The sequence below is a fragment of the Mytilus trossulus genome, chromosome 9 (genome assembly GCF_036588685.1).
Source record: "Mytilus trossulus isolate FHL-02 chromosome 9, PNRI_Mtr1.1.1.hap1, whole genome shotgun sequence".
In the NCBI taxonomy this organism is placed as follows: Eukaryota; Metazoa; Mollusca; class Bivalvia; order Mytilida; family Mytilidae; genus Mytilus; species Mytilus trossulus.
In genome coordinates this window covers 11806027-11866974 of record NC_086381.1, presented here as the reverse complement: position 1 = coordinate 11866974, position 60948 = coordinate 11806027, and the positions used below count along the sequence as shown (strand labels likewise).

The window sequence follows — 60948 nt, the reverse complement described above, 5'->3', positions numbered from 1 at the left end:
TGCTGAATCGGTATGATGTTTTTTTTTTATATATCTAATTCTTAAAGTCTTGAAATTAATTTTTATATATGTTAGCGGCAATAAGTGAAATCTTGCATTACGCTTAAATCCTAGCAAATAAGCTAACGCATATGCATTAGGTTATTGCCTAAAAAGAGTCAGGCATTAAGCTTATTTCCTGAAATCTGATAATGATTATTCAACCTATTCCCGAACATGATTTAAGGCAATAAGTGAACTTTGGAATGTATACATATACAGTGGATGGAGTGATATTCTATATGATAATTATAAAAAATATTTAAAATCTTTTTACACTTCATAAGTCGAGCTTTGTTTGATGGATTTTTACTCAAACCTAGATGGAAACTACCAACTTATTATGGAGTTCCAAGATCATCTTCAAAATTTTGTAACATGAAAGTTCTTACGTCAAAATGTGACTCAAAAGTGGCTTTTAGTTTAATTGGTATTTTCACAATATTTCATACGCCCCATAAACCGCAAATTAACAATGGTCGGGGTTTCACAGCTGAGGTCTTATCCGAGTTATAATCATTGTGGCCAGAACATGCTATCATTCATGGGAAGCTGAAATATCACCAATCACAGGGTAGAATTGAGAGATCAAATGGAGATATTTTATTTCCGTTGGATGATATTTTAAAGTTAAGATTTCATAATAATTATGTAATAAAACGAAAATGTATTTTTATTTACTCATACTAGTAATTTATACGTGTTTCTCGTTTCTCGTTTTTTGATATAGATTAGACCGTTGGTTTTCCCGTTAGAATGGTTTTACACTAGTGATTTTGGGGTCCTTTATAGCTTGTTGTTCGTTGTGAGCCAAGGCTCCGTGTTGAAAGCCGTACTTTGACCTATAATGGTTTACTTTTTTAAAATTGTTATTTGGATGGAGAGTTGTCTCATTGGCACTCACACCACATCTTCCTATATCTAGTATTTATATTATAGGCATTAATCGTAATGCCTGCACACATTTTCCAGGATTTAGGACTAATGTTTAACACTACTTAGACAATAGACTTACTCTATATGCGTTAGCTTATTGCCTAGTATTTAAGCTATATGATTAATTTCACTTATTACCGCCGACATATACACCCATTTTGAATCCAATTTTCAGATTTTTTTCAAGAACAAGCCATGAACTAATCTTTTCTCTCAACAAAAAGACAACAAAGGTTGATTTGATGTGTAATGATTGCCAATAAGGCAACTATCGATGGTCATTTAATGATTAGGGACAACAACAACAGCATGTTTTCTCAAAATACGCCGAACTTACAGGTCTCAACTGTTCGAATACAAATCAAATAAGAGACAATGCTGAAATAATTAAAGAATTTATAAGACTTAGTGTAGATAATTCAGAACAGTGGAAAGATATTATAAAACATTCCAAACTTTCAAAAAATACCTGACTACTAAAAACAAAATCTTAAATCATCTCGAGGATTAGGTAGTGAAATCTATATTTATTAGTAGCTGGTCCTTAATTACTATACGGTTTTTCCTCTTAATTCCCCATTTATTGTCATAATGAAAGGCAAGACTTGTAAGCAAATTTCAAGAGATAAATGAAATTCCTTGAATGAGAGCCTTGTCCGCACCTGTCTTTACCTTTAATAGCTCAAAATATTTCACATACAACACATTTTTCCCAATTTTGATTTAATGAAATCAAGAAAGGAAACCCAAATTGGATCTTGTGATTGGTCCCTCAGAGGGACGAAATATACCATAGGAACAGTCAAACTCATTAATCGAAAATAAACTGTCAACGCCATGGCTAAAAATGAAAAAAAAGACAAACAGACAAACAATAGTACACATGACACAACATAGAAAACTAAAGAATAACACGAACCCCATAAAAATACCTAGGGGTGATCTCATATGCTCCGGAAGAGTAAGCAGACCCTGCTTCACATGTGGCACCCGTCGTGTTGCCTATGTGATAACAAATCCGGTAAATAGTCTAATTCGGTAGGTCACATTCATGAAAGGGAAGGGGCTAGTTACGACGTAAGGAACATATTCGATATCATTTGTGAAACGATTATTCCGTAAAATTTACGATGGGATGATTTCAACTTCACCATTTGGTTTAATAGCTTCCTTGTGAGAATCAACCCTCTATCAGGAAAATCACGATAGGAAATACAAGCACGGGAATATCGTATCAATTGGGAGATTTATATGAATGTTGCTAATTAGAAATGAAAAGTTCACAATTGGAAAGCTGAAATCATCTTTTTTGTCGTAAAATTTTGTTTTCAATCGACCCTCATTGTCAATTTGTAGATTCAAGTCAAGATTTGAGGCCGACTTAACTGTATCTGTTGTATCCTTTATCTGTAGTTCGATGGGATAGATGCGTTCAACATAGTTACCAAGTTTTGAATTATTTAGTAAAAGAACATCATCTATCTAGCAGAACGCAGAGTTAAAAGATATTGCTAATTTCTTGTCGGTCTTCCTAATTAGAAGTTCCTGTATGAAGTCAGCCTCCTAACAATAAAGAAACAATTCGATAAGAAGAGGGACACAATTTGTACCCATTGGAATGCCGACAGTCTGTTGACTAAATTTGAACTATGACTAAGTTTCTGCGTTAACACATGTTCTGGTAAATTAAAAGGTACCACCTTTTAACACTTATTAAAAATAATATATTTCAATTTTTGTTTAGTCTGATTGAGTTCTGCGATAACTTACCATTTCAAATACATGCAGTGCATCTGGTAACATCATAAACCAATGATACATAGACTTTATAGGACAAACTTTAATAAGCAATATATGTTTCTCATTTGTTTTGAACATATAAAAAAAAACTAAAATAATTGTGTTAAAATTCAACAAATTCTATTGTTTAAATTTCCTGATTAAGCGAAGAGCCGTAAAAGTACTCTAGTTAATTGTTATATACTTGATATAAAACCCATTAAAACTGATCACGGGACGTATTTTTCAATTTTTCTAATTATTGAAAAGGCTCAAATCGTGTAGCTATCATTGTTCTGTCGAATGCAGTGCTTAAAACTCTTATATAGTGCGTAATATAAAACCACTTACTTAAATACTCTAGTTAATTATTATATACGTGATATGAAACCTCTTAAAACTGATCGTGGGAAATATTTTTTTTTGGACTTGAATAGGCTAAAAAATTTGTGGCTATCATTACTCTGTCAACTGCAGGGATTAAAATAGGTTAGGTTAATGAATACATTGATTTCGTTTGGGTTACTTTGTATACCAATGATGCACAAAACTAAGAGTAAAATGTTTTTGCAATCAGTCTCACCTCTTCTGCACAAACACTACAAACCAGTAAAAGGTCTGAAATGGCCTTTATATGTACTCTACTATATTGATTCGTATTCAATCTTTCAGAATTGGACTGAATTTTGATCGATGTTCAAATCTTAACCATACTGGACTTGACTGTACTGATTTGTACTTGACCCTATTTTTGGCATTGAAAATAAATCTGTTCTTTTACTGAACAAGTCTGGAACATTCTAAACCTATCTTTGACCTGTACTCGACAGGTTCTTAAAATATCTTTATTTCAGTCTGAACCATACTCGACCAAATGTATAAATTATACTTGACCAGCTGAAGGACACCTTCGGGTGCGGGAATTTCTCGCTACATTGAAGACCTGTTGGTGACATTCTGCTGTTATTATTGTTTTTTTTTATATGGTCGGGTTGTTGTCTCTTTGACACATTCCCCATGATCATTTTCAATTTTATTGATGTATTTAATTAGTTAATTTTACTGAATACTATCCCTGGGTATTCAGTTGTAATTTAACAGAGAAACTTGACGAAACGCTGAATACCAAGTTTAATTGTTAAAGAGCAATATGTGAAATAAAGAATCAATTGAGTGAGAGAAAAATAGAATTAGACTGGACCAAAATCTGAAAAATACTCGAGAAGTCTAAACCAGCCTTGACCAAATAATATCTACTTTTTTTAATTTTAACTTTTTATAAAACTATATGTTTTACTGATATGACAACACCTGCAATAAAGTAAAGATATATTTACAGATTTTAGCATATTGATTTAGATTATATCACTGCATCGAGTGTGATACGTTATTATTCTACTCGAGACAGTTAAATTTTCAAATTTAAAACGCGAGGCTCGCCGTTTGTACGCAGGCAAACTTATTCTTTCTTTGCCACTGATTTGCATAAAAAAAAAAAAAAAAAAAAAAAAAAAAAAAAAAGATGTGTTCTTTCTATGTGACGTCATCAGGCATGGTCGCCTTTATTCGTGCCGTCACAATAGGAGATTCAGAGAACAACAAGAAAATTCGACGTCATAATCGGATTTTATCCAATGAAGAACTGAGATCAAACGAACAACACTTTGATTTTTTTTTATTCAATGGGTGCAGAAAGGGATAAATTGGCGAAGAATAAGGGAAACATAATTGTCTAATTACCTAGTTTTAGAGTCAGAAAATTGGGAAAAAAAGAAATTCTCTTTTATCTAAAAAATACACCTGTACTGAAAAATAAAACTTTAATAATTTGATTCTTGTTTGCCATGTTTACAAAGCTAAATAAACCAAAATTCTTAAATATAACTGCATAGGTTCCATGCTAAAATACAATAGTTATGTAAATATCATTTCAGTTGACATAACACAAGCCAACAAAATTACTGAAGTTGTTTAACCTTATACCAGAAATAAATGTATTCGTATTATAATTTGGATTATTTATATACTAGTAAATGTATATCTGTGAGGGATAAAAACAAATGTAAAGAACTAATTGAAAATTGATCAGGGCTACATTAAAAATAATACCTCCTACTTGAGGCACAATCAATAAAATGAGTACACCGTGTCAGAGGGTAATTAATTGTATATCATCCTTTAAAAATTAAACAATACCCTGTAAAGGGCCTTTTGAATTTACTATAAAAACAATAAACAAGTTTAAAGAAAAATAGTATTTTCGTTTTCCCTATAAAACACACCTTTGCTGAGGTGATATATATTGAAAATTTATATACTGTATGGTTATATTTGATAAAGCAATTACATTTTGAATCCCAAAAGAATAGAAGCCTGCGATTTAAAGTGGACATAACTCAATAATTTTAGAGTTGACAAAGGTAAAAGATAAACAACAGACACAGCGTAGTAATATGTGATATACCCAAATGAAAGGCAATGCGCTAATGAGAACTGCACCTTTTCATTTATCTTATTGGGTGCCAAAGTTTTTAATAGCGAGTCTATCCTCCCAAGACCAAACAGTGTTGTGGTCTATGATGGTAATGGTCAGTCCATTAAGATCTGCCTTAGTGTGGCCAGTGAATCTCACATGTCGAATGAGAAGAAGGTCTAGCTTCCAATCATAGTCGCTACAATGGTCGTTTATTCGTTTGTGAAATGGATGTTCTGGCTAGTCAACACACTGTTTACCAAATTTGCACTGTAAAAGATACACATCATTTTGTGTTGCAGATTTGCAATTAACATTGCATAATATGGTGTTTTCCGTGATATTACTACATTTCTAATTTTATTAGAATCAATCTATCTAGTCTCTGCTGTATAACCTATTTCATATTTTAAATTTAAGAAATGTTAAAAACTCAAGATTGTTACTGTTGCAAGAATAGATTGAAATAATTCATTTAACATCAAAATCATACTGATGAATGATATCGGTTATTCGGAATATTTAAATCTTCAACATTTACCAAACGAAACAAACTCCATATTCAAAAATGTTCACTTACTTTTATCTGAACTATACAGTTTTTTGATAATGAAGATGAAAGCGATCGTGAAACTGAAAATAGATGAATGACAGTAGCGGTTTCCGTCCTTGTTTCATTCATAATAGCTTAAAAAAAAATTAATTTTAGAAGTTTATAACCTTCAGGAAACAGTACTAAAAAGATCAATACGTTGATGTGTTTCATATCTTTGTTTCAGCAAATGATGATGGATACAAAGGGCCAATTTAATTTTTTATATAATTCTTAGCTTCTAAAACGAATTATAGCCTATAATATATCACCTCGAAGGCATTATTTTTTATTTCTGTAACTTTTTTTAAAATTATATTTTTTACCTATTCATGAGCCACATCCCAAAAATAGAATAAACATATCAGTATACAAAATTTAAAAATTGAATAAGAATGTGAAGTCATATCGGCGTCATTGACAACGTTGTTGAGTGACTTATTCGCATAATTTAAATATTTTTTTTGAAATGAAGATGAAAGCGATTGGAAAACTGAGAATAGCTGAAAGGCATTAGTGGTTTCCTTCCTGGTTTAATTCATAAAGGTTTTTTTTTAATTCTTTTTTAATTCTTTTTTTATAACCTCCAGGTCGTTGTTGCAATAAATTATGATGAATACAAATAGAAAATTTAATTTCTTTGATCCTATCCTAAGCTTATGAAAATAAACTAATATCCGATCGGCCTCGTAGTCCTATAACATATTACCTTGGAAGCACGTTTTTCTATATCTGTATATTTCTGATATTTACTTTCACTTCTTTTTCTTTTTTTTCTTTTTCTTTTTTTTAACTTGGCCTGTGTCCCATTCTATAAAAAAATCAGTATAAAAAATGTAACAATTGAATAAAAATGTGAAGTTAAATCGATGTCATTCAAAACGTAATTGAATTATTGGGATAATCCAAACATTTCATTTTGATTTGAATTGTGAACAATTTACTAATATTGCTGAAACTTTGAATTTCCACTAGAATGGTAGTAAAGGGACTGTGAAGGGTTGCAACTTCCAATTTTGGCTTCGGTAGTCTTATATTTCCGTTTACTGGATCCGTTCAACATCAAATCTCTAACTCACGATGCTTTTAAAATATAACAGTTAAATAGGAATACACTGAAACGTGTGTGGGTGTGTGTGTGTGGGGGGGGGGGGGGGGGACCAGACGCGACTGCAATTGAAACAATAGTCTAGAAGTTAGTCAGTATCCTCTATCATTCCATGTTGATTTTTTTATTTTCTCTTATTGAATAAAAGCAACAGTAGTATACCGATGTTCAAAACACATTAATCGATTGAAAGAAAACAAATCCGAGCTGCAAGCTAAAACCGAGGGAACACATTAACTATAAGAGGTAAACATCGAAGTTTCAGAACACAGAAGTGCAACAAAAAAACAAACAACAATGCAACATACATAGAAACGAACTATTAGATAACAACTGCCATATTCCTGACTTCCATTACATGTAGAAAAGGACATTCTAAGAAAAATGGCGAATTAAACTATTTGATAACATATATTGCTGTTAGTCTGTATACCGTATATCCATATGTCGGATACAATCAAACAATACATTCTGCTGGCGAGTTTCGAAATAACACGTTTTGATTATTTGTTATATATTTTAAGACATTTTGATATATTAACGAAGGGATGTTTTAAACATCACCATTTGGAACTCTTGGCTAATAGCTTCGTTGTGATCAGCAATCCTCAATAGGAAAAATCATGATAGGAAATACAAGCCCGGGAATATCGTATCAACTGGGAGATTTATACTCCGTATGCAGGCGCTGCTGGAATGTTGATAATTAGAAATAGAAAGTTCACAATTTGGAATCTGCAATAATCTCTTTTATTCTATATTGATTAAATTGAAGTAGTTGTATTATACATTAAATGCCATAATTACAAACCGGATTTTGAACTATATCAAACTTTTCAAAAATTATCATGACGTCACTTTTACCTGAGACGTCATTTTGTTTCATTTTGTAGCGAAGGTAATTCTGTAGGTGACAATGCAAGGTTAATTTGTACTGACTTATGTGCTTTCGTTTTTTGTTTTAAGTGTTTATTTTTATTCTGTGGTAAGTCACCACTTCGGTGTTGACATGAACATCAATTACATGGACATTTTCATAAACTTACTGTTTGCAAAAGTAAGAATTACTCTAAATACTAAGGATTTTCTAATCCCAGGCATAGATAACCTTAGCCGTATTTGGCACCACTTTTTAGAATTTTTGGTCACCAATGATCTTCCACTTTGTACTTGTTTGACTCTCTTTACTATTTTGATCTGAACGTCACTGGTGAGTCTTATGTAGACGAAACGCACGTACGGTGTATTAAATTATAAGCATGGTACCTTTAATAGTTATAAGCATGTCGAAATGTTATCTTGTAATTAGATATAGGAAGATGTGGTGTGAGTGCCAATGAGACAACTCTCCATCCAAATAACAATTTAAAAACTAAACAATTATAGGTTAAAGTACGGTCTTCAACACGGAGCATTGGCTCACACCGAACAACAAGCTATAAAGGGCCCCAAAATTACTAGTGTAAAACCATTCAAACGGGAAAACCAACGGTCTAATCTATATAAACAAAACGAGAAACGAGAAACACGTATATATTACATAAACAAACGACAACTACTGTACATCAGATTCCTGACTTAGGACAGGTGCAAACATTTGCAGCGGGATTAAACGTTTTAATGGATCCAAACCTTCTCCCTTTTTCTGAAACAATAGCATAACATCACAACACAGAAAAACATACGATAAAATATCAATAGGCAGAATTAACTCAATAAAAAAACGAATGTTTATTTGTGTATTTCTTTGTCTTGAATGTTATTATTTCTATTTGTACTGTAGTCCTGGCATGTTATGTTGTCATTTTAATGTTATATTTAACATTTCCATAAAAGCGCGAGGTTTGGCAAGCCGCACCCATCATTTTGTTTCTTTAAATGTCCTGTACCAAGTTAGAAAAAGTGGCCATTGCTATATTATAGATCGTTTCTGTGTGTGTTACATTTTAGTAATGTGTTTCTGTTGTGTCGTAGTTCCCCTATACAATGTGTTTCCCTCAGTTTAAGTTTCATCTTTATTTGTCGTAATTTTTTTTCTTCACTTTACCATCATTGTCAATTTCTTAATGTAAGTCAATATATGAGGCATACTTAACTGTATCTATAGTATCCTTTATCTCTAGTTCGATGGGGTAGATTCGTTCAATATAGTCACCAAATTTTGTAATATTTAGTGAGAGAACATCATCTTTATAGCAGAACGTAAAGTTAAACTTCTTATCTTTCTTCCTAAAAAGTTCCTGTACGAAGTCAGCCTCATAATAATAAAGAAACAAGAAGGCAAGAAAATAAACACAATTGGTTACCGTTTGAATCCCGACAGTGTGTTGAAAAACACGTCCTTCAAACGTAACAAATATGTTGTCAATTAAGAAATCAAGCATCTTGATAATGTCAGTTTCAAATACTTTTTTGTTTGAATCAGAGTGATTCCTTACAAAGTAGGATGAAGCCCTCCTAAAGACAAGATACTTGTATCTACACTCGTCATTCTTTTTAATGAAACAAAGTAACACCGACTCTTTCAATTTGTCTTTTAGATTGGAATGGGGAATATTTGTGTAAAGTGTAGAAAAGTCAAATGTGTTAACACTATTGCAAGATGTGAGAGTCTTAGATTATATGTACACTAAAAGAGCTTTGAAATGTTTACGTATCCACATCTGGAGGTCGTGTTGTTTCTTTATTATTATTTATAACTGTTGATGTAAATGTTCTTTGGTTTTGTGAGTCTATGTTTAATCCTTGGTTTTGATTGTTATTGTCTGATTCACGCAACCTCTAGAATATGCAGTTTCACAATAACTTTAGAGCCTGGCTTCGATTGATGATAAAATACATGTTAATAATTTAGAACGATTTTTCGTTGATCACTTAGAAGACCCAGAAATATACTGTTGTTTGTAAGGACACTTATGTAGTGTAGGTATCCAATACAGTGATGGAAGATCCAGTTCTTCATCTTTGGTTGAAATTCCAAAGGAACATAGAACAGACCTTTGATTATTCAGCATTGGGGTCGTGAGGATATATGTTGAGTTTCCTAAGTAAATTGTCATTACCTTATTCATTTATCGAGCACTTTATGTAATGAGATTTACACACTGTAAATGTTTTCTAGAGTGTTCAGATAAGAATCATAAAGATTCACTCAGTTGAGGAAATGGAATAGGGGGTGCTGAAGTATTTAAGGGATCAACATATGATAAGGAGAATATGTTCCGGTTCGACTGTATCATTTATTGTTTAGCTTATTTTTTCCCCGGATATTTTGTCATAAAGTGATTTTTAATTTTAAACACATTTTGTTTCCTGCTTTTTTTTCCCGAATATTCATATCCATCCTGTCTTAGCCAAATTTACTTATTTTCATCTCAAAATATATCTAATCATTATCCTTGTTGAACTTTCTTTTTAATATACAATATTTGTTAATACAAAACCGCGTATGTATACTGGTCCAGTAAAAGTACACTGTATAAAAGAGGTCAACATATTACAATCGATCATACGATATTGTAGTTTGTTATTTATTTATTTTATTGGATTTATACGACTTTTCCTTGTACTCGTAATGAAGAAGTATGTTGACTTTAATTTTTTTGTACTGGTTAAAACATGTTTCAGGGGAGAGAAATTTAACATAGCAAATCATTTATTCAAAAATTATTACTTTATAATATAAACATGATAGTATATACATCACAATCGGCAATGAAACATTCCATATACCACTGCAATTAATCATTTACGATAATTTTGAATCTGTCATTGTGATTGATTAGGAGATTGATTTATTGCTGCTTTGAAAACCAATGGCAAATAGTTCATTCAAATTCAGGATGAAAACAAATTTACAATACTAGTAAGTAGTGTTGCAAGTTGACTGGGAGTTGACGAGAAATTAAGTCTATCGCTGAAAATATCGATATATAAGTTAATAATATCTTGCCAACAAGAACCCTACCAAAAACTGGGGTGAAATTAGGTGCTTCGGAAGTTCGAACCTCACCTTTTTTGTTCGACAGTTTTTATAAATATTCAGTTTTACAGAATTTTTATATTTGTTTATTTAAAATCAAAAAAGCTATTGGATAATTAGAATGTCCCTCAATTCATTTGAATCAAACAATACAAATATTACGCGCTCATAATCTAACTTTTTAATAATATATTATGTACCCATATATTAAAAATATTCTAGACATATTTTTTCACCCAAAACAATTTCTTCACTTTTGCTTATGTTTAAGAAAACCTCCTAACCACAGTACACACTGTTATCCATGGACTAATGATTACTTTTGTAAAAATCTATTACATGTTATCGATTACATTTAATTTAAGGAGTAATTGTTATGTCATTGATTACATTAAATTAGCAAAGTAATCGTAAATTTAATCATTTTGCTTTTAAGAAACATCCCTTACAAGTATTCGCCCTGAAGACCGGACACTTGATTGCAAATTGCATACACGGATAATCGAATAAAATGTTTTTGTTACTTCTCTCTTGGCAATATCTCAATATATATATTTTTATGTTTATGTGTGTAATGTTCCTTTTATAGCCTAATAAACAAAGTTTACCTTTAACATTGACAGGAAGGTTGTCGTACTATAGCCAATCAAAATGCTTCAAATCAATTGGCAATAAAAAAAGAGTATTTTGAAATCTAGTTAATGTGTGTTAGATTGAATAGATTTAGTAGTACTCATTTTCGCAATCAAACTATGACTTCACACTTTATCAGTTATTTTGTACCATCCAGTATGTTTTTGCCTGCGAAAGTAACTTTCTCAATTGTGTTCTGAACATTGGATCGAAGTAACTGTATATAAAGGGATTGACGATATGGTTTAAAAACACAAAACGCGCAAGTTAAGTACTTACAAACGCTGCATCTTTGGATACAGAAATAAAATTTTGGAGATCATCAACAGAATATACTAAAATTAAAATAATTAACGAAGGTATATAAGCCAAAACATACGCAACAACGATGACAAAAAACATTACTGTTATTTTTCTTGTTGCCTTTTCCTTTCTTATTCTTTCACTGTCCTCGGTTGTGAAAGTTTTTATTGGTTTATTAACATCCATATCACCTTTCATAGTAGAAGATGTATTTATGCTTGGATTGGAACTAGATTTGCCCTGGATCTGAAGTTCAGTAGTTTTGCCTTCGTATTTCGGCTCTTTGTCTTTTGTTGAAACTGAATCAGTATTATGTGGTGTATTTCGATGTTTACTTGCCTTACGTCCACTTCTGAATTTCCTAAGTAAGGAGAGTTTTATCTTCTTCAAAACTGGTATGAACAAACTAATGGTCACCAGAATACTGACAATCGTTAACAAAAGAAGAAAACCAAAGTACACTGTATTCTGAACTGACGTTTCTGCTGTGGAAAATTTACAGACTGTAATTTGAATTGTATGATTATTCTGATATGTTTCATTTGATGTTTTAATTCCAGATATTGCAATAACTGGCGCAGAGCAAGTAAGGGTGAACAAACATGCAACACCAATGGCAATCCTTTTCCAACGTAATGTCATATTTGATCCGAGAGGCTTGCAAACTAACAGATATCTCTGAACACTAATTATAATTAATAAACTAGCCGACGTCCCTGGAACAAGCAGCTGCAAAAATGTCAAAATACGACACATCGAATCATAGGGATAATTGAAGAAAAATGTATTATCCATAACGTAGAAAATAGAACTTGTTATACAAGCAACTAAGTCAACGACTGCCAACACCGGAATGAAATAACGCTCTCCACATTTCCCAATTCGAAAGTAACATATTATTACTGAACCATTCCCTAGGATTCCTACCAGACCACCAATGATTATCAGAATAGTACTGCTTAAAGCGAGATCGGAGTATTTCACTTCCCAAAGAACTTTGAGATAATCAGTGTTATTCGCCATACTGATATTTACGTCTCTGGTCAGAATAAACGTGTGGAGAAATATACAATTTTGGACTGTTTTATATATTACTTTGCTTCCTTTCCTAGAACATTTTTTAAGTTCCGTTTTCCGTGATCCTTCCCCTGATTATACATCGGAGGATGTTACGGATTGGAGATCTGTTAGATTATTCATTCATGTTTTTTTTTCTCTTGGGATCAGTAAGTGTATGCTCCGTTATTTTGCGTTATGCGTTTTCCTAGCAAATATCAGGCCAAAGATGATCCATTGGATGTTTATTTAAATGTGTTATTTTGTAGATAATATCCATTAAAACTCACTTTGTTGTATAGCAAATATTTTGATTTTGGAACCAACATTATGAAGATAAAAAATGAAATTGTAGAATCGTCCTTCGTCAAAAATGTCCTTTCCTTTTTTTCATTCACTTTTTTCATCATGAAAAATTATTGACTATTGTTTGCTTTACGTCGACACATAACTCATTAATGTTCAGGAAGATAATACATTATCAATAGATAAGATATGCTATAGTAAGATTACCGGAATGGTTGGTTAGAACATTGGAAGGACACTGGATAACAAGGGTATATTTGATAGGGATAAACAAATAATCCTTTGATCTAGCCACAATTTATAAAGAGTAGTTGTAAGGATCCTATCGTGGAAAATGTGGGTTACTCCCTCAACGAAAGGCATTGCAGTTAAGGTTCCCATTTAAAGTTACAGGCCATGCGTTTGTCATAAAAGTACAAAAATACAATGAATTTTGACCAGTCCAGCTAGCAACAGATTAACTTGTTTAAGCAAGTACTTTAATAGCAATCAAAATTTGAAAAGCTGGATCAAGATGCGTTCGCTGCTTCATAGAGTTGCAAAGGTAACAACAGCTGGTTGGACAATAAAGTAAATATATTTGAGAATGGAATTTGGGAATGTTTCAAAGAGACAACCACCCAACCAAAGAGCAGAAAACCGGCGGTTGCCACAATTGGGTCTTCAACACAGTGAGAAAATGTCACACCCGCCGTCGCGCTTCAGCTGGCTCCTAAACAAAAATGTGTACCAGTTCAGTGAAAGTGGACGTCACAATAAACTCAAAAATATAAATGAGTTGTTAAAAAAAGCATGCAAGAAATATAAGGTCAAGAGGTTCCTGACTTTGTACAGGCGCAAGCATTCAGCAGGATTAAACATAGTTTGTGATATCTCAACCCTCCCCTATGATACCTACCGAATTAGACTATTTACCTGATTTTTTTTGATCACATAAGCAACACGACGGGTGCCATATGTGGAGCAGTATCTGCTTACCCTTCCGGAGCACCTGAGATCACCCCTAGTTTTTGGTGGGGTTCGTGTTGTTTGTTCTTTGGTGTTCTGTGTTGTCATGTGTACTGTTGTTTGTCTGTTTGTCTTATTCATTTTTAGCCATGGCGTTGTCAGTTTATTTCAGATTTATGAGTTTGACTGTCCCTTTGGCATCTTTCGTCCCTCTTCTATGCCTGTACTCAATGCATAATATATTAAAAAAAAACACACAACAATATGCAGGTTAAACTTAGTTTTTAAGAAGTCCGAGACCGATGTCACATTAGACTATCAAAGGACTAACTGTCATGATGTTGTTGTGATGGTTCTTTACTGATTTCAGCCATAACTATACAGCAACATGTTCGCAATAAGTGGTGTACAATTAGTCCACATTGGAATTTCGACAACTTGATATACGGAATTTCCATTGCAAACAAAAACGTTATCTAGTAAAAAAAAAAATGGAAGCCCAATTGACATAGTTCTTTTGTTTGTTGTTACTTCAAATTGACCTTACATTGTCAATATTGATAACAGTAACAATACTACAACGACAAATTGTTGGATAAAATAATATCTAAAAGTTGTGCAACAATAAAAAGATAATATAATTTCCATTGCAAACGCTGGCAGATGTCACACCCGTCATTTCACACTCAACGACAGCCATTTTTTTTTTATTATTTCAAAGTCGAATGCCACATCTACAAAGAGCTCCTACAAATGCGAGCGAACATTTCTGTAAAGTTTTTTTTGAGTTTGTAAACTTAATGTTTGATCAAAATAATATGACATTTACCATGGTTACCGCACCATTTTCAAGTCCAAATAAAATACCACATCTACCTTTTGAAATTTTGTTCTATGTATTACTGTTTCCATGGGGCTTTTTTCAAATAAAGGCAACAGTAGTATACCGCTGTTCAAAATCCATAAATCCACAAAAAACAAAATCGGGATAACAAACTAAAACCGAGGGAAATGCATTAAATATGAGATGAGAACAACGAACGACATAACACTAAATGCCTAACAAATTTAACATCAAAACCAAATGCATGAATTCGGGTTAGACATGTACCGTGACACGTCTTATCGCAATGTGAATTTAAACTAAAAAATAAGAGAAATGAAACGACGCAACGTTAAAATGTAACACACACAGAAACGAACTATAATATAACAGTGGCCATAAAAGAAAAAATGTTGGGTTGAACCTGGTAATGTGATATACCAAACTTCGCACTTTTATGGCCATACAAACACACATAAAAAACAGAGACAGTGCTGAAATACCATCAGGAGTTACATAACGTTATATAGATAATCTTGGGCATTGTAAAGGTATAAAAAAAAATCATCTCAGCTTACCTTAATATTACCTGACCTCCCTTTCTACTAACACAATTATAATAAAAAAATCTTCTTGATTAGCTTCAGATACTCTTTAATAACATTTGATGAACCTGAATGTCAAACAGTATTCATACTAAATCTTCAATCAATTGACCTTTTTTTAGTGTGTTTGTTTTTGTTGGTATGAAATTCAAAAGTTCCCAAATAAATATGTATTTAATCAAATATCAAAAAAATCTTTGTAATGTGTCCGTCTGCGTTAAATCAATGATCTAGTTAACTATTAGTACTGAAGATAGCATCTAATTTTTCTATTTTTATTGTTACATTCATGTGTTATTACACAACATTTTGTATCTTCATTTTCAGAAATATGAACATCTCAATATATTAAAAAAAACATTCCAGTTACCTATATATTTTGTTTTATTCAATGAACGAAATTGAATAATTAGATTAAAAGCAGTTCGTGAAAGAGCAAGACATGCGTAATCGTGAAATGGTATTTTTGTGTACTTTTATCTTTCATGTCTGCTGTTGTGCTTTGTCCATTTGCCATTTTGTTTTTTCTTTGTTGACATATTTGTTTTATTTCTATAGTAATTGAGATTATAACACACTATTCACCGCTATACTCCTATTGTTTACATGTTTTCCACGCATATATAAAAGAATTGTATGCGACTGTTGTACAAGTTAAAAGTTAAGCTAGCTACAGAACCAGTTTAAATTCACTGTTTTTACATAAGTCAAGAATATTCCATTCGTTTGATGTTTTTGAGCTTTTGATTTTACAATTGATAAGGGACTTTCCGTTTTAAATTTTAAAGGATTGTTGTGATTTTTTATTATTATTTTTAAACACAAATGAATAACAACTAATAATGTAGCAAAGAATGATATGAGTAAAATTAACCTATCAAATATAAAACAATTTCTTAAAATACTATCAAAGGGGCACTAGCTGTCAAATTCATGTTCATCGATTGAAATCAATTTCTCATTTTTGATTTATAACCATGTAAAACATTTATCCAAATTATAAAAAAAGTCTGATATAAACAATATAAGGACATGGGTTCATCATTTGTAGCTTCGTTTCTTGTGAATTTTAGTCTTGATGCCATCGCTCTATCGAGTTAACCCTCGAAGACCTCCGATGGTTATAAAGCCAATATAAACATAAGCATAGTTATGAAAAGAAAGCAAACTCGCGCAACTAGATCTGTTTAATTTCATATTATAGATTCAAAACATATGTAAATCATCGTTTTTAACTTAATTAAAATGATTTTTTTGTAGATCGTATTAGTCAATCAAATGATTAACCTTTATTCGACTTTCAATGTTGACATTCTTTTCCTTTGAATAACCTAACACGCACAATGCATGCGTTGTTCATCTCTAGTTAAGGGGTTAAATTGACGTTCACATATAAACGGATTCATAAGATCAAACTATTTACTTGCAACTTAGCAAGTGAATAGTTCATCAGTAATATTTCTTATATTTGTATGACAAAAATTGAAATATACTACTAAAAGCGAATAATTATTTCACTATTTCACTTTCATAAATGATTGAACAAAAACATTCATACTTTTGATTTTGTATTACTCGTAGCAAGTGCCCCTTTAAAAAAAGCTTTCATAAAGTAAAGCCATTATACAAATTGGGATCAAAATGTAAGTATCCAAGTGTACCAACAAACGAGAATCATATATTACGTTTTAATTTATTTATTAACTAATAATAATCCACAATATGGAAGAAACTGCACCCACATCGTGATCAACATTGAGAGGATGTGGTATTTAACAACATGAAGTTCGATTATATGAAGGTAACTGGAAAAAAGTAACAAATTAAGTTAGAAACAATGTTTAATTTTATGTATGAAGGGGAAAAGTCTGCCATTTTTTTTTATGAATACTAGAAGATTTGTGTAATACAATTAGTTAATAGAAATTTTTTATCTAAGATTTTTTTTAAATCAATTTTGATATAAAAAAAACAGTTTAAAAGTAAAATCACAAAAATACTGAACTCAGAGGAAAATCAATTTGGAAAGTCCATAATTAAAGGATTGGTTTGAATATCATACGGCTTTCTAATTTTAATATCAATAAGTTGTTTTAAGAGTCTCAGGTTTTTAATGTACCTGTAATATTTTCTCTGAGATAACTTATCAAGATAAATACTTTATCTGAGTTAACTTATACAGACAGAAAGGCTGCTCTTTAATCTACTTATGTTTATATCGAAGACATTTATCGATTTTGTCTTGATCTTACTTAAATAGGATGATTCATTCCATACACCAAATACAGCATTTTAAAAATTTGCTTATATATAGTATCGAGGAAACTGACCAAACCCAGAACATTTACATTACAGATGAAACAGGAAATGAGGTCAAGTTCGGGTGAGCATGAACAATTATTTTTTTAGTCTTTCCGCACAACAAATATAGTGGACATGTTGCTAATAGTATCTGATGTTCGGGTTTGATCACGAAAACTGAACATTGGTAATTGATCTATGAAATAAAATTGAGGTCATGTGAACCATGTCTGACGGATATGTACACTTTGAAAGCATCCAATGTACACAATATATTCAAAAATTGGATACTTCATTTTGTAACTTCATTGGGGTGTAAAAGCGTTGACCGAAGTACATTTTGTAATGAAGCGCGGCAGCGCTTCATTCTAAAAATGTGCACACGGTCAACGCTTTTAAAACTCTATGAAGTTACAAAAAGAAAAATTCAATACTTATAATTACATTTTTTAACTATGATGATGAAAACACGAATTTTATAATTTTTTTATTTAATTCACCTGTACACTTTATTGTGGGACCACGTGTTATCATGAATGATAAGTTTTATTTAGAATTGCAATTGTTTAAGGAATAACACATAATGTGCAGTTAGCCAATCAGAATAAAGCATTATAATGAAACATACATCTAATGTAATTATTACCCTATAACTCATAATTAAAGAGTATTTTGTAGCGACAAAACAACTATTAGTAGCAGTTTGAGAGTTATGCAAGTCACAGTTACCCTACCAATTAAAAAAATTGTAAGGGTTCCGCGGAACCCAGTGTATCGCCTTCTTTTGCTGTAACTCTCAGGCTCAACAAAAATGAGGAAACAATCAATAAAAATATTCCTCTTGATACTATCTTTTGAATGTAAGAAGCTTCTGTCCAAGATTGGTAAAAATTTCAGGATAGTTTATGAATCTAATAAATGTTTTAAAAAATTTAACTGCAGACTGTATAATGTTAACTGGAAGAAAAACTAAGTCCATTTATAAGTAAAATACAGATACACAAGTACCAAATATTAACAAAATTTCCTTTCTAGATACCAGCTTTTGAGCATAAACAAGCTTCTGTCCAAGTTTGGTATAAATTTAAAATAGTAAAAGAAAGTTAATATTTAAAAAAAAAATTTAACCACAGAGTGAATGTGTTGTTTCCTGGCAGAAAACCTAAGTCCATTTATAAGTATAATACGGAAAAAATGGATTTATTTTTTTTACAAAATTTACTTCTGGATACTATCTTATGATCATAAAAAAGCTTCTGTCCAAGTTTGGTACAAACCCGGGATAGTTAAAGAAAATTTTAAAAACTTTAACCACAGAGTGAATGTAATGTTTCCCTGCAGAAAAACTAAGTCCATTTATAAGTAAAAAACAGAAAAAATGGATTATCATTTTTTCAAACTATACTTCTGGGTACTATCGTATGATCATAAACAAGCTTCTGTCCAAGTTTGGTAGAAATCCAGTATAGTTTAAGAAAGTTGTCACGGTGTCAAACTATACAATGAATATCAAATCAAAATATTCAAGCATGAAACAAATAGTGTGGAAAATTGATTATTTGTCTGAGTTGTCTAAATCCGATAACGTTCGGAAAAACCCTACACAACAAATCTAGATTTTATCTCGAACTTGTAACAATGTATTCCGAAAATAAATCTATATCTTCTTACATGACAAATGATATGCGGAAACTGATTATTTGCCTAAGCCAACTGTATCTTCACAGACTATTATTTTATGTCCCCATTATTTATTTACACATGCAAATAACTTTCTCAATTCAGTTCTAAAATTCTGATCGAAGTAACTGTATATAAAGGGATTGACAATATGGTTAAGAAACACAAAACGAGAAAGGTAGATAATAAGAAAAGCTGCCTCTCTTGACAAAGAAATGTAATTGAAATCAGGGAGAGTATATACTACAATAAAAATGATACAAGTAGGAATATAAGATAAAACATAAGCAACAATAATGACAAAAAACATAATCGTTATTCTTCTTGTTGCTTTTTCCTTCCTTGTTCTTTCGCTGTCCTCTTTCTTTAAAGTATTTACTGATTTATTAGTATCAAGATCAACACTCATGGTAGAAGAAACGCCAATGCTTGGAGTGGAGCAGGATAATTTATGGATCTGAATTCCGTGAAGTTTTCTTTCACAATTGTAGAGTTCTATATCTTTTGTTGAATCAGTATTACTAGGTGTATTTCGATGTTTAAATGTCTTACGCCAACTTTTGAATTTCCCAAGAAAAGTGAGTTTTATCCTTTTCAACACTAATATGAACAAAGTTATGGTTATCAAAATACTGATAATAATTAGCAGTAGAAGACAGCTGATGTACGCTCTTATATTTGCTGTAATTTCTGCTGTGAAAAATTTACAGACTGTCATCTGTAGTGTATGATTTTGAAACGTTTTGGATGATGTTTTAATTCCAGATATTGCAAGAAACGGTGCAGATAATGCCAAAGAAAACAAGCATACGACAACAATGGCGATCCTTTTCCAGCGTGATGTCATCCTTGGTCCGTGAGGTTTGCAAACTAACAGAAATCTTTGAACACCAATAATGACTAGTAGACTAGCCGATATCCCGGGCACAAGCAGCTGCAAAAAAATTAGAATACGACACATCAAATCATAGGGATAATTCAATAAAAACTTATTATCCATTATGTAGAACACAGAACTTGTTATACACGCAACTAAGTCTACGACTGCCAACACAGGAATAAAATAACGCTGTCCTCGTTCCTGAATCCGAAAGAAGTAACATATTATAACTGAACCATTCCCTAGTATTCCAACAATACCTCCGATAATTGTCAGAATGGTACTACTTACAGCGACGTCGGAGTATTTCAGTTCCCAAAGAATCTGAAGATAATCAGTGTTATTCGTCATACCTTATTCACGTTTGTGCCAGATAAAAAATATGGTGAAATATCGATTGTATATGACTTGTGTTTAACATAACTTTGTATCCTTTCTTAAGATTTTTTTTTATTACAATTTCCGAATGCTTTCACTTATTATAGATTGGCGGATGTAACGAATAGATTTGTAAAAGTAGTAGGAGAACAGTCAAAAATCTAGTACATTTTTTTGTGTATGTTGGTATTAGTAGGTGTATGATCCGTTATTTTACGGATCTCATTTTTTCAGTGGGCAGCTGCCAAAAATATACTTTATATATAATATACGTTGGTTTCAGGAGATTTCCTGAAAACCTCATTCTATTATTTAACCTGTATAAATAGCAACACATAACAAACGAATCTATTTGAATGTGGATTTGTCAGTACAAAGATTATTTATATTGCACAAATGAATTCTAACGCACTATTTAGTTTACAATGCGATAAAAAAAAAAACACGCAATTTTTCGTTACACAAACTAGCTTCATCAAGCATGCATCTTTCCAGTTGAAATCGGATGTAGATAAGAAAGTCATTGTACATGGGTGTAAATAATTCAAAATTTGGATGACCTTCACAACATAGTTGGTTGGAATTTGCAACGTCCATTTGCCAATATTACAGGATAAATAAGAAGCTGAAATGTACATTATTCTTTATCTTTCCTGAATCTTTTCTCGTCTTTTTATTAAGATCCTCAGGTTCTGAAGTGTGGAGCTGGTGGATCCAAAAGTTTTCTCTTTTCCTTCTCGTCGTTGTGTCCCACTCGGCGTTGACTTCTATGATTTGGAAAGCAGCGCTATCAATTGTTTCTTTCGGCGATAATAACTTGTGAGAGAACAGTTTTTGTTGGTTTTGCACCATGAACGATGGTTATTTACTAGCTGACTATTCATGTTTTCCATTGTTTCTTCTACATACAAGTGTTAAATATAAGTACCTCAATTGAGTTCTTCAACTTAAAGTGGAACCTGAGTAAAGGGTATATCCTTGTTTTTTAAGAAGTTGATGAAAGAGGAAAGCACCAATATCATAAATAAATCGAAACAATTACTTGTACAATTTTATTGAGAAAAAGCTAATAACTCTGTCCATTTAAATTCAATATCGTCAATAAAAAGTTATTTCGAAATTAACTCAGATGGTTTTTGTTATTCTGTCCATATAAAATCATTATCATCAATAAATCGAAAAAAATCTTTGTACAATTTTTATTGAGAAAAAGAAAATAACTTGTTCAAATCATTACTCTACCGGTGGCATATTTGATGTTCACAACTAACTTTCCCTTTAAAAAAATAATGTATTACTATTTGTAAAAATATACAAAAGTGGGGAAGCTGATCAATGCGTGCAAGGGCAATTACTCTGCCCTTTCATCATAATTTTTCACAAAAAATAATGTTTTTTGTTTGTTTGATTTTTTATGCTTAATACTCTTAACATCACAGTAAACACTGTAATCTAATTTAATCATGGTTGATTTAAATAAAGTAATCTATTCAAGGTCGTCGGTCACTTTTAATTAAGGAGTAAATGTAATGTTATTTATTTCATGAGATTAGCAAATTACTTGTAATTTTATAAATTACTTTTTAAAGTAATCAACAACATTCCGGACGAATATTCGTACTAAAAATCGAACCATTGAGTACAAATTCCAAACTCGGATACTCGAATACAAAAATGTTTTCGACATATCTCTCACAAAAATATCTCCAACTTCATTGTTTATTGTTTGAAATGATTCCCTTAAAGCAACATGGAAAGAGTAAACGTAAACGTTGACATAAAGTAGGTTATGATATCAAAATAAGTCAAAATACGTCCACCAAATTATGCAGCGGAGTGAATAACTTCAAATTTTGTTAACGTGTTTATGATTGATTACATTGGCTATTTTTTTCAATCTAGCTGTGTCTTTACATTTTATTTATCATTTTGTACTATTGAGTTATAAGTGTAAATAACTTTCTCAATTCTGTTCTAAACTTCTCATCGAAGTAACTTTATATAAGAGGATTAACAATGTGGTTTAGAAACACAAAACGCGCAAAGTAAATAAAAACAAAACGGATTCCAGTGAAATAGAACCGGTACCGATATTAAGATCGTCATCAGCATATATTACAATTAAAGTTATCAAAGAAGGAATATAAGATAAAACATAAGCAGCAATGATGACAAATAACATAATTGTTATTTTTCTTGTTGCTTTTTCCGTTCTTGTTTTTTCACTGTCCTTGGTTGTGAAAGTATTTACTGGTTTATTATTATCCAGATCATCTATCAAAGTAGAGGGTCTATAAATGCCCGAACTGGGGCTAGATTTTTTCTTGATATGAATTTCAGGAATTTTTCCCAGTTCAATATCTGTTGTGGACACCGAATCAGTATTAAGTGATGTATTTCGATGTTCACTTGCCTTACGCCGACTTTTGAATTTCCCAAAAAAGGAGTGTTATCGTCTTCAGAACAAGTATGAACAAACTTGTGGTTATTAGGATAATGATAATCGATAACATTAGAAGAAAACCCGAAGTACGCTGTATTCTGAACTGAAGTTTCTGCTGTTGAAAACTTACAGACTTTAATTTGTACTGTATAATTCTGAAAAGTTTCATATGATGTTTTATTTCCAGATATTGAAAGAATCGGTACAGAGTAAGTCAAAGTAAACAAGCATGTCACGCCAATCGAAATCCTCTTCCAACGTAAAGTCATCCTTGGTCCGTGAGGCTTGCAAACTAACAGATATCTTTGAATACGAATTATGAGTAATAAACTAGCGGATATCGCTGAAGCTGCAAAAAAATCAGAATACGACACATCAAATCATGAGGTTAATTAAAAAAAAATGTATTATCTATAACGTAGAAAATAGAGCCTGTTATACAAGCTAAATCTACAACTGCTAACACCGGAATAAAATAACGCTCTCCTCTGTCCTTGATACGAAAGAAGTAACATATAATAACTGAACCATTTTCTAGGACTCCAACGATGCCTCCAATTATTGTCAAAATTGTACTACTTAGAGCAACGTCGGAGTAGTTCTGATCATAAAGAACCTCGACATAATCGGGGTTATTCGCCATACTTTAATTCACGTATATATGAAAGAATGAAATGTGTGGTTTAATATACGATAGCGATTATATTTTTTATGTATGTATCCTTTGTTTCCTTTACTTTAATACTTTTTTGATTAGAATTTTCTTATCCTTTGACTGATTATACATGTAACGGAAGTATAACGGACAGTAGATGTGTAAAATGAGAAGGTAAAAATCGGCAAGCCCGTATAATGTCAGTTCCCGTTTGGATAAAAAATAACTTGATAAAACTTTTTTTTGCTAAAAATGGTCTAAAGGTCTAAATTCAATGTTTAATTGCAGTATGAAATGTAATTTAATAATTGTGCAGGGATGGAACTTATACTAACGGGACTGACACCAACCAGTGCAGTAAGATCGTTCAGTTTCCAGTTCCGTTAGTGAACTAGTCTCAGTGCATGGTATACAATTTTATATTTTTCGACACTGCACGAATATAGTATGTGCACTACATGCAAATATACAATTAAAGTATATTATCATTATAACGCATGTAACATAATATGTACATTGATTTTGAATTGTTGGGAACACTGTCGTTAAACTAACATAGGAATCGAAAAAATTGACTCCTTTAACCTTGAAATAGCTTATAATTGTTAGATAATTGCTTTAACTTAATTAGGTGGTTAAGTTGGATTTCTTCGAAAATCTTGAAATTGGAAAAGATTACAGGTTATTGTCATAAAATCCTAGTAATTTGAGTAACAGGGAAAGGAATTCATGCATACTTAGTTTTTGGTGGGGTTCGTGTTGTTTATTCTTTAGTTTTCTATGTTGTGTCATGTGTACTATTGTTTGTCTGTTTCATTTTTAGACAGCAAGAAGTAAAATTGGAACATTAAGATTTCTTAAAAACCTCATTCTATCATGTAACATGTATAAATAGCAACACATAATATACGAAAATATTTTAGTGCAGATTAATCAGTAGAAAGATTATTTCAATTACACAAATGAAATTATGAATTGCCTACCATTTTAATTTTGGAACACTATTTAGAATGAAATTAAAATAAATGCATACGTTTGCTAGTCAAACTAGTTTAATCAAGCGTGCATATATCCAGTTTAAATCGGATGTAGATAAGATACTATTGAAGCCCATTTTACATGGATTTAGCTTCCTTGTAAAGAATTTAAAATTTGGATGAAGTTCACTATTATTTACAAAATTGCTGGTTGGAGTTTGCAACGCACATTGCCCAATATTAAAGGATAGATAGATACAAGGATGTGTACTTAATTATGATTTATCTTTTCTCTTCTTTTTCATAAAGACCATCAGGTTTTTGAGTGTTGAGCTAGTGGTTCCCAAAGTTTGGTCTTTACCTTTTCATCGTGGTGTCCCACTCGTTGTTGGCTTCTTTGATTTGGAAAGTAACATTTCCAATGCTTATTTAGTCCACAATTAAATTTGTGCATACTTTCTCCCCCATACTGAATGTCAAAGTGTTACATGTTAACACATCAATTGAGTTATCCATATTCAAGTTGGAATCTGAGTAAATGTTATAACTTTGTTTATAAAGAAGATGACAAAAGAACTGCTTGTAATGGCAGCTTTACAACATATGCAATTCCTTCTGTCCCGTGTTCTTGTATCAATCAGGAGGTGGAATAGATTGCTTTGCTTATGCAGCTGTCACTCATTTGTCACAGATGTTTCAATGTATTCTTCAGATCATATATGATAGCGAGGAAAGATAATTTTTCAATGCTTTTGAACAATACATAACACATGTTTTAAAATCAGGATGGTGAGCTCAAATGGTTATATTGGCTCCTTATTATCCTTGTTCTTCAGAGTTTCTTAGAGACAAGTGCTGATTGCTCTTTTGATAGCTGTATCAGGGCTATTTTTATTTTATCCTCGAACAACTAAATGCTTACATAGTTATCTTAGACTAGCATTTTGCTTATTTTCAGTTGAGCATATTCTCTTGATTCGCAATACCTAGCTCAACGGGATACCACAGGAGCAGTGTTTAGGATGGCAACTTTGAGAAGAGAGAAATTGATGGTTGTTCGTTTCCTTCGTATGAGGATCTGCTATAATAATTCCATTCCGGATACAACTCGTAGTATCAAGGAAGTTCTTTTTCTCCATTGTTTCGTGTGTAAATTTAATTGAATGGTGAAAAGAGAAGTAAAATAAAAAAAATAGTGATCTTCGAGGAAAATTAAAAACGAAAAGTCCTATATCAATTGGAAAAATCTAAAGCTCAAACACATCAAACAAATGGACAAAACTGTCATATTCCTGACTGGGTACAGCCTTTTTCTTATGAATTTTTTTTGGGGTGAAGTGTTTTAGATTTTATGCAGACAGTCTTGTGATGTCAAGGATTTGTGATTTAACGCACTGTAACTAACGTTGCCTTTGTAACTTCAACATGTGTATGGGGTTATTGTAAATATACAAACAAGTAGTCATTGCGATACAATAAGAAGTAAAATCACAAAAATACTGAACTCAGAGGAAAATCAATTCGGAAAGTCCATACTCACATGACTATTCACACATATTTCTATTTTTCACAAGCAAAATACTAGCAAGAGACAGACAGTTAGACAGACAGACAGACAGAAGAAAGAAACAAATACCGGTAAATCTCAATGATAGTGAGTTGTACAAGTTATTATATTTTTCTCAAAAACAATTGTACAAGCTATTACTGTTTCTGTATATAAACAAAATAATAACACACGACATATGATTATTTGCAATAATTTTACATCTTTCAAATTGATTGATTGAGTTATTGATTCATTCTTTTTTTGTTAATTCCACTGTCAAATAGTTCATGCAATTGCAATTGGTACGATTCATTTTTATCACCCATTGACCAAGCTCATGTATTGGTTGTCATAAAATTTGAATTTGAAGTTTTAAATAACACCTTTTAAAAATACATAAAAAAAAAAATATTATGCTATCATGCCTCTCTTCCTTTGCCATTGATGCCATATAATGGTCCTTCTGTGTTCCTTTTTAGAGAAGGAACCAGATTCAGTACCAATGTTACACTGCTCCTGATCTAAGTTCTAAATCACATATAATTTATACTGTTTCTACATTATTTATATAAAAAAACACATTTTTTTCACACAAATAAGCGTTTCTTTTTATGTTTGTTTTTATGTCGCTTAACTCTCATATTACATTATACAGTATGATGTACTGTAATTATGATTACTTTTAAGATTGGTCGGTAGTAACTTTTCGATTGAGGAGCAAATGCAATGGTATTGCTTTCATTAGATTAGCAAAGTAATTGTAAATTTATAAATTAATTTTTAAATTAGCCAACCACATGCCTGACATCTCTCAGCAATATTTTCACCTTCAATTTTATTGTTAGAAATGTTCCCTCTATGACACAATGAACAGAGTTCACCGTGAACGATGACAGTAAGGAGGTCAGTCACCTAACACCAGTTTAAAAACCTTCACTAAAATAAGCAGTGATATTGAATCTCTTGAAACCTAGGCCGTGTTCACACCAAACGCTATGTACAGTAAACATATTACAATTAGTTTAATGTAATATACATTTGTTTCACATTAAATGTGTTCACATCTATACACCTGGTTTTAGGTTCATCCTAACAAATGGACAAAAATGGAGTACAGACTTGCATGTCAAGTAGGAAAAATTTTAAGGCCTGGCATCCTCTATATATATAAAAGTATAATGCATTTTGTGTTTAAGAATTATAAAATCCTTTTTGGATTTAAAGGTGTTTTTTTTATCCAAGTCATATGTCTCTATTTCAAGTGAACAGTCATTTATTTTCAATGGGGCAGGGTTGGTAATGTTTGGATTTTTTTTTATCGGAGTCCGAAATTATTTTCACACAATCTCTCAGTATGTCCGAATATGAATGTTTGTTTATTAAGATAGAACATACATTCATGATTACATTTATTTAACTGATACAGTTAAGTGCTTTGGGTTATAGTATTACCTTTATTTTAAGTCTCTTCTACCTAATCCAACGCGTGACTCAAAATGTCGTCCATCTTATACTCATCCGTATTTATAACTTCATACAAGGAGCATGATGGTCCTTTTTTGTATTAGGAATGCACGAAACGGTCAACCTTGAACCGCTAATCCATGTTAGCACATATATTTGACGGGAATATGCAAAGCTGAAACTTTTGACATTTGTAAAATCTACTCACTTGTTAAAGTTTGAACGAAGATAGTCAAAGTAAAGTTACTAGCAGGGTTTCATTAAACAAAATCATTTAAATCATGGTTTAATAATATCAATAAATATGCAATACGTTCTTTTTCATTTGATCATCAATTATTTTAAAAATAGGCTTTATCACCAAATGTAAGCCCCTCAGGCCTGACGGCCGGAGATGGTTTCTTATCCAGACACACATATTCCTTGATGTATAATAATTACGTAATTAAACTCAATATAGATACCAGGACTAAATTTTGTATATACGCCAGACGCGCGTTTTGTCTAACCTTGAGGAACGTACTTAGTTTAGTTTTACGTGTAAATGTAAGTTACATTAAAACATTACCGAGTTTAAGTCAATGTGAACACAATGTGACTTGTTTCATATACAATAATTTAAGTCACTTTGTCAATTTAGCTGTGTCTTTACATTTTATTTATCATTTTGTACTATCCAGCATCCGTTATCTATTTTAATAACTTTTTCAATTCTGTTCTAAACTTCTCATCGAAGTAACTGTATATAAAAGGATTGACAATGTGGTTTAGAAACACAAAACGCGCAAAGTAAATAAAAACAAATGCTGACTCCCTGGATATAGAACCGATATTAAGATCGCCATCAGCATATACTACAATTAAAGTGATTAAAGAAGGAATATAAGATATAACATAAGCAGCAATGATGACAAAAAGCATAATTGTTATTTTTCTTGTTGCCTTTTCCTTTCTTGTTCTTTCGCTGTCCTCGGTTGTGAAAGTATTTACTGGTTTATTTATATCCAGATCATCTTTCAAAGTAGAGGCTGTATTGATGCTTGGATTTGAGCTAGAGTTTTTCTGAATCTGAATTTCTGGATTTTTCCTTTTGTATCTTCTAAGTTCTATATTTTTTTTTGGAACCGAATCATCATCAGGTAGCGTATTCCGATGTGTTCTTCTGAATTTCCCTAGAAAGGAGAGTTGTATCTTTTTCAAAACAGGTATGAACAAACTGATGGTTATCATAATACTGATAATCGTTAACAGAAGAAGAAACCCGAAGTACGCTGTTGTCATAGCTGAAGTTTCTGCTGTTGAAAATTTACAGACTTTAATTTGTACTGTATAATTCTGAAAAGTTTCGTATGATGTTTTAATTCCAGATATTGCAAGAACCGGTGCAGAGTAAGTCAGAGTAAACAAGCTTGCAACACCAATCGAAATCCTCTTCCAACGTAATGTCATCCTTGGTCCGTGAGGCTTGCAAACTAACAGATATCTTTGAATACTAATTATCAGTAATAAACTTGCGGATATCGCTGGCACAAGCAGCTGCAAAAATATTAGAATACGACACATCAAATCATTGGGATAATTGAAGAAAAATGTATTATCCATAACGTAGAAAATAGAACTTGTTATACAAGCAACTAAATCTACAACTGCTAACACCGGAATAAAATAACGCTCTCCTCTTTCCTGAATACGAAAGAAGTAACATATAATGACTGAACCATTTCCTAGGATACCAACGATCCCTCCGATAATTGTCAGAATGGTACTGCTTAAAGCGACAGTGGAGTAGTTCTGATCATAAAGAACCTCGACATAATCGGTGTTATTCGCCATACTTTAATTTACGTTTATATGTCAGAATGAAAAGTGTGGTTAAATATATCATTATTTCTGTTTTCAATATAGCTTTGTTTCCTTTTCCGTAATACTTTTTTATAAGTTACAATTTCCGTAACCCTTTCACTGATTATACATGTAACGGAAGTATAACGAAAACTTGATTGGTTATAAATGCTGGCAACTGTAGTTTATGTTCCGTTATCTCTTTTTTTTAATTAGGTATAAGCCAATAAACCTTTAGTGATATTTATGTTGTCTGCTATTTGGTCTGGTTGTTGTCTCGTTGACATGTTCTCTATATATTCAATCGAGCAGTTTTCATTTCACACATCTCTTTCTGTGAATTGACATTAAATTCTATGGTTTTGGTCCAGTTAAACTCTTCACCCCTTTTCCTAACACTATGCTTATCCGTCAATAACCTGTCATATTTTCTTTTCTCAAGTTTTTCGGAGAAATATTGCCGAACCACATTTTTTTAAGTAGGTATAGGCCAAATTAACTTTTTGGGATGTTCATGTCATCCAATCTTTGGTTAGGTTGTTGTCTCTTTGACATATTCCCTGTTTTCATTCTCAATTTTATTATTATTATGAAAATATGTGTAATTCTTTCGGAGGTTTTTAAAAATAATAGTCAAGAATATTATAGTTGTTATCCATTCGGTTGATGCGTTTAAGCTTTTGATTTTGCTATTTAATTAAGGACTTTCATTTTAGAATTTTCCTCGGAATTAAATATTTTTGTGATTTTACTTTTAATTATATAATCTTTATATCTTATCTGATTTTAGAAACAAAATTGTGAAGGTTCTATGAACATCACAATGCTACTAGAGTATATGCTACTGAATCTGTTTAAAGAAAATGATAAGATACACACCTGAGGGTAAATGATTAGATACACACCCGAGGGTAAATGATTCGATACACACCTGAGGGTAAATGATTCGATACCCACCCGAGAGTAAATGATTAGATACACACCCGAGGGTAAATGATTCGATACATACCTGAGGGTAAATGATTCGATACACACCTGAGGGTAAATGATTCGATACCCACCCGAGAGTAAATGATTCGATACCCACCCGAGAGTAAATGATTCGATACATACCTGAGGGTAAATGATTCGATACACACCCGAGGGTAAATGATTCGATACACACCCGAGGGTAAATGATTCGATACACACCCGAGGGTAAATGATTCGATACACACCCGAGGGTAAATGATTCGATACACACCCGAGGGTAAATGATTCGATACACACCCGAGAGTAAATGATTCGATACACACCCGAGGGTAAATGATTCGATACACACCCGAGGGTAAATGATTCGATACACACCCGAGGGTAAATGATTCGATACCCACCCGAGAGTAAATGATTAGATACACACCCGAGGGTAAATGATTCGATACACACCCGAGGGTGAATGATTCGATACACACCCGAGGGTAAATGATTCGATACACACCCGAGAGTAAATGATTCGATACACACCCGAGAGTAAATGATTAGATACACACCCGAGGGTAAATGATTCGATACACACCCGAGAGTAAATGATTCGATACACACCCGAGGGTAAATGATTCGATACACACCCGAGGGTAAATGATTCGATACACACCCGAGAGTAAATGATTCGATACACACCCGAGAGTAAATGATTCGATACACACCCGAGGGTAAATGATTAGATACACACCCGAGGGTAAATGATTCGATACACACCCGAGGGTAAATGATTCGATACACACCCGAGGGTAAATGATTCGATACACACCCGAGGGTAAATGATTCGATACACACCCGAGGGTAAATGATTCGATACACACCCGAGGGTAAATAATTCGATACACACCCGAGGGTAAATGATTCGATACACACCCGAGGGTAAATGATTCGATACACACCCGAGGGTAAATGATTCGATACACACCCGAGAGTAAATGATTAGATACACACCCGAGGGTAAATGATTCGATACACACCCGAGAGTAAATGATTCGATACACACCCGAGGGTAAATGATTCGATACACACCCGAGGGTAAATGATTCGATACACACCCGAGAGTAAATGATTCGATACACACCCGAGAGTAAATGATTCGATACACACCCGAGAGTAAATGATTCGATACACACCCGAGGGTAAATGATTCGATACACACCCAAGGGTAAATGATTCGATACACACCCGAGGGTAAATGATTCGATACACACCCGAGAGTAAATGATTCGATACACACCCGAGGGTAAATGATTCGATACACACCCGAGGGTAAATGATTCGATACACACCCGAGGGTAAATGATTCGATACACACCCGAGGGTAAATGATTCGATACATACCTGAGGATAAATTATTCGATACACACCTAAGAGTCAATTATTCGATAAACATCTGAGGGTAAATGATTAGATACTCACCTGAGGGTGTTAGTCGGATTAGGTATATGATTTACACCATGATAGTATGGTAAATGCAAAATGAGATATTTCACTAATATAGGAGATAATCATTCATACATTTGAACTTCTGTCAATATGTGGGTAAATGATAGAAATGGAGGATATTCATTAATGAATACATATGTAGCAAAAATAAAAGATATAATCAGGATGTAAATAACATCCTCAAAAGTACTTGATATATATTGCAGTTTCACTCTCATATTTTTTCATGTTTGATTTTTCAAAATGTATGTCACTAACTAATGTATCAAACATAATGTCCTTATTTAGGTCCACGTTTAAAAGTCATTTAATTTCGCTTGAAATACAAAATCAACGAGAAAATTTCAAAAAAATATACGTTAAAGTTCAATGTTAAATTGCAGTATTGAATTAAATTAAATAAATTGTGCAGGGTAAAAAAAAACATTTTACGACGCTGCACGAATATTGTATGTAGACGACATGCAAATATACAATTAGTGTTTTTTATTACTATAACCATGTAACATATGTACATTGATTTTAAATTTTCAGAAGCACTTTTAAACTAACATAGCAATTGAAGCAACTGACGCCTTAAATCTTGAAATGGTTAATAATTATATGATAATTGCTTTAACCTTGTTAAGTGTGATTCAGCTATATTTCTCCGAAAAAATTGAGATAGGAAAAGATGAAAGGTTAATATCAGATAACCCTACTGTGAAGAAACGGGGTGAAGATTTTAACTGGTTCAAAACCATAGAATTTGTCGTCAATTCACAGAAAGAGATGTGTGAGATGAAAACAGCTCGATTAGAAAAGAAACTTCGACAGCGAGAAAGACAACTGGAGACACATGAGTCGAAAATCGACGAAATTAAATCTGTGCTTAAAAACCTTGAAGTTGTTATTCCGTCTAAAAAGATAACACGTATCACGAAGAATCAAGACCGGCTTAAATTGGAACATAAAACACTTATCGACAAACTTACTTCTCAAGAAAAAAGACTAGATCTGTATGATAAAAATCAAATTAAAATCAAATTGAACCAGGACAAAATTATGAGTGACATCACTTCATTAGAAAAGCGCTTTTCTGTTCCAGTTAAAAGACCAATTGTTGCGTTTTCGGCTTTTGCACACAGTCAATCCAATGTTGATCCTGGGGCGACAATAAAATTTTTGGGAGTCACATCTAATGAAGGGAATGCTTTCAATCGTTTAACATCCGTTTTCACCGCTCCGTTTTCTGGATCTTACGTATTTATGTGTTCAATTTTAACTAAGTCTGGGTCTGCGTTAGAAGCCTTCCTGAAAGTTAACGACACTTATAAAATGCTCGTATATCCTGATGCTCGGAAAGGAAACTGGAATCACGCTATGAATGCAGTCATTCTCAATCTGAAGAAGGGGGATCGTGTGTGGATGGAAAAGAACAAAAACTACGGACAGAGACCATTTTATGTCCACGGGTATTTCAGTACATTTTCTGGATTTTTTATTGGATAATAAGGTGCTAATGTTATTTTTTCGGGCTTTGCATTGCGAATAATTTTTTTGGATTGATAGCATCGTCTTACTATACGAATCCTAGACTCATCTCAGGAATTCGTATTATTACATGCATTGTTTTGCAAAACCTTTATGCAATACGTATTATGTGTTTTTAATAAAAATTGATGGAATAAAACAGGACTACATTATTTCATATTTGTTTGTAGTTACGGTATCGTATTCGTTATTGTCAGAAGTATTTAATAAATACAAATCTCACGTCTGATTATTATCATTATATTTAAATAAGAAGATGAGGTACAATTCCAATGAGACATCTCTCCATCCGAGACCAAAAAGGGAGTTGAACTATAGTTAGTTGTACAGCCTTTGAAATAAGCAAAATCCATCATCGACTGTATAGTAAGTTTAAACAGGCACCAAAATTGCACACAAAAAAATAATTCTAAAGATAATATACATATTAATAGGTTTATCAATATCTACAAAGGGAACTAACAAAAAGAATTAAAATCTTAACATATTGTATAGACGCCTGCTTGTTGTTGAAGACTTGTTTGCCCTCTAGATATTTTTAAGTTTTTTTTGTCTCATTGTGTTTAACCCCGCATTTATGTCCGTTCATAATTGGGAATGAGACAATAATTTTATGAAAATTCTCCAATGCCAACGCATGTAGTCAGGTCTGACAAAAGAACCCAAACGGGAACAGAATGTACATTGAAACTAATCATACATTTACAGCGTATATTCAAAATAAATGAAATACATACACCAAACATAATTGAGCTCTCGCTTATAGTACCTGAGAAACAGATCAAACCTAAAAATCTTAACAATAATCAATGAACCATAAAAATGATGCCAAGGTTATATGAAACCTGTCAGACAGACATTTACACCTTACAATCATTCCAAACAAAATACTGACTTTGCAAACCCTCATGAGTAGTCAAAGTCAACCTTGTACACAAACTATAGTGGCCCATAACTTATGTATCTAAGAACTCGACCAATCCACACAAAACTAAATGTTGTCAAATGAACCAACAAATTGAGCTTGAGTTCCTATGAAAGCTGCCATTGTCATGGCATTGGACATGTACACCTTACAATAATTTATACACCAAATAGAGTAAACCAATTGCTAGTAGTATCTACGATACTGACTTGACCATGAAAACTTAGCCATGGACTAAGGTCAAGGTTAGGTAACCCCTGTATAAAAGACAGTTAGATCTTGCAAGGAAACCATATTCTAAACATAGTTATCCTATTACTCACAAAGAGTCATTTTTCACAATACTTCAAAACATAAGGTATCTTCATAGAAGGTACGGCGCATCCATGTCTTTTACTTTATGAAATATATGTAGAAATATACCAAATATGACATATATATATATCAGGAGATATGGTATGATTGCCAACGAGACAACTATTCATCAAAGTTCAAATGAAGTGGGTATAGGCAACCATACAGCATTCGACCATCCGAAACACCCATATCGTATGGTCCGATATAAAAGGCCCCAACATGAAAAAAAATGAAACAATTCAATTGAGAAAACTAATCGTCCAATTTAAAAACAATTCACAACAAGCATTTCTGTGAGTATGGCATGGCAACTCATAGTACCCTACTGATTAAAAATTCAATAGCAGTTGTTACCTTATAGCATTGCTGTTTTGTTTTTTCACTTCAGTGTTTCTGTTGTTTTCCTCTTATAATTGTTGTTTCCCTCAGTTTTAGTTTTCAACCTGGATTTGTTTTCTCTAAAACGATTTATGACTTCTGAACAGCTGTTACTACTGTTGCCTCTAGTTACTAGTAACACTGTCACAACTATCAATACCAGTAAAACAGCCATGATTAGAACATTGCTATAACTAGTAACAGCTGGTAGACTACATACTGTAAATTCAGAAATTATTTTGTGCATTTATTATTATGATTTGTTAAGAATTGATTAATTATTGCAATATTGGGAAACTCTTCTTATGTATATATGTTTGATGACTATCAGATATCAAAATGCGAGTTCTTGTTATTGCAATACTTATTCAGTTGATTTTTTCGCATTCATAAAAGCCTCCTAATAATTTCTTAATTAACAATAGTTGTAACTTATATACAAAAGTTAAAACACTCCCATAACTAATAAGAGATGGTACACCTTAGTTAAAACTCTGCCAGTACTAGTACAAGACGTGGTCTGCACGAGTTAGAACACTGCAACAACTAGTAGCCATAGTCTGACTTAGTAAGAACAACGCCACATCTAGTAATAGCAGTGGTATGCCTTAGATAAACAAGAGCAAATATCCTGAAATGTCTTGCCTTCTTTACTAACCATTGATATTATGTTGATAGTTCTAAATATAAAGCTTTTCTACAACTATCACATAAACTTAACATAATCCAAGAAAATGGTGTCAAAGGTCGGATAAACCAAACTCGGAATGCATGTACAACTAACAATCATTGCATATCAAATATGCTTTAAATATACATGTAGTTGACCTTTTCCATATCTAAGAAACAAAGTTTATCAGGAAAACGTAACATGTACCATGAAAATAAGGTCAAGATCAGATGAGCCCTGCCAGACAGACATGTTTATCTTACAATCATTCCATACGCCAAACATAGTATACCTATTGCATACAGTATGAAAAATAGACCAAAACATAAAAACTTAGCTTTAATTGAACTATGAAAACGAGGCCAAGGTCAGATGACACCTGTCAGTTGGACTGGTACACCTTAAAATCATTCCTCACTGAACATTGACCTATTACTTATACTATCTAAGATATAGATTTGAACACTAAATCTTAACATGGTTAACTGATCCATGAAATGAGATCAAGATCAAGTAAAAACTGTCTTGACGGGCTTATAGAGGACCTTGCAAAGAAGTCACATTCCAAATATAGTTATCCTATTTCTCATAATAAGAGAGAAATTAAAAATACGTTTTTTTTTTAAGTAGTCACTGAACCATAAATGAGGACAATGAACATATGGCAGACAGAAACTTCATAATATAAGGCATATATATACAAATTATGAAAGATCCAGGTATTCTACCCTGTGAAATATTAAGCTTGTAAGAAATAAGCTAACGCCTCTGCCAGCAGATTACTATCTCTATGTTGAGCTTTTGGAAAAAAGATATATATCTACCACATCTAGAAACAGCAGTGGTATATCAAAGTAGGAATACAACTAGTAATAGAGGTGGTCTGCCTCAGTAAGAACACTACATTAACTAGTAACTCCAGTGATGTGCCTTAGTTAGAAAACTACCACAACTAGTTATTTCAGTGGTATGCCTTAGTTTGAACATTGCCATGATAAGTAATAGCAGTGGTATGCCAGAGTTGGAACACTGCCATAGCTAGTAACAGCAGTGGTATGTCATTGTTACAAAACTGCCTTAAAGACTTGGACAAATCTATGTGGTAAGTTTAGGATATTATTAATACCACAATATCATGTCAGATCAAAAACAACTTTTATCGCACAATTGATTATATATTATTTCATGTATATTTTGTTTGTGTTTAAATGTTGCAGTATGATGTGAACAAGAGGCAGTAAGTGATTGCAATATACCTATAATTTGCACGTGCATATCCAGTCATATTCAAACAAGAAGAGGCAGGTCCAAATATATGTCCCCATTTAAATGCATTGATTGTCCCAAAAATAGGTTGTGTTATAACAACTGAACCCAACTCCCCTTTCCCGCTGAATCCACAACTGGTTGAAACTGAAATGTTCAGCTCCTGGCTATAAATCAATAATTCTACAGACACATATCAATAGTATTATCTGTTAAGATTTTGGAGTAAATTATCATACATTCTACGTTTTTATTTCCTCATATAATTTACAGAGCGCACTTGTCCGTTTACAAATTGTCTCTGCTGTTTCACCAAGATTGTTTAAAATAGTCCTATCTGTGTTTGGATTGGATAATAACAATGTCAATGTTTCCCGAGTATCTTTACATGAGGAGGATAGATGCAGCGGTGTTTGACCACCATTTGTCTGTGAGTTAATATCTGTATTATGTTCTAGTAAAACTTTAATAACTTCTGACTGATTCCATCGTGCAGCACTGTGTATCGGTTGCCATCCATCTGATGTCTTAGCATTAATATCTGCATTATTTCTTATCAGCAACTGTAAAAGAGTAAAAATATATATACATCTTTGAGAGCCTCTGTTGAATTTATTCACTTTAAATATTGTATATATACAAATCCACCACATTCTGTATGTATGTGCCTGTCAAAAGTCTGGAGCCTGTAATGTGATGATTGTGGTTTGATGCTGTGTTACATATTTGTTTTTCTTTCATATTTTGTACACAAATTATGCCATTAGATTTCTCTTTCGAATTGTTTTTCATTTGTCATTTGGGGGCTTTTCATGGCAGTATATGTGGTATGGGCTTTGCTCATTGTTGAAGGCCATACCATTACCTATAGTTGATAATTTCAGTGTCATTTCTCTCATCTGATGGAAAAAGAAATAAGTGTAGATATATCATTAAGGATATTAAAAAACATTTTAAGATTTTAAATTTAGTTCAGACTGGTGATGTTCTTTCAGAAAAGAGAAAAAAAACAATGGATGGTAATTTCTTCTCTAAAAACTTAATATGCCCTTGGTTTATTCCATTTTTGTATTTTATGTTTAATTTGCCTGGACCTTGGGATTAAAAACGGTAATGAATATATATCCAAATAATAATTTAATCCCAAGGCCAAGGTCTTTTATTTCATTTTTTCATGTTTTTCTCACCTTAACCATATCAACATGACCATTATAGCATGCTCTATGTAGTGGAGTATACATGTCATCGTCACAAGATTTGATTAATTCTGGGTCAGACTGTAAAATTGATTCTGCTATGTCTAAATGATTGTTTTCTGCTGCCCATAATATTCTTTTCTTTGGATTATCTGAAAATTCAGAAAAAAAAATATATCAGCTGATTACTAAAAATAAATATTTAAATCCAAATCATTTGTTTTAAACAATCATTGGAACAGATTCATATATCAATCATTATCTCTCACATTTTCTGCTTCTACTGTAATTGCATTTTTAGCACACACAAAGTAGAGTTTGAAATTTTCAGTTTTTTATATACAGTACAATATTGTAGGAGTTTCATTGTCAGTTAACTAATGAGGTCTTTCAAAGGATGACTGGGGATTAGATATATAGGCACTTTGGTTTTCTTCAGACTGGCTGCGCCAAAGTGGGGTGTCTGTTTGAATGTCAGAATGTACAAATTTCCTGGCCTTCAGACTTCACTTCAGACCACCTCTATAATATAAAGGACCTTCTTTTTTGTATTGCTTTTTAAATTATTAAACATGTAAAAAGATATTAACCACTTGACATTAAGAAACCAACAGTCAGTCAAACAATAATGATGTCACATCTAATGCTCATACTGTTTTATTAGGGGGCTGTCTCATTAATGTTAAGGGTAATATACAAATTGTCTTTTCACTGGTTTGAAATATATATTAAATGACATTATTTTCCCAAATTACTCATAAAATAATGTAGGACTTAGGTATAATTATATTACTTTGGATTTCTTCCTCATTTTCTTCATCGTCATCTTCATCTGATTCTCCAGGGAACATAAAACCTCCCATTGCCTGCTGATGCTGCAGCATCTAATAAGGATAAATAAGGTTACTACATTGTATGATATTATCTTCTACAAAAGTTTTCAATAAGAGTGCTAGGAGAAAGGCAAATTCTCAAATGACACAATTGAGTGAGTAAGACAAATTTGACTAAATTTCGCACATTGGAAACCTGAGAAATAAATCAAATGCCCAAAAAGTCTAATAATGAGGATCATGGTCTACCAACAAATGGTAAATGGAGTATTTATTTCTGTAATCTATTTAGCTTTGTCACTTAGAAACTTTAGCTCTTATAACCTTTAGATATTTTTGGAAAATTTGCAGACCCCACAAAACAAACTAGAGGCTCTAAAGAGCCTGTGTCGCTCACCTTGTTCTTTGTGAATATTAAACAAAGGACGCAGATAGATTCATGACAAAATTGCATTTTGGTGATGGTGATGTGTTTGTACTACTTTACTGAACATTCTTGCTGCTTACAATTATCTATATCTATAATGAACTTTTTTTTGTAATTATTTTATTTTTGATGATGAAACATGTGAAATTACATACTACAGTATTCGATACACATTTTTAAAAATAAAGTAATACTTGATAAATCAATTAAGTCCTATGGATATAATAAGATATAGATATAAATATTACAAAAAGATTTTGTTAATTAATCAAATAAATTAAATAAAAGCTGCTTCTAACAAATGCCACTTCTGATCCATTTTTACTTTTTGTACAGGGGTTAAGAAACATACAGAGTATTTTTCTATATTAATCCAATATTTTAAATATTCTACCCCACCACATTTTGTGGGGAATATGTTCTTACATCTACATTTGTATATATAATATTTGAAATACAACAAAATATTGTTAACTATTTTACTGTTGACAAAATCCTCAGACACACCTAAAATGATTTCTTTTGCACTGAAAGGCAGAAGAATGCCATAATATTTAATCCAATCTATAACGGATAGCCAGAAGTTTTGTGATACATTACATTCCCAAAAAATGTGAAAAATATTTTCTTTAATTTCTGAACAAAAAGTACAAAGTTCAGTTTCTTTTAATTTACATTTCAATAAAAATGAATTACATGGTAGAATCCTATGAACAATCTTAAATTGGAAGTTTTGCAGAAAAGAGTTTCTGGTTATGATGAAGGGCATGGAATAAATAGCATTCCAATCCTCAATCTGCATATCTAAATCTCTATCCCATTTTTCACGGGAAGATAAAGATAACACTTTATTATCCTCCAAAAATAATGTATAGAAAAATTTACAACATTTTGGTTCCTTTTTAACTTTATCTATTAATTTATTTTCAATAATTTCCAGTTTTGAACTACCTTCTATCATACTTTTCCATCTCTTTGGAATCGCACTTAAAATACTATAAAATTCTACAAAGTTAGTATTGATATCATACTTTTTTTTAAATTCATCATATGAGAATAATGTATTTTTATCTGACATAAGATCATTAATGAAGAATATACTATTTTCAACATATTTGAACCTCAAAATCATCTTGCCATCTATTTTGATGTTTGGATTCAGCCATATGGACTGGGTCAAAATTTCAGTATTGTTTTCAGCTTTAAGCTTATTTTTTAACTTGGAAAAATTTACCAGGATATCATGCCAAAATGGATTAACTTTTTCTGCTAAATAAAGTAAACCTTCCTGACTTAAGTGTAAAATCTTGTCCCCCCCAAATTTTTGTATATAACTAAGTAGCAAGACTTTCCAAGGAGAGTAGTTTTGGGGATCTAATAATTTATACAGCCAAGACATTTTTACACTATAGCAAAAATAATAAATATTGGGCATCTTAAGACCACCATCACAGTGTTCGGACATTATCACTGCCCTTTTCACTTTATCAGGTTTTCCTTTCCATAGAAAGTTAAAAAATATATTCTGAATCTCCCTCAAAACCCCTTCTGGGGGGTTAGGAAGGACAGTCAGAACTTGGACCAAAATGGGAAGTGCTAAAGTCTTAATAACTACAACCCTCCCAATATATGTCAGTTCTCTATAAGCCCAAGTATTGAGTAATGACTTGATACTGTTTATCTTGGCTGTAAAATTACATAGAGTTTTATCCATTTTAGCAAGTTCAAACCATATACCTAGTAGTTTAAACCTCCCAGAATGGTTCCAAACAAGATTTTTTTCTGGCAAAAGTTTTTCCATACTACCCTTTTTTGACCCAATCCATACGGCTTCGGTTTTGTCAACATTACACCTAAGTCCAGCACATTCTGAAAATTTATCAAACAAGTATAAACACTGATTTAGGGATTTTTGGTTACCATCCAGGACTACGGAAGAATCATCCGCGTATTGACTCAACAGAAATTCAGAGTCATTAATTGTTACACCTGCAACCTCAGGGTCATTTTTAATAGCTGCACTTAGTAATTCTAGCACTAAAATAAAAAGGTAAGGAGACAGAGGATCCCCTTGACGGACCCCCCTTTTTAATGAAAAAAAATCTGAAATATAACCATTATTCAACACAGCACTAGAAGCATCACAGTAGCAAGCCTTAATCCAATTTATAAATGTATGGTCAAATCCATAAAACTGCAAAGCCTCATATATGAAAGACCATTCGACTGTGTCGAAAGCTTTTTCAAAATCGACTAAAAGTAAAAGTCCAGGAATGTCGTCTTCTTCCATCTTTTCCATTAGATCATAAATAAATCTAGTACATTCACCAATATACCTACCTTTAAGAAAACCTTTTTGTGTTTGACTAATTATATTTACCAAGACCTTTTTAAATCTATTTGCTAGACTGGCTGTAGCTATCTTATAGTCTACACACAGCAGTGTGATAGGTCGCCAGTTCTTAAGATAAAACTTTGACTTACCCTCCTTTGGTATACAGGTAATGAGTCCCTGTCTTTGAGTGATAGAGAACTTTCCATACTCTAAAGCCTCATTTAAACATCTTACTAGTGGAAATTTAATATCATTCCAGAAAAATTTATAAAACTCAACAGTGAATCCATCTATACCAGGTGATTTAGAGTTCTTCATATGTTTAAGAGAAGACAGACATTCCTGTACTGATAAAGGTCCTTCACATGATTTCACCTCTTCCTCAATAGGTTTTGTAATAAAAGGATTGTCATGCTGAAGAAATGTGCTCCTGTGAGTCTCAAGTAACAATGGGTTAGAACTAGTATACAATTTTTTATAAAATTGTTTTTGTTCATTTCTAATAATACATGGATCCGTTATCTCAGATTCGTCCTCCAGAATAAGTTTGGGAATAATTTTTTCTGTATAATGTTTTTTTTCCAAATTACAAAAATAGTTACTTCCCTTTTCCCCCTCTACATGCCATCTTGCCTTTGCTCTTGTAATTATCCCTTTAACATTTTTTTCTCTTATTAATTTTAATTCTAGTTCCAACCCTTCCCTTTCTTGTTGTACTGATGGCAAGTTATTCTCTATGAGTTTTTTATCTAATAATGATATCTTGTATAATAATTCTTTTTCTTTATTATTTTGTTCCTTCTTCCGGAAAGACGAAAATGAGATTGCAGATCCACGAACTTTCAATTTAATCATATCCCATAAAAGCTGATAGCTTATATTAAACTGTTTGTCCTCTGCCTCAATATCAATAGATGGATCAGACTCATATTCTTCAATGACAGTTTTGATATCCCCTTTAACTTTTTCAATAAACTCAGTTTCCTTCAAAAGACTGTTATTAAATTTCCATGTACCCTTCCCTCTAATCTGGCTTGAGAATTTTAAATCAATAAGTACTGGAGAATGATCCGATCTATAACTAATTCCTATATCTGATGAAATTACAAATGCTTCTATATCAGAGGTAATCATGAAGTAGTCCAAACGACTTTGTTTGCGATTTGGACCCCTCCATGAGTACCTCTTTTCAAAAGGGTGTTGCAGGCGCCATATATCTAATAAATCAAGGTCATGCATAACCTCATGTATCTTAGCCTTTGACTGGGGATTATTTTCATTTCTATAATATAATGTGTCCATCTCATAATCTTGAACAACATTCCAATCACCCACGACTACAATTGACGAGTTGCCAAAGTGGGATATTTTGTTTTTTATGTTGTCAAAAAAGGCTGGTTCATCATTATTCGGTCCATATATTGCTGCCAAAGTTATACGATAGTCCTGAATGGTGATATCTAATATAACAAAATTACCAGACAAGTCTATGTTTTCTCCATGGATTTTAAATTCAAAAGTATTTCTGAAAAGAACAGCTACCCCTCTACTTTTACTAGAAAAAGAACTAAATTTTCCCACATATCCCCATTCATGGAGCCATTGTTTTTCTTTTTCAGATGTGCTATGGGTGTCTACTAATATAATTATATCATATAAGTCCTTATATTTTGTAAATATATCAATTCTTTTAACTGTTTCTGATAAACCCCTGCAGTTTACACTACCAATAGTTATAGTCAACATAATATTATCAAGTGGTTAAACAAGAATAGCTTAAATAATAAAAAATATAAATATCTATAACCCCAATATATCCAAACAGTATCCACAAACCATACACATGTGCATCTATACGTAAAAGTGTTTTCCCAATGTTTCAATTTTTTACTTAGAGTTACCCCCAACCCCCCCAAAAAAAGTGTCGAGAGCATCATAGTATAAATAAAATGAGCAAATATTTTTGTGCTAAAGTAAAACTGAAAGATATATCAAAAAGTTCTGTGGAAACTTCATTTGTACCTCAATTTGCACGTTTTAATTTTTAATTTGTGTATTGTTATTTTTTAAGAGAGACAAATTCTCAGACAATGTATACCAAAGAATAGCATATATATTAATAAAAGTCAACATGCTAATTTATAATCCCCATGCTAAATAAAAGAAAGTAAAGTAACGAAAAAAAGAAAAAAAACCCAAAAAAACCCAACATAATAACAACAAAGCATTTTTATCAACACAGGTACATGCAATAATACAATTGAAGAAAATTTTTAAAAAAAACACATACAAATATACACATACATATGCCATAAACATGCACCTTTAAATCCTGATACACGAAACAACCATCTTTATATACAATTGAATTAAAATTGCTGACCCCATCTTTACTGTACATGTACATGCATCTCTCATCAGCTCATTTCAGTGTTACATGTATATTGTATTTATCCAGAGTGAAACTAAACATTTATTGTATGATAAAATGTATTGACAAGGGTTTCATTTAATAAGTGTTTGTTTATCAATCTCACGATTATGTGCAGAGATTCCTCTGAAGTAGTACTAGGACAGATTCACAGTTATAATTTATAGGTCTACGAGTCATTTTTTAACGGTTCATTATTTTCGCAGAGAACAGATAAGATTTTACTTCTATTTCCAAGAGGAGATGGTGTACGGTGTATTTTTTCATATCAGTGAAGTGGCCCAGAAGTTTTTAAATCGAAGACTAGCTTGAAAACCGATTACTTCTTACCAAAAATATTAAAAAATGTGTATTTCAAATATGCAGTTTTTGTTAAATTCTCTACCGGAAGTTTTGAAACGGATAGTAAAATTAAAGACTAGTACGGAAATAGACCCTAAATTCCGTAAAAATAAATAAAATAGGTATGCCACTCCCTGAATATACAGGCTACAATGCAAAGGTTCAAACTTTCAACTTTGGTGTTGAAAACAATATAAAAAAGAATGACATTTTTACAAGATATCAACAAATAATAAACAACAATAAACAACTTTGAATAAAGGTATAACAAATTTGTAATGTTAGAACCGGTCCGCATTATACGGAACCTATTCTTATGAGCCCAGTTTCTGCCTTATGTTGTCATAAATGTCAAAACGATGCCGATCCCCCTTGCTGTCGGTGCCATATATGTGACCGTTGAAATACCACGCACTGGTGACATCCTCATGCAGGTATAGTCTATTTAGTAGCCCTTGGTTCAGTTTTGTAACATCGTCAGAGATGCGGACTTCTAACTTCTCATTTATAAGTTTTCGATTTCGCAAAATAGAGATTTTCGATTCCATGCGCATAAATTTCACAAGAATTGGTCTAGGTTTGCCGTGTTTTCCTGGTATCCTGTGTGCTGCTACAATCTCTGGTGGTTCAATATTTACACCCAGTTTACTTATCTCATGAAAAAAACTATGAGGCAATCTTTCCCCCTTTTTTTCTGGAAAGTCAAATATTTTAATATTTTTTTTCCTTGAGTATTGTTCATTCCAGTTTGACAATTCCATTGCTTCGGTTGCACGTTTACCCGTATTTTCAATCTCTTCTTTCAAAAGCCTGTTTTCTTTGTGAAGGTTTGCATTTTTTTCTAATATATTAGCATTGTCAAATTCTACACTGTCTATTCTTTTACTAAGTCTAGATACCTCTGACTTAAAGTGCTGTTCTACCTTTTCTTTATTTGTTTGAATTTCAACCATCATTTCTTTTTTAAGTTCTTTTTTCATCTCTTTTTTCATTTGTGCAAGCAAGCTTGTAACTGTTTCAGTGACAATCATTTTAACGTCTTCTTTTTTCAATATGTTTTTCATTGAATTCCTTATCTCATTTAATTCGGTTTCGATGCATAAACCATGATCGCCATCGCTAGAGAGACATGTATGCGGGCGTTTTGCAGATTTTGGTTTTGCAGGTGTTGAGTCATTAAATACAGAGTCATCATTTTCCTGTGTAGCAGAGAGTTTGCCAACATTAGCTGTCGAAACAAAGCTCGTAATTTGTTGTTGTTGCGTCATTCTCGGCTTACGAGATATTTAAATGTTAATGTATGAACAATATATAGTTATTGTATAAAACTTGCTTTGTTTACAAACAATTTACGATCTAGTTTTCGGACTATTATACCGTGAGTTTTATTTACTCAATTAAATCACTACCAATATCTATATTTAGATTGTTTTTTTCTTTTGTCCGAACTTCAAATGGCTATTAAAGTATCTTTCTTTGGTAAATGCATCAAAATTATTATTCAGAAAGACTCACATATTATTACTTGAGATTCGAAAGTCCAAGAAAAATCATATACAGAACTGTAAAACTTCAAACTAGCACAAAAACATCGGAGCGTCAATACCCTCGACTAGTCACAGACGCCATATTTTCCTTTTTACCTTTTTATCTATAATGAACTTGGCCAAGTCGTTTCAGTGGAAAATGTTAGTAAAAATTTACAAATTTTATGAAAATTGTTAAAAATTGACTATAAAGGACAATAACTCCTTAGGGGGTCAATTGACCATTTTGGTCATGTTGACTTATTTTAAAGTCTTACTTTGCTGTACATTATTGCTGTTTACAGTTTATCTTTATCTATAATTATATTCAAAATAATAACAACTAGAGGCTCCAAAGAGCCTGTTGCGCTCACCTTGGTCTATGGGATTATTAAACAAAGGAAGCAGATGGATTCATGACAAAATTGTGTTTTGGTGATGGTGATGTGTTTGTTCATCTTACTTTACTGAACATTTTTGCTGCTTACAACTATTTCTATCTATAATGAACTTGGTCCAGTAGTTTCAGTAGAAAATGTTAGTAAAAATTTACAAATTTTAATGAAAATTGTTAAAAATTGACAATAAAGGACAATAACTCCTTACCCTGTAGGGGCAATTTCAGGGCAGATAGATCTAGACCGGATAAACAATTCAACCCCATGTCAGATATGCTCTAAATGCTTTGGTTTTTGAGTTATAAGCCAAATACTGCATTTTACCCCTATGTTCTATTTTCAGCTGTGACGGCCATCTTGGTTGGTCGGCCGGGTCACACCACACATTTTTTAAACTAGATATACCCCAAAGATGATTGTAGCCAAGTTTGGATTAATTTGGCCCAGTAGTTTCAGAGGAGAAGATTTTTGTAAAAGATAACTAAGATTTATGAAAAATGGCTAAAAATTTACTATAAAGGGCAATAACTCCTACAGGGGTCAACTGGTCATTTCGGTCATGTTGACATATTTGTAAATCTCACTTTGCTGAATATAATTGCTGTTTACAGTTTATCTCCATCTGTAATAATATTCAAGATAATAACCAGAAACGGCAAAATTTCCTTAAAATTACCAATTCAGGGGCAGCAACCCAACAACAGGTTGTCGGATCAATCTGAAATTTTCAGGGCAGATAGATCCTTACCTAATAAACAATTTTACTCCATGTCAGATTTGCTCTAAATGCTTTGTTTTTTGAGTTATAACCCAAAAACTGCATTTTACCCCTATGTTCTATTTTTAGCCATGGCGGCTATCTTGGTTGTTTGGCCGGGTCACCGGACACAATTTTTAAACTAGATACCCTAATGATGACTGTGGCCAAGTTTGGTTTAATTTGGCCCAGTAGTTTCAGAGGAGAAGATTTTTGTAAAAGCTAACAACGACGGACGACGACGTTGACAGACGACGACGACTGACGCCAAGTGATGAGAAAAGCTCACTTGGCCCTTCGGGTCAGGTGAGCTGAAATGAAAAATATAATAAGGACCATAAGAGTTACAATTCAGCAGCTACATTTTGTATAAGTGTATCATGTATCACTGTCAATTTCATTATTGTCAGTTTATTGTTTCAATTGTACTATACTGTATAGCATATCCATTTAATGTAAATGTATCATTTGTCTATATTGAAATATGGAAATAATGAGGAAAAAGGTTGATTGTCAATGTCATCATGATTCAATATTCATGGTCATCATGATTGTTGTTTATAATTTACCAAAGTGAAAGTAGGATAAAAATAGCCTTCTTGATTTATCCAAGCTTAAGACTCAAATTAACCTTTGGGTGAATACATCATGTATTACATGGCTCAAGAGATGGATTTTGTCTGGATATTTAATATTTATTTAAAAGTAAAGTAAAAGGCAATAATAAATTAATAATGGTATAAAATATATGAAACGATAATATGGGGACGAAGTCCCCAATAACAGTAGAAAATTCAATAAAATAAAAAAGTGTCATGTTTTGGAATCCCTGACTTGCGCAGAAATCTACAGTGCACTTCTTTTTTCCGGTTTTGTTTGTATGAATCTTTGAGTAAAATATATATTTACCAGTCTATTATAAATAGGAAGGAACGCAATACAAATTTCATTTTTAATAATTCCTTGATATGAAAAAACGTTACCTGATGATAGCGTTTCTTTGTTTACATTGCATTTGACGTCATAACTTAAACAACGTCACAACTTAAATCCCTAACAACAGAACCAAAATCGGAAACGTTACGGTATTTCCGTTTCTTTTTTTAACAAATATTTAAGTTACAAAAAAATAATTCATACAGACTTCGTCCCCATTTACAGGTAATGCCTGCCTCATATTAATGCACCAGTTAATCAAGCAATAATCAATTAAGTTTACCTGCTTACTATATTTAATTTTCTTAATTAATTTGAAAAAATCATAGAAAAACAATATAATTTTTGTGGTAAAGCCAAAGGGAAAAGGATGAGACATTTGTCAAATGTTTCATTTTCTGAAGCAGGAATTAGGATATTACGGCCGTGTTCAAAAGTGTATATTAAATTTCGTTAATTGTGGCCTATATATATTTCAATAAATAGTAAATACAGCAGCAAACAGTTCAGGTGTCATTCCTATTCCTATTTCGTTCATTTCGTCCATTGCTCTTTTACTCTGCCAAGGTAGCAGATCAAACAGGGATCATACAGTAAACTTCCGGTCCATTGCGGTTTTGCTATAAAGGGTCGTGTAGATTTCCAGAAACGGCCCAAATTTCTAAAATCGGAAGAAACACACGCATATCAACGACATCAATAGATAAAAATTACAAATAGATCTGATACTGATTTAATATATCATTCAAATTTCCAAATACACATCGAAATGAAATAACAGGAAAAGCAATGCAAAAGTGATCTTTATATTCTTAGAGACATTTAGTCATTGTGGTAACAATTTTGTGAAATAGGTTTGTGTATCGAAGAATATAAATGTAAAGAGTTTATCAAAAAAGCGACACACACTATTTATATATATATATGAAGTCCAGATGGTCGTGTGATCTAGCGGGACGGCTACAGGCCAGGCGATTTGGTGTCACCATATCTCAGTAGCATGGGTTTGAATCCCGGCGAGGGAAGAACAAAAAAGTTTGCGAAAGCAAATTTACAGATCTAACATCGTTGGAGATCCATTTTGTTAAATCTTGTGATCAATTGTATTTGGCAATCGCCAATAGCAGTCAGCAGGGTTAAAGAACATCAGTTGTTCGACCTGTTAGTCAAATGCGTTTTGTTTAAATATACTTTTTCATTTTTTGGTCCTTTGGAAAATGTTGTTTGTGCTGTATTTAGACCCTTCTACATTTACATGCACACGTATAAAAATTGTGGTTTTTATCCAACGCAATAATAGGTTTGAACGTAGTTTTCAATTTAGATTTGTTGTATATATGTATATATACTTTAAAACTGTGTTATCTTCTTCTTCTTCTTCTGATATACAGTTTCAGCTTCATTAATATTGAAGATTACGAACTGTTGCATGCGCGGAGTATATGATTAAAAAATATGAACAAAAATGTATCTTTAAATTTGTAGAATACTTGGTGATATTTACATGAAAGGAAACAACAAGTGATTAAAATATATGTACATTGTTATTTATAGAATTAAATTATGTTGTGGAGAACAGTTGGTGTCAACTGGTCTCTATAAATTTCAATGGTTTGACTATCAGAACTAAAATAACGTGTTTTGTGTAAATATTTCTGTTTTAAAGATATTCAGATGCAGCTCAACGAGTTCCAAATCCGATTATCGGATTAATAGTGATTATAGCTTAAAAAAAACCTAGATGTGTCAAAGCGACACGAATGACCCCGTCCCAAAAAGTTGAAAAATTTCAATAACACATGTGGACACAAACATGATGGTAGTCTCACATTGATAGTATCCAGGTTACTCACATCAAACCAATAGTTTCAGTTATACATATTATACGATATTTTCAGAGCAACAAAAAAATGGACAGTACAAAATAAAAACTGAATATAGAACTGCATATTTTATTTTTCATAATTAACAATGAATTTGAGGCAACCGAGGACCGATAACGTGAGAGAAGTATCCAAATATGTTCACTCTTTTCTGGCAGAATCTGATGATGGAACATATCTTTGTACAATTCCAGCCGGATACCATCCATACTGTTTCGGCGCCAATCTATTCTCACGCACCCAGCCATATGCAAATCCATCTTCGTTTTCTCCAACTTTTTGTTTTATGATTTGACCTGCAAGGGAAATAATACATCCGAAGGTTTTTTTCATATGAATGAAATAAAATGCTATAAAATGCACATGGTTAATTAAAGATCGGAAAACAGCACAAGCAATGTCTTTGCAGTCTTGATGATACCTAAAAATATTATAGTTTGGTCTACTGTACATGCGTAAAAGTCATGTTATATTGGTAGATATAGATTCCACAATTGCAACAAGTGTATTACGATATTTCTCCACTGGAGACAGTTAAATTTTGTTTTAGAAAGCGCGAGACTTGCCGAGCTATTTAAATAATTAAAATTTAACTATGTATACATCTATGATTACCTTGAGATATTTACGCTAAAGTTGTTTGATGTGTACAGATAAATATTGTAGTCTTGGAAACCATGATTTATCTGCAAGTTGTATCTGACTTTGCACTAACTATTAATAACCGCGAATACCTCTTTAGATCAGTATGTTGTGTCTTGTGTTGTGCCAACCTGACGACTATCTAGCTGCCTAGTTAAGCTTATTATACAATATTAGTTTTACTCATTATGGAGGCCGTACGGCGACCTTTGGTAGCTTACATTCATGTCCTAAGGTGTCTGGTTGATAGCTATCTCCATGATTGCCACGAATCATCTTAGAAACAACGAAATCAAATTTATAAAAAAAATAATTATGTTTCATGATTAAATCAGAAAATTTGCAGATGTAAGACAACCATACCTTTTTTAAAAGAAATTTGATCACTTTTCCCAGCGACAAAGTCATGAAGAGCAATGACCTTGACATTTCTGATCATGCTGATATCGTCGGTATGATTGGTGTGTAACGGCTGATTTGTATTAGACCACTTCCAGCTAACATCATCTAGAAATAAAAGGAACTATATTATATATTTTGTCACTCACTATTTCTTGCTCACTTATATGATCCTTCAAAGAATTAATTTTTTCATTGGTAACGCCTTCAGTTCCGTAGTGTCAATAATTTTAGGGGGCAAAAGTTCTAGCTTTTTGAAATTAAAAATATAAACGAAAAAAATGTAATTCGGATTCAGAAAGTCCAGAAAAGCGGGATCCGATCACCTGTTTAAAGAATATGGCTTTTATTGAGTTTTCTTTGTAATCTTCAGATTTAAAGGTTTTCTAATTTTGTTCCGAACGTATCAAATTTTTGAAAATCACAAAAAGATCTTTGCCAGTGATGATATTGTCCCGCAATAAATGTTTATCTAATGAAGCATTACAGCAGAATGCATTAAGTGTGTAGGTGAAGGTATAATATTTGTTTAGCTTGATTGTTAATTGGTCCATGAAGTCATTACTAGGTCAGGTAAACTAATCTCCATTCTGAGTAGTCTCGTCCTAAAAACAAACAGGTTGGTTATCTGTCAGACTAGTCTACCCTCAAAGGAGGGTAGTTTTCCTAATTTAATAATGACTTCACGGTTCAGTTAGCAAGCAAGCTAACACAAAACATTACCTTTATCTACACTAAATGCATTCTGTTGTAAGAGTCTTTTGATAATTTAAGACCGCTACCATCTAAAATATAACGAAAGGATAAACAAAACTGTCCATTACTTTTCGTCTTGATTATTTATTACACTGTAGTCATAACTACAAAATGTGTATTAACTTATTTACCGGGTTCATGTTGTTCCTCCATACAAGCGCTTGCCTCATCACCAGAGCTTACACAGAACTCTTTTGTCGGAAATGGAGGTGGCATCTTACAGTCACTATCAGGTTCATTCGGAATAACAATTGTCTCTATCTTTGATTCGAGCGACGAATCTGCAAGATTAAAGTTTTACATCTAATTACAGACCCGATTGTTTTATAAAGATTTTACTTTTGTACTCAAATCTGGTAAGAAAAACTCTTACAAAAAAAAAAGGACACAAGAGGTAGACAACTTTCGCCTCTATCTGCAAGTCAGTACTTCGAGTGATTCGATTTTCCATTATAATCTTACCTTAAAGAATAATTATATTTATCTTGAAGTAAAAATGCATTCAAAACCAAAGTTTTGTAGAGCCCTTAATTTTTTTTTAAATAAGATATTTGGATCGATTGATATCCCAAACCAAAATATATTCAATGAGAAAGAAAACAGATAGCTTAATGTAACATTCATTAGAATTCTAGAATTTGTATACGATCGTCTTCACTTTCTATGATACATATTCAAAGTGTGTACAAATCTCTCGAAATGGCAGTTTTGAGTCATCTACAAGGAATTTAAAGTTGGATTTAATGTTCGAAAACATGAGATGGTGTTGATAGAACATCCAGACACACACATCAAGGTTTTGTGAATATAAGTAAAAGTTAATATAGGATTTAAATTAGAATGACACTATTTGTGAATATAATTTAAAAAAAAAAATGCCAATTGACACAAATAAAACTAATTTTTAATCGTCATTTAGGATATTTGCGATTCGCCGAATTAGATACGAATAGCTCGTTTTTTTGTCACAAATTTTACAAAATTCTGACGGAGTAAAAGTTTACCGGAGTTTTCGGAACGTTGGCATCTGACCGGATTCATTCCTTTGATTTTAATCGATTCTGAAGAAGAGGCACAGAAAGTTCCCACCAACAAATTATCGCTTCCACTGCCCTCTAGAATCGTCTGCGTTCTCCCCATCATCGACTGAACTGCTTGTGTGTTGTTGATTTGTTCTTGCCTTGGAAGTGCACATGCGCTACAAGTGAAAAAAAAACATACTGAAATTTCCTTTTGCATGCGCAATAAATAATTTAGATTTTGTTCACAAAATTTGGTGCAGAAAACTGGCAATGGATTGACTCGTTTGTTTTGGGTGTTATTTATTAATTTATTATGCAGCACTAGTATCTATCAACGATCCAAAGATAAGAAGGGACTACCGTTATATTTGAGTGTTACTGTTATACTGGATAGAAAAGATAAAATAGAGAATGGAAATGGGGAATGTGTCAAAGAGACAACAATCCGACCATAGAAAAAAACAACAGCAGAAGGTCACCAACAGGTCTTCAATGTAGCGAGAAATTCCCGCAGAATGGAAACGGGAAATGTCAAAGAGACAACAACTGGAACAGAGCAGAACAAAGCAAAAAGCCACCAATTGATGGGTGTTCAAAGCAGAGAGAAAATCACGCACCCGGAGTCGAGCTTCAACACAACACACAAGACTATAATTAGGCGATATATTTTTATAGGGATAGTCGCAAAAATGCGGCGGGGTTAAAAACAAATTGAGAGATCTCAACTCACCCTATACCATTTATGTGTATGCTTATAAAGCTATAGTCTACAGTTGGGAAAAAATGTCTTCTTGATGACATCTAGAGTCGTTAAACCAGTTTTATATGCTATTTTCTCATATAAATGTCAATAATAAATCAGGATTATGCAGTCGTCATACCCTCGTTTCCATAGAATTGTACGGCTTTTAAGTTGTCTATTATGCACATTTGAGATTCTTTGAACTGTACAAAGTTGTATTACATTTCTACCTTACCTGAGAGTGGCGTCTTTTCTTGGTTCGATGTTGTTTTTCATGGGAGTATTAAACATTTCCTACAGAAAAAACAAGAAGTTCAAAACAATGAAGAAAAGGTATATGTGTAATTATATTATAAGTATATATATAGCATAGATATTTGTGCTGATTTACTTATGACGAGGGTTGTTTGAAATAGTAACATTAAATCAATTTCAAAATTTCAAAATTCGGCATTTTTTTGAAAATGACCTAGATAAGTTAAAAATAATTTGGATATAAAGAGCAATTAATACCTGTAACTCAAATATGTGACCTTTCTTTCTTGTGTTTGCTCTAGCCTCTATATCTTGTTTTACACGTTCTATTATGTCTTCTATGCAGATGGACTCAAAAGAACCTATCATTTCACCGATCTCGGTCTTCCTCCTGCAAAGAAACAATAATCAATACGAAAGACCAATAAAAACGATTTTGATTGCATCAACACCATAAGTGATTAATTACCAAGGAAAACACTTGGTTTTACTTCATAACTTCCCTAGCCACCACCTTAAATATTTCTGACAGTTTTTTGGTAAAATAACTTCAAGGTTGTAACATTGTCACTGCTACAATCTTTTTGCGTCGATTTTGAGATCCTCTTTACTTTTGACCCCTTTCATATATCTGATAGAATATTGCTTATTTCTCTTGTACGCATACATACAGACGACAACATGCTTAAACCTCTTTGTGTCTTTTGATGTTTTATGATGTTGGGTTTCTGTCGCATTGAGATGTACCCAACATCTTCGTTCTTCCTATAATCACAGACTCTAACAGGTATAGATTAGAAGAATAACTTTCCTTTATGTTCACAACATCTTTCTAAAGTTTTATAATAGCAATCTCTCAACTATAGAGGCATTGAAGTTTAAGAGCGCGTGCCTATCACGCGATCATGTTTATAAGAGAACAAGTAACATTGAATTAGCTGATCTGAGGGGGAATGCGTATTGTTTATGTCAGCACTTACTTTTTGTAACCATGATTAAACTCTTTAAACGCACAACCAAACTTTTTTAATTGAGAATAAATCAACTGCATCCTTTTTGTCTGGAGTTCTGTGAGTTCTATATATAATTTTTTCATATCCTGTAATAGAAGAGAGGCGAAAGATACCAAAGGGACACTCAAACTAATAAGACAATAAACTGATTACGCCATTGCAAAAATCTTTTATAAAGACCATAAGACAAACAACAGTTTACAAACAAAACATAGAAAACTAAGGACTGATCAACACAAACACGAACAAAATAGTTGATAAGACTTACGCCATCTTGTTTGTACATTCAAACACGGGGGTGTATAAATCCATCCACTTTATAAAAAAATCATAATTAATGAGGCAAGGTCGCAAGGACCTCAAATAAAAACAAGAATGTGACCCAAGTACAAGGACGCACCATCGTTTTCCATGTTCAGTGGACCGTGAAATTGGGAGAAAAACTCTAATTTGGCATAAATTAGAAAAACCATATCATAGGGAACATGTGTACTAAGTATCAAGTTGATTGGACTGCAACTTTATCAAAAACTACCTAACCAAAAACCTTAACCTGAAGCGGAACGAACGGACGGACGGACAGACGAACGGACCCACAGACCATAAAACATAATGCCCCTCTTCTATCGTAGATGGAACATAAAAACCGTATAAAAGCTCTACAGGAGGGTCAAGACGTGGTTTACAGCTAAAATATAAAGTTGAAAAAGATAATACGGAAATTGAAACACTTGCAACATTTAGATATTTGTGGAAGATATCACATGTGATTGTGTCAACGTATTTCGACGCTTTGATTTTTTTTAAGGGATCACATTTTCAAAAAGGCAAAACTATATAAATTTCAATGCTTTAGATTATTTGCTTTTACACTACAAGTTTTTAACTAGACGAGAAATTACCTTGTTTATGCTGGACATAAATTCGCTCAACGCTTCTTGTTTTTTCTCCACCATAGATTTTTCACTTTCAATTTGTTTTCTGAGCATTGATAGTCTGTTAGAGAGATTGTCCACCTTCCTATTGGAGCGTGTAGACCGACGTACATGCGCAATACGGCTTCGTTTGGATAACTGTTCTTCAAGCTCAATTATAGTTGACTTCATTTTCTCAGTGCTCTGCAAATAAGACAACTTTTAAAAGCAAATAATAACAATTGCTTGCAGTAGAACTGCTACTACTGATGTTTTTCCCTCAGCACATATTTAGACTTTGAAAATTTGTCGTATTTGATTAATCTGGAATTATCAAATCTTGTTTTTTAAAGGTCAAGTAAATCAATCACATGATTAATTAAGTGATTTGAGTACAAATAAATGAATATATACATTTCCATAAATGACACCACTTATTGTTGAAAAAACAAAACAAAAACAAAAAAAACACTAAAAAAATAACCCCCCAAACAAAGAAAAGAAGTATTTTCCTCACCACTTTCTTTTTCTGAATATCAGATTCGTACTGTACTCTCTTTCGATTAAACATATAAAACTCTTTTTCTATATCAGACAGAAGCCTTTCTTCTGAGCTTTTAGTTATCTTGTTTAGTCCAATTCCTCTGAAAGAAAGAAAAATATATATGCAAAAGTATTCAACAAATATCCGTAACGGTAAATTTATAAAAATACAACTTCAGCTTCGATAAATTGAATATAGTGATATAATAACTTAAGACCATGGTTTTTGGTGGGGGTTTGTGTTGCTCAGTCTTTAAATTTCTATTTTGAGTTTTGTGTACTTTCGTCTTGTTTATTTTGGTCGTTTCTTTGTGTTATTTTTTTGCCATCGCATTGTCAGATGATCTCAGATTATTTTTCGACTTGCTAGTTTGAATATCGCCAAATGATATCTTTCACAACTTTAAAATTTGAGACATACATGTACTTGTTTGTTACTGGAGTTCAATAGGTAATCGATGTATGGCTCTTCCGAAACGTGTTTTTTCTTCTTTATTTGTACTTTTATCCTAGGGAATTGTCTCACATTCAATTTTAAATAGTAAAATCAGTGGATATTGTCCTTTGGTGAATTTGAATATATTTTATTTCGCAACTTTATACTTAATAGACTAGGGAAAATGATACTTTGCAAAGTTGTTTATGGTCCACTAATGCATAATAGTGGAAACAAATGAAACTGCGAGCTACTGCTCACTGATGATACCCCCGCCGCAAGTGGATAATATAAATAGTGTAAAAATATGCAAGTGTTCGATAAACAGGAAGTTGTCGAGTGATGAATCTGAAAACGCATCACACGGTATAGCTGACTTATATAAATCCTGAAACCAAATTTCAGAAATCCTTGTATTGTAGTTCCTGAGAAAAATGTGACGAAAATTTTCAATTTGGCTATCATGTGAAAAATAATACAAGTGTTCGGTAAACAGGAAGTTGTCAAGTGATCAATCTGAAAACGCATCACACGGTATAGCTGACTTAGATAAACCCTGAAACCAAATTTCAGAAATCCTTGTATAGTAGTTCATGAGAAAAATGCGACGAAAAATATTCATGGGACGGACGGACTGACGGACTGACGGAAGGACAGACAGAGGTAAAACAGTATACCCCCTTTTTTTTTAAAGCGGGGGTATACTTATACCTTTTAAAAATTGTGTATATATGGTACATCGGACCTATACAAAATAGGGGAAAGTTCAAATTATATCTTTGTATACTAACGGTTGTATAAGGTTCATCAGGTCTATACATAATAGGGTGTACTATACCTTTGTATATTTGAGTATGTTCCATCAGATCTATATATATAGCAGAAACTATACCTTTGTAAAGTTGAGTATGGTCCACCAGAACACATCATTGCATTATGGACATTTTGATGGACCTCTGTTGTACATAATGCTTCTTTTACTAAGTTTGCCAATACCATTTCATCAGTAAAATCTTTTGCCTTTTCTATAACAACAATAGCGTTAAATATTTTAAGGTAGAACTTTGTTGGTTTAAGGTAGACCTTTGTTGGTAAACATATTTGTGTGACAAAGGTTAATATTCATTTCGTAGTTAGCGATCTGCACATCATTAATTATAACTCATTGTTAAAGGTAGTACGGTGACCTATAGTTGTTAATTTCTGTGGCATTTGGGCTCTTGTGGAGTGTTGTGTTATTGGCAATCATATTAATCTTCTTGTTTATATACCTACAAGCTTAGAAACAAACGCCCAGTAGAAAATGCAAACCCGTATTTTCTTGTCAAGTTTATCAAATTTTAGAACGTTATTTCTTATAACAACTTTTTGACACATTTTCACTGATAATTTATGTGTCCTAAGTTTATAGTACAGTCAAGATATAATAATCAGGAAAGGAATCTACATGTATGACAAATCAATAAAAATCTGGTAACTATATTATTAAATACATCATCTCCAATTATTATAACATATTATAATACCTAAAATAGGGGTTAACTTGCTTCCTGTAGAAACCATCCATTCTTTAAGATTTCTGATGTACACCCATTCTATTCTCGCTCTTTCCCATATACTCAAACTCAATTCTTCTTGGAACCTGTGACGTTGTACAATATAAAAAAAAATAACATAAAGATATCGATGTCTGGTTTGCTATTCATTATTTTTTTGGCGCAGTTTCATTTTGAGTTAATTAACAACAAAAAAAAATTAATTTTTGAATTTAAAATTATTTTAAGGAAAATAATGTTAAACTTGATATAAGCACAAATTTTACAATCTTTTTGATTGTTTGTTAAATAACCACCCCTATCTTCAAAGACACAATAAGCAGCAAAGAAAGAAAAAAAAATGCATGTGAAAGAATGAGGTACATTTGATGAGTCTTTGATTACCCCAAAAAACGAATGTATATATAGTACTATTTTTCTTTCAAATAACATTGAAACGATATATTGAAGATACCTTAATGTTTGTTTACTTCTTCTTATAGCCTCTTCTACTGTAAGGAACGGCAAGGCCTCTGCTTTTTGCATTGCCATCACTGTATGTACGAGTCCATTTATCTTAACAATAATCGTAGCGTAGACGGTTGATTTGGTGATGTCATGACGTCACAATAGTGGAATATCGCTTTTGACCAGAGTAACAATCAATGAGTCATATGGTCCGAGACCACAGAGAGACATTGGTGAAGATTATCCCCACTTAATTCCAGATGGCGCTGTGGTAGATCAGGTCCAACAACATCTGTTTGTATGATAAGAAGCCAGCATGTATTCATTGCCACATATGATAAACAAATATGTGTATGCTGATAAGTCTTAATTGAAATTAAAAATTTTGTATTATTTTTATTTCATTTACTATGTAGTATATTTTAAATAAAAAATGTGTAAAATTTTGAATACATTCCCTCAGTGACTAGCTTTCTTTAATACTTTACTTATAGAAAGTCCCTGATTGCCTGAACTTAAGAAAAACTTCAGGAGTGCATGTGTATTATCATGCAGTGGAAGAAAAGTGAGAGGTTTTTTTAACATACTTACAATTAAAGATATAAATTAAACGAATGTATTTCTTTCTTTATTATTTAAAAAAACGGAATGTAAAAGAGTTGTTAGATACATGTATATAGATTTATTTTTGAATATTTAATAATAATCAAGTTGTTTACACAAATATATAAATATAGTATGATTTTTTTTCATTTGTGTTATTCTTTAAATAATTTCATTAATTAAACTGGTAGAAATATTTATACTTGTAGATATGACAAATTAAAACAAAACCTAGCTTTCAATTTCAAATTTGATGGGTTTTTTTTCATTAAGATTGAATTAACTTTATTTTTTTTTAAATGAGAATCAAATGACAGAAATCAGAATTTTGGAAATGACTGCACATTTTTCATCAAAATCAATAAAGATATAGCTGAAACAATTAGGGTTAAATATTTTTCAATACAACTCAACAATTGAACAACAATAGATTTCTGAAATACCTGCGACTAAAGTCACCTGTCAAAGTAAAATGTCATACCAAAATGAAAAGAGCAAGAAATCACCTACACAATGTTACATAAATAAAGATCTCATTATTTTAGAGTATCTGTGTGACTGTGTTGCAGGTTACTAATAAGGGCCTAACGGCTCATTGTAAACATGTCTCTGTAGTTTACTGTGGCATGACAGTTTTCCTCTTTCAAGAGTTGAGTCGGTCAGAAGGCAAACAACATTAAATATGGAATATTTGTGTCGAGGTCACTTCTTTTTTCCCCTCTTTATCAGATGGATTAACAGAAAATAATACAGTTTTAGCACTCAAATGCCCATATACATCCCAAAATAAACTAATCACACTAGATCGGTTCTGAACTTGTCTGAGGTAATTTGGGAGGTAATTAGTGTTTGGCCAATAATAATGATTATTATTTTCAAATTACTTTTTAACAAAACTTTAAAAGAATTTTTATAATTCATTGCTGAAATAAAAGAACTTCTTTTTATAAAAAATATTTCAAGCCGGTATAGTTCTTGACGAATATCATATGATCTAACATTGTTTTTTTTTTTTAATTACAAATTAATTTTATTGAATATTTCACTTCAGTTTTCATCTGTCAAAACTTGTAACTGATTTATGATCGCTCTGCAAAAAATAAAGATCACAGCAAATTAAACTTTTTTTGCTAGCTGTCCATTAATCTTTTAGTTCTATAGTCATATGCATTAGCATTAAATTTGGGTTATTTAATGTTTTAATGCTGA

General features: G+C 32.3%; 4 protein-coding genes across 4 annotated transcripts; 1 reads left to right on the top strand and 3 right to left on the bottom strand.

The window, feature by feature from the left end:
* Nucleotides 1–19018: 19018 nt before the first annotated feature.
* Nucleotides 19019–20862, bottom strand: LOC134683589 (5-hydroxytryptamine receptor 1A-like). The gene has a single exon (XM_063542896.1). The coding sequence runs from the start codon at nt 20793–20795 to the stop codon at nt 19632–19634; it is 1164 nt and encodes a 387-aa protein (XP_063398966.1). The 5' UTR covers nt 20796–20862; the 3' UTR covers nt 19019–19631.
* Nucleotides 20863–32775: 11913 nt separating this feature from the next.
* Nucleotides 32776–33733, top strand: LOC134683588 (uncharacterized). Its single transcript, XM_063542895.1, has one exon. It carries the CDS (start codon nt 32807–32809, stop codon nt 33707–33709), a length of 903 nt encoding a protein of 300 aa, XP_063398965.1. The 5' UTR covers nt 32776–32806; the 3' UTR covers nt 33710–33733.
* A 3850-nt stretch (nt 33734–37583) lies between these two features.
* LOC134683587 (ankyrin repeat domain-containing protein 49-like) lies at nt 37584–49162 on the bottom strand. Its single transcript, XM_063542894.1, has 4 exons — nt 49022–49162; nt 39337–39427; nt 38535–38695; nt 37584–37910 (listed from the first exon to the last, which is right to left on the bottom strand). The coding sequence occupies exons 1-4, from the start codon at nt 49073–49075 to the stop codon at nt 37590–37592; spliced, it is 627 nt and encodes a 208-aa protein (XP_063398964.1). The 5' UTR covers nt 49076–49162; the 3' UTR covers nt 37584–37589.
* Nucleotides 49163–50466: 1304 nt separating this feature from the next.
* LOC134685116 (uncharacterized) lies at nt 50467–59282 on the bottom strand. Its single transcript, XM_063544567.1, has 12 exons — nt 59144–59282; nt 58660–58775; nt 58026–58158; nt 56672–56798; nt 56143–56358; nt 55208–55326; nt 54486–54618; nt 54208–54266; nt 53213–53406; nt 52340–52489; nt 51417–51560; nt 50467–50707 (listed from the first exon to the last, which is right to left on the bottom strand). Exons 1-12 carry the CDS (start codon nt 59218–59220, stop codon nt 50553–50555), a joined length of 1623 nt encoding a protein of 540 aa, XP_063400637.1. The 5' UTR covers nt 59221–59282; the 3' UTR covers nt 50467–50552.
* Nucleotides 59283–60948: the final 1666 nt, after the last annotated feature.

Coding starts and splice junctions, on each gene's coding strand:
- LOC134683589 (XM_063542896.1), bottom strand. CDS start 20,795: ATGACGAATAACACTGATTATCTTCAGATTCTTTGGGAACTGAAATAC.
- LOC134683587 (XM_063542894.1), bottom strand. CDS start 49,075: ATGGACGAAATGAACGAAATAGGAATAGGAATGACACCTGAACTGTTT. Junction 39,428..49,021: donor CACCTGAACTGTTTGCTGCT/GTATTTACTATT, acceptor TATCCTTATTAG/ATGCTGCAGCATCAGCAGGC. Junction 38,696..39,336: donor AAATGAGGAAGAAATCCAAA/GTAATATAATTA, acceptor CTGAATTTTCAG/ATAATCCAAAGAAAAGAATA.
- LOC134683588 (XM_063542895.1), top strand. CDS start 32,807: ATGGTTAATAATTATATGATAATTGCTTTAACCTTGTTAAGTGTGATT.
- LOC134685116 (XM_063544567.1), bottom strand. CDS start 59,220: ATGGCAATGCAAAAAGCAGAGGCCTTGCCGTTCCTTACAGTAGAAGAG. Junction 54,267..54,485: donor GTCACATATTTGAGTTACAG/GTATTAATTGCT, acceptor TTTTTTCTGTAG/GAAATGTTTAATACTCCCAT. Junction 53,407..54,207: donor AGAAAAGACGCCACTCTCAG/GTAAGGTAGAAA, acceptor TTTCACTTGTAG/CGCATGTGCACTTCCAAGGC.